This window comes from Phoca vitulina, unplaced genomic scaffold (assembly GCF_004348235.1).
Source record: "Phoca vitulina isolate PV1807 unplaced genomic scaffold, GSC_HSeal_1.0 scaffold11, whole genome shotgun sequence".
Classification (NCBI taxonomy): Eukaryota; Metazoa; Chordata; class Mammalia; order Carnivora; family Phocidae; genus Phoca; species Phoca vitulina.
In genome coordinates, this window is record NW_022589714.1 from 22,382,980 (window position 1) to 22,455,068 (window position 72,089).

Consider the following 72,089-nt stretch of genomic DNA (forward strand, 5'->3'; position numbering starts at 1 on the left):
ATAAAAAAGATGACAATTAGTTGTTGATGCTGCTTGATGGTTACTGATTTTTTTTTATCAAAAAATGGATTTCTATAAAACAGCATTAAATTTGGCCATCATAGGAAATTAATATGCATTTTTATATAAAGGGAACAAGGGAAAATTTTATTTAATTTATATTTTTACTACTATTTGACAATATTTCTAAGAAGCTATTGACAACTCTTCTCTTACTGCAAGTTAAATTAAAACTATAATTATATATTACAGGTTTCTTATTTAAACTGAGTTTAAAAAGGCAAAACTGAATCTATGTAATTTTTAAGCTTTCCCTACTCAGTGAGACTCCATTAAAGGCCAGACCTTGCCTACATGCCTTTCATTTGCTCTCCATGTTAATACTTTCAGTTTGTTTGCTTCTTAAAATGTATAAACCATTCTTTTCCTGGTTGTTAAATGCCAGCTGGTACTGTCAACTACCATTGTTTCCCAGCTGTCTGCCTTGATATCCCATTGCTTCAGGCTGGCTGACACAGCGTCCTTGAAGCATTTTATCTGACCTCCTATTCTGTTTCCTCAATTAGTTTATCGAAGGCACATAGGATATTTGGCTGTTGAAAACGTCCCACTTTTTCACTGTATAGGAATTAGTACACAACTTACATGAATTTGACTCCTAAAAAGACTTGGGTTACATATTAGTTCTGTAATCACCAAAGTTTTTGGTTACTTACCCCTATCAATAAATTCATTTTCTAGCATGAATCCAAATATATCTTTATTTATGTAATTCTATAATGTATATATACATGTACACAAACATTATACACATTGTACAACATGCCTAAAAAGTGAAGAGAATATTATAAATAATACATGTATTTCAAAATACTCTTATTTTATAATTCAAGATTCCTGTCTTTGCTTATACTAGAAAATATTTGTAGTTGGAATAATAATTATAGTGAGAACAATAGTGTCTGTTCAGTTGGTTTAAATTCATGGTTTCAGTGAGAACGATATAGAGGTAGAAACTTCTGTCTCCAATTGTAAATCATGTAACAATAGAGACATGACCTAAGTACATCTTTTTTTTTTAATTTTATTTATTTATTTGAGAGAGAGAGAGAGAGGAGGAGGAGCAGAGAGAGAGGGACAAGCAGACTCCACACTGAGCAGCCTAGAGCCCAACATGGGACTTGATCCCATGACCCTGAGATCATGACCTGAGTTGAGATCATGACCTGAGCCGAAACCAAGAGTTCATTCATTATTAAAATGTCCACTTTACCTTGAAAGAAATATTGAAGGTGATTTTTTTAAAGTATATAATTGGGAACTCAACAAATATTTCTGAAAGAATAAATGAAATCAAAGCAATGATTTTTTTATTGTGACAAATTATGTTTCCTTTTGCCTTTTTTTCATTCATTCACACATTGACTCATTAAACACGTTTCAATCTCTATTTGACCCAATGCTTTCTGCTATGTCTTTTATCAAAGTATATATTAGTATATTCAGATAGTAATAATTCTTGTAAGGAACCATCTTGTGACCCAGACTCATATTTGAATTAAATTAGGTACATTTAATTTTCCAAAATGGAATGTAAATATCAACTATTGTCATTAAAGTATTAATTGAAATATATAAAATTGTCCCATGTATATGGAACACATACACATACATGTATGTATAAAACTATAAATACTATAAGAATCATTCAGCTATTTTCTTCCAGATTTTACTAGACAATTGCAGATAACCTTGCCTAAGGAATTTTTAAAGGGAAATATAGTGATTCTAAACTTATTCTTACCACATTATGTTTCCTTGATAATCTCCATATTCTTCCAAGTATCAGGCAGGCTGCAAAAGAATGGATTCATTGGATTGTTTTTTGAATCTGTGATTTCATACCTATTGAAGAAATTTTTTAGTCTATGCAACTCTTATTCTCAATTTATGAATACGGAGATCTATCTAAATCTGAAGCATAAGTATTTTCATTCCCTTATTGTTTTGGCAGATATGTTGGACTAAGTTCACTCTATCCATAATGACATCTATTCTTTGGTGCTTTGCCCATGTGACTCAGGGATTCCATCTTTCTGCCTGTGACCTGTGTTATTTGGCTGTGAAGAAGGGGTTTTACATGACTCTTTGCCATCCTGTTAGAGAGAGAAGTAGCCATCTGTTCAGAAGTCACTGAACTTAGTTTATTCTCTCTTTTGTGTTAGCAAATGTCATTCCTTGTTCCATTGGCTTCCAACATTCCAACAACCAGAGCTTCCTTTACATTCTTACTTTAGAACAACTAGATTTAGGACACATACAGCTATATATTGAATTCCACTGAGGATTACAAGGGAAGTTGGATATTCTCTAAATCTGACATTGTTGTTTAACTTATCATTTAGTGAAGTTTAGAAAATTAATAATTAAAAACAACTATCAAAACAGTAAATGCAGTAGGTAGTAAAAATGGCCCAATGCAATAAATATGCATGTATTTCCCTCCATTCCCACTTAAAAAGGGGAAGATCTAAAAAATTCCCTTGTTAGAAATCTTTTGTCGTTCTGTATAGTGAATGCTAGATGGTTGATGATATGTGTATCAAACATTGATTGATTTTCATTTTATGTATCTATGCAAAGTTTTTTTTTTTGCTTTTTTTTTTTAGGTACATGCCAATGCTATTACATGTGAGGTGTGTTAGATCATTTAAAATATTAGTCAATTCATGGAAGTTTGTCTTTCCATTAAGTCCTTTCAATCAAGTGATATAAAATTTAATATATGTGGTTGGCAAAAAAAGATTTTGTGTTTTACAGGTTTCCATATTCCAATGTAGTGAGAAGAATGTCATGTGGTAAATGGAGACTGGGTAAACGGAGACTGAGCTTTCCTCCCAGAGCTCCAAAGGGAAGGAGAACCAAACTGTCTTTTTAAAAGGAAGGAATGTTTTTGTTGTTGCTGTTTTTGTTTCCCCAAGTTCCTAAGGGTTGAAAAAAAATGAGACAGTGAAGAGTATTAGAAGAAAAAGAGAAATCAGCATTGTCTCTGTTTTTGTTTCAACTAAAGAAAAAAAAAGTTCTAAAAAAATTATTTAAACCAAGTTATTAGTTTATTTTAGTAACAGAATAATTTCAAATCTCTGAGGGGAAAAAAAAGAGCAAAAAAGAAAAAAAAAAAGGAAGTAGAAAAGCATTTTACCACTACATTGTATACTGATAGTCTGATAACAAAGAAAAACAGATGGATAAATGCCCAGACAAAAGAAAAAATGAAGCCATGACAGACACCATACATTTCTCTTTAAACTAACATTTATATTTATTTCTGTTATCATTTTCAAAATATTTGTGTGCATACTAATTGTGCATTAAATGTGTGCATTAAATTTGCAAGTGTTCAAATAGTATGTCAAATACTATTTTCCATACTAAATTGTAAATATCTTTTTGAAAGGTACTGTTTCTCATGAAGTTCCAAAAGTCCCTTGTATGGTATCAAAATGTGTTTATTTGTCTATTTAATTTCTCTTTCTAGTCCTCAGATCCTTAAAGTTGAGTTAAAAATCTTCCTTGGGATATAGCACATTAACACTATCATTTTGTTTGTTTCTTTTTTTTCCTTTTTCCTCACTTCAGCAGCAATCCTCTTTCATTCCTGTCCTTGTCCAATAGGGACTCCCCTTCCTCATCTGTAAGATGCATTAATGGGGCTTAGTAGATGAATGATACAGCTGATGGGAAAAAGAGTAGAATAAATAGAGGGGGTGGCCGTTTTCTCTACATACTATATGCATTTTTGGAGTGGTTTCAAATCTATAATATTTACATATTCTTTACCTAACTTCATGTATTAATTTGGAAATATTTTGATTGATTTTGTGTAATTGTAATGGTACAAAAATAACTTAATGGTTATATACCTCCATGCCATTGAGAATTTGGGGTTTAACACAAAAATTTCCTATGACTAAATTTTAAAAATTGGACTATCACTAGTGAAAATTAAAAACACACACAAAAAAACCCACCGACTTGTTGAGGGCTTTTATCATGAATGGATGTTGTCCTTTGTCAAATGGTTTTCCTGTGTCTATTGAAATGATCATATGGTTTTTATCCTTTCTCTTATTTATTTGATATATCACATTGATTGATTTGAGAATACTGAACCACCCTTGCATCCTAGGAATAAATCCCACTTGATTGTGGTGAATGATTTTTTAAATGTATTGTTGAATTCAGCTTGCTAGTATTTTTTTGTGGATTTTTGCATCTATGTTCATCTGAAATATTGGGCTGTAGTTCTTTTTTTCTTTCTTTATTTTTATTTTTTGTGGTGTCTTTACTGGTTTTGGTGTCAAGGTGATGCTTGCCTCATAGAATGAATCTGGAAATTGTCCTCCCTCTTCTATTTTTTGTAAAAGTTTGAGAAGAATAGGTATTAACTTCTTTTTTTTTTTTTTTAAGATTTTATTTATTTTTTGATAGAGAGAGACAGTGTAGAGGGAACACAAGCAGGGGGAGTGAGAGAGGGAGAAGCAGGCTTCCCGCTGAGCAAGGTACCCGATGCGGGACTCGATCCCAGGACCCTGGGATCATGACCTGAGCTGAAGGCAGACGCTTAACGACTGAGCCACCCAGGCGTCCCAGGTATTAACTTCTTGAAATGTTGGGTAGAATTTGTCTGTGAAGCCATTTGGTTCTGGACTTTTTTTTTTTTTTTTAAAGATTTTATTTTATTCATAAGAGACAGAGAGAGAGAGAGGCAGAGGGAGAAGCAGGCCCCCCGCTGAGCAGGGAGCCTGATGCGGGACTTGATCCCAGGACCCTGGGATCATGACCTGAGCCAAAGGCAGATGCCCAACCATCTGAGCCACCCAGGCGCCCCGGTTCTGGACTTTTTTGTTGGGAGTTTTTGATTACTGATTCAATCTCCTTGCTGGTAATTGGTCTGTTCAAATTTTCTCTTACACCATACACAAAAATAAACTCAAAATGGATTAAAGACCTAAATGTGAAACCTGAAACCTTTAAAAATCCTAGAAGAGAGCATAGGCAGTAGTGTCTCTGACATCAGCCATAGCAACATTTTTTTTCTAGATATATCTCCTGAGGCAAGGGAAATAAACGTAAAAATAAAGTATTGGGACTACAGCAAAATAAAAACCTTCTGCAGAGAAAAGGAAACAATCAACAAAACTAAAAGGCAACTTATGAAATGGGAAAAGATATTTGCAAATGACATATCTGGTAAAGGGTTAGTATCCAAAATATATAAAGATCTGATGCAAGTCAACACCCAAAAAACAAATAATCCCATTTAAAAATGGGCAGAGGACATGAACGGATATTTCTCCAAAGAAGACATACAGATGGCCAACAGATATATGAAAAGAATCTCAATATCACTCATCATTAGGGAAATGCAAATCAAAACCACAATGAGATATCACCAGTCAGAACGGCTAAAATCAGCAACACAAGAAACAAAAGGTGTTGGCAAGGATGTAGAGGAAAAGCAACCCTCATGTACTGTTGGTGGGAAGGGAAACTGGTGCAGCCACTGTGGGAAACAGTATGGAGTTTCCTCAAAAAGTTAAAAATAGAACTACCCTAGAATCCAGTAATCACACTACTGGGTATCTATTCCCAAAATACAAAAACACTAATTCAAAGGGATACATGCACCCTGATGTTTATAGCACCATTATCTACAATAGCTAAATTATGGAAGCAGCTCAAGTGTCCATCAATAGATAGATGAATATATAAAGATGATATTATACACACACACACACACACACACACACACACACACACAGGAATATTATTAGGCCATAAAAAAGAATGAAATCTTACCATTTGCAATGACATGGATGGAGCTGGAGAGCATAATGTTAAGTGAAATAAGTCAGAGAAAGACAAATACCATATGATTTCACTCATATGTGGAACTTAAGAAACAAAACAATCAAGTAAAGGGGAAAAGAAAGAGGGAGAGAGCAAACCAAGAAACAGACTTTGAACTTTAGAGAACAAACTGATGGTTACCAGAGGAGAGGTGGGTGAAGGGATGGGTGAAATCAGTGATGGAGATTAAGGAATGTACTTGTCGAATGAGCACTGGGTGATGTATGGAATTGTTGGATCATCATCACTGTTAACACCTGAAACTAATATAACACTATATTAAACTATATTTGAATTAAAATTTAAAAAAAAAAGTTTCAGCCAAAAAAATACCTCTAAAAAAGTATAAAACTTGATATAAAACTAAAGAATAAACATCAGAACTGGAAAGGGAACATATTCAAATAGAGGGTGAAGCTCAAGAAGTTTAGAGAAGTTTTTAAAATTCTTGATAGCCAATATCTATAATTTGTTTTTTAATATTGTACTTTTTAGTGCATTGGTTTCTATATAATAGGTGTGTTCTGTAATGCAGTATCTACTGTTTTCTTAGAAGTTTTGTTTGTTTGTTTCCTTTACAACAGTTGGCTCATCAGTAAGGATTTAGTTGTGGAAGTTACAAATTATTTTAGCTATTTTAGCAAATGAGCTTTAGAAGCTTCGAGGAGTAGACTTTGGGCTGGGGTTTGACTCCCAATCATACCACACAGTCAGGAAGCCAGGAAAATAGAAGTCTACCTTGGGCATTGATGACTTCAAGAAAAATCCAGGATTTAGAAAGTTACTAAAACTACCACAATATCATCTTGCTCTCCATAGAGGTGACACCAGAACATTAAAATATTCCTTCAGGGGGGAAAAAAAAAAGGGCTGTGGATGTCAGTAGGACTGGAAAAAGCCAAAGCAGCTTCACTTTTGTCCCCCAAATCGCCTCAAATTACAATTAATTATCACAATTTAATTGATATCCAGTGCTCCAGCAGCAGAGGAATCTAAAAAATGTTTTAGTTTTTTTTTTAAATAAATGTTTTAGTTTTATAGTTTCATAGTATCTGATCTGATACGGTATATAATACAGTTTCTGATACGTTCTACAGTATCTGAAGTGTTAAAAGGAGTGCGTATGTATATGATAGTGTGTCTGTGTATGTTTGTACATGTGTGTATTGTATAATTTTTGTGAGTGAGTAACAGTATAGAAAAAATTTTAAAAATACCACAGTTGATGAGTGGTGATGAATATTTACTAGATTTATTGTGGTGATCATTTGCAATATATACAAATATTGAATCATTATGTTGTAGAACTGAAACATATTGTTATATGTTGTACTTCCATAAAAATTTAATACCATAGTTGACTTTTATTTGTACAAATATACAAAGTCAGAAAACTACAGTAAAATATGGGAGAACATTGGATGTATGTTTGATGGTTATTCTTAATTTAACTGAACTGCGGTGCATTTTATGGCTTCTGTTTTGCAGATTTCTATGGTACTAGTATGGAAAACATTGAGACCAAGTTTCATGGCACTGTGAGATGTTACAGGATTGGATATCAGGGATGTGAGGTTGTGACTCTCCAGGAAATAGTACTTCTTAGAAATCTATAAAGGACAGGGGCACCTGGCTTGCTCAGGCGGTGGATCATGTGACTCTTGATCTCAGGGTTGTGAGTTCGAGCCCCACATTGGGTGGAGAGATTACTTAAAAATTCAAAAAAGAATCTTTAAAGTATAGACATTCATGCAAAAGATAACAGGACAACCGCATGTTCCAAAGAGATGCAAAGTATAGCAAAGTCCTTCAACATATGTGTACCATACTTCTGAAATTTTGGATAAAGAGAAATTATAGTAGTCCCTAGTAGAAAGAATATAGGGGGTATATTATCTGTGAAGTTAAACAAGAGGTTAAAATTCATTACCACAGTAGTACAGAGATATAGAGAAACAATGAATTATAAAATATACATACCAAGGGATATTTCTTTCTTAGATCTTTAATGCATCCTCTTGTTAATTTTTCTTACCGGAACTCTTTCTGAGATAATCTGGATTTAAGGAAACAATAAAAAAGAAACATAGAAATTTTTTTCCAATTCCTCAAAAAAACAATTGGCAAAGAATTTAAATTTAGAGATAGTGGCTCAATAATAAATATATATTATGGGCTTAATGCCTGTATCTTCCTTCAAGGAAGGACTTGTTGCCCAACTTCAAGCAGTATAATTAGCAGTCTTTAGCAGTCAGCTCTTTTAGAATTTTCCTTAGCAGCATAGATATGCCTTGTCCAAGGTCACATCATTCTTTCCTAGAGCAGTTTGCATAATGTGCCAGCATGAAATGAGGATACACAAGCTCAGCCTGTTTGCCAGGATGTGGGACAATTCTGACAGGCAATATTTGCTTCAAAGTTTTCCATTGGGTTGAGCAAATTTTGATGTGCCTACATTGCAGATTGCTTCTCCTTTCACCTAATCTTTCTTTCTCCCAGTTTCTTTCAGAAGTGTTGATCCTTAAAGAATAATTTGCATCTCAAACTCCATCTAAATATCTGCATCCAGAGAACTATACCTGTCGGGGACATAAATAGGGATCATAACTGCAGTCTACTGAATTATATCAAATTTACATAAGTTCAAAATGTCATTTAAAAAAATTAAAATCTAGGGGCTCCTGGGTTGCTCAATCGGTTAAGCAACCTACTCTTGGTTTTGGTTTAGGGCATGATCTCATGGGTAGTGGGATGGAGCTCCACACTCGGGGGGGGGGAGTCTGCTTGAAGATTCTCTCCCTCTGCCCATTCCCCAGTTCATGCTCTCTCTCTCTCTCAAAATAAATAAATCTTTAAAAAAAAAATTTATTTTAATAATTTTAAAATATGCTAGTGAACCAACTTTAAAAAATAAGTAAATAAAGGAAAATAATCAAGCATGTATCCTGTGTTTCCTTTAAAATCTGTATAACTGGATACGCAAATATCTAATGAGAGGAAGGAAGTTTTTTCTGTATAGAATAATCTTAGCTAATAAATTAAGAAGCAATAATAGAATTTGAATGCCAGTCTTTTGCAAACTGAAATGAATTAATGGATCCAGCCACTGAACATGAAGGACTGCTGACATCACAACAGAAATATCAAAATGATAATTTGCTTCCAGATGGAAGAAATGAATGCCTATGAAGTAGTTTTACCCCTTTTTTCTCTAAGAAAAAAATCTAACTTTAATTAGTTCTCTGCCTATAGCTACTAATTTACAAGAAATACAAATGAAAAAAGAACAAGAGAACTGCACCATGGGGATACAATTTCCAAATCCAGACTTTGGCAAACTCCATAGGAAAAAAAATAACAAAGCTTCATTAATAAATATATTACAAAGAGTCAAAAAGAGAGAGACATAAATTTAGAGAAATTTAAAAATATTTATCAACCACTTGTAATATACAGACTTTATTTGGATCATGATAAAAAAAAATCACCAATGTAACATTGACCAATATTTAGAATGCTTAATACTAATTTAATTTAACACTAATAAGATTATATATATAAATTATATATATATAAGATTATATATATATATATATAAATATATAAAACTAATAATTATTTTTTACAAGTGATAATGGAATTATGGTTATGTTGCAATGAATGAGTCCTTTTCAGATATAAGCTGAAATGAAATGAAATTATATTTAGGATTTGCTCCAAGATATACAGAGAAAAGAAGGAGATGAAGTAATATTCAAAAGACTGGTCCTGAGTTGATAATTTTTGAAACTGGATGTTGAGTACATGGGGGTTAATTAATCTCTGCTGTCTGGTTTTAGTTTTTGTAATAAAGAATTGAAAGATGTGTACCAGGATTGACAAAAGTTGTACATCTATTTTATAAGTTACAGCCAGCACTGTGGCCAACATCACTGATTGCCCAGAACAATGTTTCTGCTATTGACTCTAGACTCTACCTCATATGTCTCCAACACAGGCTTCGCATGGCCTCTGATAATTCACTGACTAATATGTAAAATGAAGTACAATGTGCATCCCTGTTCAGTGAACTTCTTGTCTCAGATCAACAGGATAAAAAACATAATAATATGATTTGGTTTTCAGTTATCATTTAGGAACACTGTTACTAGAAAATAGAATTTCAAAAAGGAAACTCTAGTATTTCAAATAATTAATATTTTGGGACATTGTTAGAGGCCAACCTATGTTACACCAAATGGTAATTAAATTTTACCATGGATTCCTTCAAACTAAAATGTAAACTTAGTAAATACTAGTCTCCAATGCAATAGATGATGCACATTTATTAAAAAAAAAAGAAAAGTATAATTCCTTACAATTGAATCAAGATTTTTCTAAAAGGAAACCAAAGTATTTTTAAGTATAAATTAATGCACAGGGTATCAGTTCAGAATTTATTAACATGGGGTAGCTAAAATGTATTTTATTGAATGACATGTTAGAAACATTTTTAGGACATCTTTATTCAGATTGAAAGTCAACAATAACATAGTGATATATCCCAAATATTTGTTTACTTCTGTCTATCCTTTTATTGATATGAAATGGTTATGTTAAAGATAAAAGTAAACACTTTCAGTTGACTCATTACTCCAGATTACTATTATTCTTATCCTAGGACTAGTCATTTCTTATTAATATGGAAAACACAAGTTTTATTAAAAGGAATGTGTTACTTTGCTATATTATAAATTTCCCAGTAGGCTTCTTTTTTTTTTTTTTTTTTTTTTTTTTTACATTTTATTTATTTATTTGAGAGAGAGAATGAGAGAGTGCATGAGCGGGAGGGACAGAAGAGGGAGAGAGTATATCAAGCAGACTCCTCACTGAGTGTGTAGCTGGTCGTAGGGCTCTATCTCACAACCCTGAGATCACAACCTGAGCCTAAACCAAAAGTTGGATGCTTAACCAAATGAGCCACCCAAGTGCCCCTCCCAGTAGACTTCTTAGGGCCCAAATGATGTTTTGTCTTCACAGTACAGAGTGTAATATCTGACATGTGGTAGAAACCCAATAAATTTTTTTGAAGTTAATAAATTAATGAATACATAAAGACTAGGCATATTAACTTGATTTGTATTGTTATCTAATTTAGAAAAAAAAAGGTATAAATTTTCCTTAGATGTTTTATCAAAAAACCTTTAAAATCACTTAATAAGAGCTAAAGGAATTCTATTTTATTAATGCACAAAAGAAAATTTTGTGTTGTTTTCATTGTACTCAGAATAAAAATAATTAATAGCATATTTTGAACTTGAAATTTGCCAACCTGGATAGTAAAAAGCTCTAGTATACTATTTCACTTAAATACAGTGAAAGAAGTGGCCTTATTGAGTTCAGTTGTTAGAAAGAGGGACTGTAGTTTATTGGTTAATTTGTCCAAGATCATACACTTAGAAATTGAAGAAGTCTGGATCTGAACCTATACATTAAAAAAAAAAAAAAATCCGTTAAGGACTATACTTTCCAATAAACACTTGAAAAATACTGAAACACAAACTCAAATGTAGAATTATAGGCATTTTGCACTATCAGATAAATTTGTATTAGAAAAATTAGATAAATTGATGATCAATAATTTTTAAATTTATTTACATACTTTAGTCAACAGCAAGATTAGCAAGTACAAAAAGTAATACTGTGATGTGCAATCTATAATGGATACAGATCATTAATGTGCACTCCACAAAATAGCAATTGGACAGGAGGGTGAGAAAGAGATGAATGGGTTGAGTAGACTAATTAGTAAACTGAAGTGTAGGAGTAATTGACAGCAATAACGTGGCAGGACAGAGGCTGCAATCAATGTAGTCTAAATAATGATGACTGTAAAACTGTAATAAAAATAACAAGTATGTTGGGAGACAAGAGCTGCTGTAATCTGATTCAAGTAAATGCTTCTGACTATTATAAGATTTACTTGTGAAAGTGTAAATCAATTAATAGAATGAAAATTAAAATTTGACTCATAAAATGTAAACCATTTATGACAAATAGTTGTGATTCACTTGTATTATTCTCACCAGTGATTTTCCTAATGTAAAAAAAAAATCAATTTAAATACCACCAGTAAAAGATAATAATGTTATAATCTTACATTAAAGACTAGATTTAGGAAACCAATTATTTTTGAAAATTGGTAATAAAAGCAAGTAGCAAATAAGTCATTTTTTACAATTTTAATATAATTTTGATTTAAATATATATTCATACACATATCTGTATATACATCTGCATATACATCTGTATACACATATATGTGTATGAATATATATTTTGTATATATTTTGTATACACAGATATGTGTATGAATATATATTTTGTATATATAATTATGTTAGTTTGAAATTGTTTCTAAAGAATTATTTTGACTTATATAATGGGAATTCCATATCATTTGAATTCCAAAATATTTTTTCCTTTTTTTCCCAAGACATTTATTTTATTTTTATTATTTTTTAAAGATTTTATTTATTTTTTGTCAAAGAGAGAGAGAGAGAGCACAAGCAGGGGGAGCAGCAGGTAGAGAGAGAAGCAGGCTCCCTGCTGAGCAAGGAGCCCAAAGCAGGACTCGATCCCAGGACCCCGGGAACAGGACTGGAGCTGAAGGCAGATGCTTATCCGACTGAGCCACCCAAGAGCCATCCCTCCAAGACATTTTAAATTAAATTAGTTAGTTCTCATAGAAAAATAAAAGCAAAGATAAAGGACTAGAGTAAGAAGATTATCAATACATATTTTGTCAAAATGTGATATGTTTATGAAATAATTAAAGACAATTTGTGTGTTTGATGCTTAATAATAAATATTTGGAACTATAATTTTGGTGACATTTTAATGATTTGTCCAAGTGTTTATCAGTACCTAAAAAAATCAACTGAATGAGCTATAACACAAACACAGAAGAAAAACAGTTTAAAGTTAAACAATATTTATGTAGATCACAATAAAATAAAATTGCTTCATAAAGGATGCATATTCATTGATACAAATGGCTAAATCCCGTAAGACTCAAAGAAGTTATTTATAAAGAGAATCACATGAAATACATGAATAACTTTACCTCTTAGAAGTTTGCTCAGCTATAAAATGAGCAGCAGATTTCAATTTCCTGCCCTGTCATCCCATGAAAAATGAGGTTTATTATGGAAAGTGTTGTAAACCTTAGCTTACCATTTCAAAATGCATGTTTATTTGGCATCCTAAAAATATAGTTTCCATACTGCAAAATTTTCATTTTAAAAATGATAACACATTAGTATAACCAGATCCATTCCTGAGTTCAACAAATATTAACCGAATCTATAATTTTCCAGTTTCCCAATTTCCCACTGTGCTAGTTTCTGATAATAAAATTGAATTAGTTTCAAAGAATATTTCAAACCTTACGTCTATATGCCCATTTAAATATAGAATATTTAAAACTATTTACTAAAATGCACAATAGGACAATTTGATTGCAATTTTATCTTAACTCTTTGACTATTTTTGTAATGAAAAATATTTCATAATAATAAGTTTATAAATGTGTAAATTACATATGAAATATATAAATTTATGTCCATAAATTATTTTCTATTAATACTTGTAGGTATAGAAAGCTATATAATCACTCACATTTTAGTATTTTGTAACAGAAATAGAAAATATTCAGAATTTCATATTTTATTTGCAAAGAAAAAGAGGTGCTTCATGCTGAATATACTAAGTTAATTTTATGTTAATAAAAAGTGATCTTACATGTATTAATAAACAGCTATGAATAATACTGCTTTCATAGATCTTTAAAGGTACATTTACATAATTTCTATTTTTCCATTATGTTTCTATAATAATATTATACATATGCTGTTTTATTTTATATTTGCTTTGAGCTGTTCTATATAGAGAGCATTTTTTTTATTATGTTATGTTAATCACCATACATTACATCATTAGTTTTTGATGCAGTGTTCCATGATTCATTGTTTGCATTAACACCCAGTGCTCCATGCAGAACGTGCCCTCTTTAATACCCATCACCAGGCTAACCCACCTCCCCACCACCCTCCCCTCTAGAACCCTCAAGTTTGTTTCTCAGAGTCCATAGTCTATAGAGAGCATTTTAATGTTAGTCTTCTCATTTGACATTTAAAATAGCTCTATAATTTGGATAGTACTGATATAATTATCTCAACTTTCAACTAGTGAAGATAACTTGGATAAGGTCATTTAACTACTAAGCATCAAATAGTTCAAATTTCTAGTAGGCAATGGGACCACAACCAAGACTCATAGTTCTCTAATTTCTAGTGGAGCACTCCGCCAAACTAACAATGCATGCATTGAGTGCATTCCATTGTATTGGAACAAACAAAAAATCTCTATATTCTTTGAAAAGGTTAAACAAGATAGGTTTCCTTTTTTTTAAAAAAGTGATATATAATAGTTTTATGGCTTTTGTTTTTTTTTGTTCTATCAAGAATTAAACACCTAAAAATTTTATCGGAAGAGCCACAGTTTTAGTTGTCAAATTTCCCCACTATCTGATCAATCCAATATATAGAAATTGAAGCAAAATCAGGAACAGTGCCTGCTTGTACTCTACATATTTCTACAACATTGCTAAAGAGGTTTGGAAGTTGGAAATCAGAATATTTTTTTACTAAAACATTTTTTATTTTCCAAATTGATTTTAGGTAGCAATGCATTAAAGGATTCAATGGAGCCATGGTTTCCAAACTTTTTGGTCTTAAGAACCCAAAAATCTTTTGATCGTGTGGGTTTTTTCCAGTGATCTGATAAATATTTAATAACAGACTTTCAGGGATGGGAAGTGGATGGTGTGAGCAAACCCTGATTTGTAGCATTTGCTGATTTCCATGGTGTTAATACTTCTACCATGTTCAATCTCAAGCTACCAATGTGATATCACTGAACACACAATTGGAAACAAATGTGCAAAATCAACCCTCACAAGCCTGTGCAAACCAGTTCCACCACACCCCTAGATCTACATCTAGGTAGATATGTATTTACCATACTAGAAGTGAAAACAGAGTTAAAAAAAAATTCATAAATTCATTTTAAAAGAATAATCAATCCGTTATCTGTTCACATAAATAAGAGGATCTTTATGAAAATTAACTCTATTTTCCAAACAAAAATATTACAGGTATAGTAGAATTGTTTTTACATTTTCTCATAATTCTTTAGTGTGTGACTTAATAAAAGAAAACTGGATTCTCTTATCTGATAAAGTATACAATCTGCTGCAACATCACACCTTACATAGTCAGTAAAAGATTGAGGCAAAAAAAAAAAAAAAAAACAAATACAATTGATCTTGGAATAACATGTCTGAACTGCCCTTATCCACTTATACTCAGATTTTTTTCAATAAATACAGCATATTACTGTAAATGTATTTTTCTCCTTTATGATTTAAGACTTTATTTATTTATTTGAGAGAGAGAGAGAAATAGCAAGAGAGAGCATGGGGGGGTGTGGCAGGGAGAAGGAGAAGCAGGCTCCTAGAAGAGAAGGTAGACAGGGACCCTGATGCGGGGCTCGATCCTAGGACCCTGAGACCATGACCTGAGACGAAGGCAGATGCTTAACCAACTGAGCCACCCAGGTGTCCCTCCTTTATGATATTCTTAATATTTTCTTTTCTCTAGCTTGCTTTATTGTAAGAATACAATATACACTACATATAAAATGCACATTGTGTTAATTGACTGTTTATGTTATCAGGAAGGCTTCTGGTCAACAGTAGGCTATTAGTAAAGCTTTTGGGGAGTCAAAAGTTATACACAGATTTTCAACTGCAAGGGGGTCAGTGCCCTCAACCCTTGCACTGTTCAAGAGTCAACTGTGAACACAAAAGTAGTTTGATCTTAGAGACCTACAGAAAGAGTTTTGAGGACTACTGGGATCTTTGAATCACATTTTGAACTACTGCTATAGAAAAACAAGTTCAACCAAAAGGAACAACAACAACAGAAAAGGCCTATGCAGAAATTATCTAAATAAAAGAAAAACAGAACACCATGAGTATATTTCTCTCCACAAAATAGAGAGAGAAGGAGCCATGAGACATGCTGTTAAAGGAATACAGATCGTTCTCAACTTAGAGTGCGGTTACATTCTGATAAACCAATTTTAAGTTGAAAATATATCGTGAATCAAAAATTCATTTAATACACCTAACCTACCAAACATCGTAGCTTAGCATAGTCTACCTTAAATATGCTCAAAACACATTAGCTTACAGTTGGGCAAAATCATCTAACACAAAGCCTATTTTATAACAAAATGTTGACTATCTCATGTAATTTATTGAACAGCATACTGAAAGTGAAACATAGAACAACTGTATGGCTACAGAATGGTTGCAAGGATATCAGCTGTTTACTCTTACCACATGGTTGGCTGGGAGCTAGGGCACACTAACACTGCCCAGCATCACAAGAGAGTCTCCTCCCACATATTGCTACCCCAGGAAAATATCAAAATTCAAAATTTGAAGTACAGTTTCTACTGAATGTGTATCCCTTATGCACCATAGTAAGACAAAAAAGACCAGGAGTCAAACCATCTTAAATTGGGGACTGTCTGTAGTTAAAAGTTCATAAAATTGACTACGCAATCTGTGATCTTCTGAGCAAGGGCCAGGACATATGAAAAGCCAAAACAAATGTAGAAATTTAAATTATATGTAGGAAATTAATTGTAGGAACAGTATCCCACTCTTCTATGCCTCCCAGGTTTTGAGGAAACATACTGATATACATCAGGAAGTCACAAATTTTTTAGTACAGGAAATTTTAATGAAATAAGGATGACAGAAATTATCTTTAAAATACATTTTTAGTAAGTCTAAAAATTTCCAAGAAAAGAAAAAAAAGGTCATAGTCAAGGAAATCAGGTAGTTCATCTTAGGTGATGTAAAGTTAAAAAAAAAAAAATATGACACCAGAGAAAACTGATTATTTCTTCCAAAGAATTTCAACTAATCTATATAAAGCATATCAGCATGTGTTGATAATAGTCTAGACGATATTTAAACACATTGTGACCCTGAGATTCTTGGATGCTATCCATGAATCAGACTTGACTGAATATTAATCTAGTCATTCAGATCAATAATGATTGAAGTGACAATTATGAATATATGGCTAACAAAAAAGCACATGAACAGAAGCCTTTACTATTTCTGATTGATTTTGGAGGTGTAAATCAAATTTTCAGTCAGGAAATTGGCTTTTTTCTTTACAATTGCTTATTATCTGACTTCAAATTTTATTGTAAAGACAAAACATGCCAATTTGAGGATAGAAATATTTTTTAAATTAAATATAATTTTCCTACTATTTTATCAAAATAATAAAGCATTATAATAAATTATAATTAATAACAACAATAACATATAGTGTACATAATAATCAGTATACTTTAATTAGATTAACTATGTCCTTAAAAAAGGAAATTGAACATACAATATTGCTATAGAGGGAAAAGTCCTCAGAAGTCATTGCTATAGAAAAATATACTTCAATAGAGTACTATGTTTGATTTTTGGAAAATAAAATTATATTAAAAAATCATATAAGTGTTTCTGAGCATTAAGATAACAGAACCCATAATGAGTAGAAAAAAAAATCAATACTAACCCTGAAATGAAAATATTTAAAATATTTTTAAAATATTACAACTGCTCCAAATGTTCAAAAAGCTAGAAGATTAAACCTGAGTAGATTGTAGAATACTGTAAATACAGAAACAGACTAAAATTGAACTTCTAAAGATTAAAACTATAATTTAATTTAATTTAAAAAATACACTGGATGTGATTAACAGAATATTAGACCTGGCAACAGGAAAGAGTAATGATGGAAATACACAAAATAAAACAGAAAAAAGATTGGGGAAAAATGGAACAAAGTATAAGTGATATAAGGAAACTTCAAGAAGTCTTATTTATATGCAAGTGGAGTCAGCAAAGCAGAAGAGGAATGAGGGGGTAGGAAAATATTTGAAGAAATGTCTGCAGTCTTGAAATTTTTATGACAAACACAAACCCACAAATCCAGGAGTCTCATTGAATTTCGAACACAACAAACATGACAAAAATTACATCATGGCATGTAACTGTGAAATTGCTTAAAACCGGTGATAAAAGAAAAAATTTTCAAAGCAGCCAGAATGGGTAAAATATATTAGATACAGAAAAACAAAGGCAAAAATGACAGCAGATTTCTCATTGGAAACAATTTAAGTTAGAACATAATGAAACATTTTAAAGTATTAAACTAAGCAGAAGAAAAAAAGATGAGAGTAGAAATTAAACAAGTAGAAAAGAAAAAAATAAATAATTTGATTAAAAATGAGCAGAAGACCTGAATAGACATTTTTGCAAAGAAGACATATAGGTGGCCAAAAGGTACATGAAAAGATGCTCCATATCATTTATCATCAGAGAAATGTAAATCAAAACCACAATAAGATATCATATCACACCTGTCAGAACGGCTGTTATCAATTAAACAAAAACATAGTTTTTAGAGAAGAACAATAAAACTGACAAACCTCTAGCTAGAGTGACCAAGAAAAGATGAACAACACACAGATAACCAAGTGTAGGAATAAGAGAGACAACTTCACTAAATATTCTAATAGTATAGGATATTAAAAGAATATCATATACAGGTTTATGCCAATAAATTCAACAATTTAGATGAAATAAACCAATCCCTTAAAAGATAAAAATTACCAAAGCTAATTAACAAAACTTCAGGGCCAGATGGCTTCATGGGTAAATACAATGAAATATATAAGGATAAAATAATGCAAAGTCTGCATAAACACTTCCAGAAATCTAAAGAGGAGAAGCTACTTCCCCACTCATTCTCTAAGACCAGAATTACCTGTACTAATACCAAAATAAAACAATGGCATTACAAGAAAAGCAAACTACAGGTCAGTCAATATCCATTATGAACATAGATTTAAATTTTTCTTTTCTTTTTTTTTTTAGATTTTTTATTTATTTATTTGAGAGAGAGAATGAGATAGAGAGAGAGAGAGAGAGCATGAGATGGGGGAGGGTCAGAGGGAGAAGCAGACTCCCCGCCGAGCAGGGAGCCCGATGTGGGACTCGATCCCGGGACTCCAGGATCATGACTTGAGCTGAAGGTAGTCGCCTAACCAATTGAGCCACCCAGGCGCCTGATTTAAATTTTTCAACAAATTCTAGCAAATAGAATCTAGCCATATATAAAGGGATAATAAGTTGCAACGAAGTGGATTTCATTCCTAAAATGAAAAATTGGTTCAACATTTGAAATCCAATGTGTATATTTCACTATATAAACAGACTGAAAACAAAAAAACATACAATCAAAAAGTGTAAAAATGGGGCGCCTGGGTGGCTCAGTCGTTAAGCGTCTGCCTTCGGTTCGGGTCATGGTCTCAGGGTCCTGGGATCGAGCCCCGCATCGGGCTCCCTGCTCGGCGGGAAGCCTGCTTCTCTCTCTCCGACTCCCCCTGCTTGTGTTCCCTCTCTTGCTGTGTCTCTCTCTGTCAAATAAATCAATAAAATCTAAAAAAAAAAAAAAAAAAGTGTAAAAATACTTGACAAAATCCAATATCTGGTTTATATTAATAATCACAGCAAATTAGAAATAGAATGTAACTCCCTTATTCTCATAAATATACATTTATGTAAAATGAATGATTAACAAGATACATAATGCTGAAAGACTGAATGCTTCTAAAATTAGGTCAAGGCAAAAACATCCCCTTTCATTGCTTCTATTCAACATTGTTCTAGAGGTTCTGGCTGGTGTAACAGGTCAAGTAAAAGAAGTAAAAACATCTAGATTAGAAGGAAAAATTAAAACTGTCTCTGTGGAGATAATATATACTAAAATATCTTACAGAATCTACAAAAAAACTCATTAAAACTAATAAACTCATATTTAGCAAATTTAGCAAAATTGTAGTCAACTAGGTCAATATAAAAATTCAATTGTATTTCTATGTGGTAGCATTAGATAATAAGAAATTAAAATACTTGGAAAGCATCAAAAATATGAAATACTACAGGACATATCTGACAAAACATATACACTATCTGTGCATTGAAATATATAGACTAATGCTGAGACAAATTTTAGGAAAATCTAAATAAATGGAGATATACTGTATTCATTGGCTAGGAGATTCAATATTGTTAAAAAAATTCTCTGAAAGTTGATCTATGTATTCAACACAATTTCAGTCAAAATGGAAGCAGCCTTTTCTTGCAGAAAATGACAAGCTGATTCAAATATCTGCCAGGAATGGCCAGCAATCCCTGTATGGACAGATGAAAGATTACCCCAAACTTTGCTGTGTAAGAGACGAGGAGGCAAGGGGGTCAATGCTCAGAGATGAAGACCCTTTGCTCTTCTTTGCCCCTGCCTTTATTGGTCCTTCAGGATAATCACAAATCCTTATCACTGTTTCTCAAGCAGGTAATGTGTGACAAGGGGTCTTACTGAAACTAGAAGGATCTGTTTATAGGAAAGATACAATATGCTAATCTGCCTGTTCTAGGAGTTCTGCTAAACATAGCCTAAGGGACAATGCATACATCTCTTAGGTCCCAGGCCCCTGTTTGGGCTAAGTCAGCTTCAGGGAAGGTAACTCCTTGCTGCATTCCAAGGGCAGAGTGGTCACATAGGCCTTGGCATTCCAAAGGTCTACCCCCTTCTCCTAAACCTTCCATCGCCCCCAGCAGCCTCCGTGTTACATTTTAGCAAGCTAAGTATTATGGATGATTTCACACTCTACATTAACCCCAACAAATATCCATACAGAAATGCAAAAGATTTAGAATACCAAAACAGTTGTTTAAAACAAATTTTTTTAAAAGAACAACAAAAAAACACAGAAAAAAAAATTTAAAAAAAGAACAAAGTTAGATGCCTTACATTTTCTGATTTTAAGAAAAGCTAGCTTTAATAAGACTATATTAAATGAGGCAGTGTGATATTTGTATAAAGATTAATGTTCACCAGTGCAAAATAGAGTCCCAGGATACATACACACACACACACACACACACACATATATATATATATATATATATGTCAATTGCTTCCATACACAAGAACAGTATCCCTCATCTGGATTTTTTTAACCTGATCATGATTAGCAAGCCATAGCACAAAACTCATACTGTGATGGTTGAAATCATTTATGCTGAGAATAGGCCATAAAATGTCATTTGTCTTCTCCCTACTTCTTTTGGAACACTCTATTTTGAAATGCTATATCTCTGTGTAGCATGACTGATAACCCTGAGATTGCCATGCTGACTAAACCATATGTAGATGCTTCAGTAGACAGTTCTGGCTGAACTTACAGTTGAAAACCACTGTAAATGGCAAGAGTGAGAGCTATCTTGAATGCACAAACATGTTGAGCTTTTATCACAGCCAACATCTGGCTTTAATTGCATGAAAGACTCTAAGTGAGAACTTCCAGTCAAACCCTTCCTAAATTGATATCCCACAAAACGGTGAACTAACTGAAATGGTTACTTTAAACTTTTAAGGTTTAGGGTAATTTTTTTATGTTTCAAAAGATAGCTGCAATATAGCCTGTATTTAATAACTTGCTCTAGAATTATCCTAAGATTCGGTGATCATCCTTTTTCTATTTTACTTTTCTCCCTTTTAAAGTAAAAATTTTTATAGCTCTATCTATTGTCTAACTTTCATCTCTTTTGTCTCTCATCTTTTTTCCTTTGTTTCCTCCAAATGATTTATACATGTATAGAGAGATATTATTAATATACATATCCATTCATATGTCAGGTTGCTATGAGACAACCCCTAATTAATATTCTTGAAAACTCTTTTTTGTCGAGCTTAAAAGGTCTAGAACTTACTCCTTTAAATCTTTCAAAGATACTTGGAAAAGGTCCTAGAGCCATTCTTTTGATTTGATCTTTATCTTACATTTCCTTACTGTGAGAATATTTTGTTTTCAAAAGAACAAAATGTAAAAGGGTATTACTCTCTGAGCACGTAAATTCTGGATCCTCTCTATTTTCTCTAAAGGCAGCTTGCAAACTGTATTCTTTAGTTCATCTCTCTCTTCATATACCTTATTATGAATGTCAAACAGAAGACAATTGAAAATTTCAATTTTATACCTAGAAATAGCCATAGCCAAATCCGTTAAGTCCATTAGATGTAATTTTCCATCTTCCATTTTATTAACAGAGATGATTTTCTAATTGTTTCACCATTACACAATATGAGACACTATTTTTAGCCTGCTATGGCAGTTTCCTCACTAATTTTCCATCTATTAACAGATTTTGTACCATTTTCCAGCCTTTTAATGTTTCCTCATTGTTTTTCAAGATTCCAGCTACCTTTTCCAAATGTTTTTAGAAATTTATTATGTAACACCCCACTTCCAATTCTGTATCAGTCAACATATGCTACATAAAAAAAAAAAAAAAATACCCTAATACCAAGAAAGTTAAAACACAAACATTTATTATTTTCTCATGATCTGTAGATTGTGGTGGTTCTTCAACCCTGATACAAAGTCAGCTGAGGCTGAATGACTCAGGTACCTCAGTCATGTCTGTGGGAGTTGGAGGCTGGGATATCTGAGAAGACTGAAGACCTCTCTCTCTCCCTCCTAGCTCAGACTTGAGAAGAGATTCCATCATCAAGGGGAGGCACATACCAGTGCAAAACAACGTTTCAAGTCCTGGTACGTATCATACTTGCTATTTGCAGTTGGAAAAATCAAATCAAAAGCCAATTTCTATTCAAGTGGTGGAGAATCAGACTCTATCTTTTAACGAAAAGAAAATCAAAGTCATGTTGTATAGGGATATGGATACAAAGAGGCAGGGACAAATTGGTAGTCATTCCTGAAATAATCTAACACAGTTGAAATAGAACATGTTAAACGGTCCTCTTTGAGCTTTATACACATGAAAAGAGACTTGTTTGCCAAGCAGCTAGTAAGTCAAATGAGCAGATTTCTTTTAGAGAATTTGCGGGGTATGTACTTCTTTGTAAAAGAAAGCTTTTTGCAGGCCAGTGCAGTCCACTCTTTGATTATCACAATTTCCTGAAATAGTGCAGTGTATCCAGAACTTGAAGATGCTAACTTTTCTTTTCTCTCTCCCTCTCTTTCTCTCTCAGGTGTATGTTTGCTTTATGATTCTTTAGACCATTTTCTGTATTCACTGGCTTTAATAAAATACTAATCTGTTTTACAAAAAAAAAAAAAAAAAAACCCTTTGCTATGGCAATGAAAACCACTTCTGCATTACACACATCTAACTACACATGAATAGATAAGTGTACATATAAGTAGAATCAAATATGTTCTCTTGTTCAACAATTTGAGAGACACTGAAAGAAGACCCAAGTTAGATCAATGTCAAGTGGATAAATAAAGGTTAACAAATTCCATCTGCCTTACTTCGTGAATCTTTACCGATCAATATTTTCTAAGATCTTTGACATACTCTAGTGTCCTTTCCATAAGTTTGACCTCAGTGTATGCATGCACTATGTTTGCATGATGAGACTGGTTTGCAATACCATTTAGAAGCTTACAATTAAGAATTTTGTTTAAGGAAGGGACTTTAGTTAGGATTCACAGACAGGTATATCTGATTCCAATGCTGTGCTCTTCCCACTGAATCATGCTGCTTCAGCACACTAATCAGATAAAGGGTTATTAAACTTACTCTCTTCTCCTCTGCATTTCTCCTGGCTTTTCTCCTGAGAAGGAGAGATGAAAACAGAATTATAGAAGACTGCTGTAGCAGAGAAATTGATCATAACATAGGATAAGGAAATGATGGATCAGAATTTATGATCTTGCTCTTACAAGGTTTTTTACTACCTAATTTTTTTTTAACTATCGTACTCTTCACTTTGGTTCTCTCTTTACAGAGATCCTTCATCACATTTATTAAAGTTTATTAGTATTCTTATGCTTGAAAGTTACATATATTCTTTTTCTTTTTCTTTCTTTTCTTCTTTTTAAGTTGCTACATTCTGTGAAAGTCTAAGCAGAAAATGATCAGGGAAGCTTACTAAGGGAATAATGTGTTAAATTCCATGATCATAGTAGCATCTGTTAAGTTTACTGGATATAGTTTTTAAGGATATATGACCAAGAATGTGTTTCCAAAGGTGCAAAAAAAGTCTTGATATCTTTAGAAAATATCAGGGTAGTTAACCCTGGATGGGGCACAGTGTTAACATTATAGTTTTACTAGGTCATGAGTATTTCAAATAAAATAAAAGATCTTTCCCAAACTATTGATAAAATATGCAAAAGTTCTTATGCAGTTCCTCATACAAAATAGGTACTTAACATTTTCTTTCATTAAGAAGAAAGTAAATTCCTAAACATACTAAGATAGTAACTAGTTCTGATAATGAAAAAGTTTAAGTTCATGACACTCTCCTGTTTTTATAATCTTTAGGGTCTTTGTCATACAGATAATTCTCTCCAGCATGCAGATATCAATTAATGAATGTCCCTGCCATTGGATGATATAAGTCAGTTACAACTCATTTCTGCAGCCTTAACAACAAATTCCAGCATTCAGATTTGTATTATTCAGCAAAAATCACTTTTTAATAATCTTACCTTAGATTTGCTACAATTAGCATAATTGAAAATACCATAAAACCAATAATAAACCTCAAATTTAAATACATTTAAATAAATAATAATAAGGTTTTTCTCTGTCCACTAGTCACTAAATTAATGATTCTATAGCAAATATTGAATACATACTCTGTGTAGACATAGAGCATCAACATTATCTAGGGTACAAATTATTGTCCAAAAATGGGGTATTGGGCAAAGTGCACATGTTATTATCATGTTTTTCAAGACCATCAGCATCAGTATCAGCATCATGAACAACTTTATAGCATGCTTCAGAAGTACTGGGAAATCAGTATCACTTTCCTTCTAATAAATTATCTTCTCTATATTTCCTACAAATTAAAATAAAACATTTCCTTTTCATAAACTTGATTCTTTACATTATGTAGAAGTTTGTTTCTATTATAAATAAACAAGACATATACTATAAATAATGTATCTAAATAGCACAACTTAATACATGTGAGAAGTATAGTTCCTGAACATAGAAAAATCTGAAAGAAATGATGGAAAAATTATTTGCACTTAAAAAACATACAAATCAAGTTTCCAGAGGGTATAGCTAATAATGAATTTTATAATTTAATATTTATAAAGCCAAACTTCAGTATTTTTGCATAATTATATGTAATTTTATGAATATTTCTAGAATCTATGAGTAACTTCTATATCTATTTCCTGAGATTCCCTGTGAGGCAAAAATGAGTCTATTGTTAAACAACTTCATTCACTAAAATTAATGAACCTGCATTTCTCAGGACAATTGGTACACTGTCATGTGGCTTATTTAAAAATAATTGTAATAGTACTCAGTAGGTTTAGAAATAATTGAAATTGCTGTATTATTTCCATGTTACAATAAAATGAGTTGTTAGAAGTGCCTAGAGGGTTAGGGATTTATATTGAAAGACTTTGATTAGTTTTCCTGGAATTGAGAAAAAAAGGTATATGTGTAAAAGTTTATTATGCTCTTGAAATAGTAGTAAGTTTAAGAGGCAAATTTTTAAGATAGAGGACATATATATCTTCAATAAAATTTTTTGAGATTGTGAAATCAAAGATCCTACTTTACTAAATTACAAAGAAAAACTTTCTCAAATTGTTTTGTATATGAAATAATATATGGAAAATTAATTCAAGTCAATTAGTAATCTAATGGAATCATTTTGATTTTGATATAGTTCTTTCATACACTGGAACCAAATAAAACGGATTTGGTATTGAGTATAACATTAAGTGTGATAAACCTAATCTGAGCTCTTTTTTAAATACTTAAAAATGGATTTCAGATATGCATATATATAAATTCTTTATATACTGGGTGCTTTCAGGATTCAGTAATTGCCCAAGATATCGTATACCACTTTGAAGAAAACATAACAGATTATTATTATAAGCATTATGATGGGAGAAAGCAGATAAGATATAGGAACATATAGCAAGAGTATCTTTCTGTGGTACGAGGTGAGATAATGGTATCAGTGAAGCAAAAGAGGTCATTTCATATTTAATATAACATTAATTCTGAATAGGATTTATTTTGAAATAATGTTAATCTTCCAGAAGACTAGCAAAGCTAGCACAGAGTTTCAAATATTCTTCACTGAGTTTCCCCTCGTGGTAAAATCTTACATAACCATGGTATAATAAGCAAAAATAAATAAATAATTATTATTGGCACAATACTATCAACCAAACTACATACTTTATTAAGATTTTCCCATTTTTTTTAATAGACCACTTTACTGATGTATGATTGACATGTAAAAAATTGTACATAATTATAATATATACAATTTAATGAGTTTGGGCATAATATACACCCATAAAACCATCACCACCATCAAGGTCATATATATATCTACCATCTCCCAAAGTTACCTCCCATCCCCTTTATCATTGTTATTGTTATTGTTTTTAAGTATGTATGTATGTATTTTTTAAATGTGTGGTAGGACATTTAACATAAGATCTGCCTTCTTAGCAAATTCTAAGTATACTATAGACACTGTGCTGTATACTAGATCACTAGAACCTATTTATTTTACATAACTTATTTCTTTTTGAGTATTCAATCTAGGATCCCACATTGCATTTAGTCTTCATTTCTCCTTAGTGTCCTTCTGTCTGTGAAAGTTACTCAGTCTTTTCTTGCATTTCATGACCAGGACACTTTTGAAGAATACTGATCAGGTATTTTTTAGAATGTCTCTCAACTTGGGTTTTTTCTTTGATACTTTTCATGAATACACTGAAATTATGAATTTTGGGGAAAATACCAGTAACGAGATACATCTTTCTCATGACATCATATCTGGGGATACATGATACTAATATGTCTCATTACAGGTGATGTTCAGCTTGATCATCTAATTAAGATAGTGTCCACCAAGCTATTTTAGTGGAAATTTACAACTTTCCCCTTTCTATACCCCTCTATTCATTAGAGGCAAGTGGCTACATCTAAACTATACTCAAGAAGAGGAAAAGTCAGCTCAACTTCCTGGAGCAAGGAAAATAAAAGAATATTTCGACATATGTTAAAACCATCATAGTAATGTATAAATATTTGGGGGGACACTTTAGGTTATGCAAATATCATCCTTAAATTTTTACCCACTAATTTTAATATTCATCAGTGGATCTTGCCTATAGTAATTCTTACATTAATTTTATAATATTGATCTATTTCTCTCCTTACTTGGACAATTCTTTATTGGAAACTTTCTGTAAGGAAAAGTTGGTCTTTCCACACAATTTATTTATACATTTAATCATTCCTAATGACTATCAGTATGGACTCATGGATATTTATTTTATTTGGGGGGTTATAATGACTAGTATTCTTTGAATAAATTTTTACATACTTTTCTATAATTTCATTTCTATTATTCACTTGGCAACAAGAATTGGTTATAATCCACTAGTATTTTTTGTAAGATACTTTCTGTATATACTTTATATCAGCTTATTTCTGCTATTATCTAGTTAGTAATAGATACTGAAACAAAGTTGTAATTAATTTTTTTCAAATCTACCATGAATATAAAATTTCCACTGTTTATTACATTAATTATGGCTAATACATATAATAAAAATATTTACAAAACATCCTTAACCAAATAATCAAATATCAGTCATGTTACTTCATCAAAAATCTTCAGTTTCCTTCTTTTTTCAAAATTTCAGTAACTGAAATTTAAATTAAGTAATATCTTATAATGTAATAGTCTTGATCACTTATTTATCTAATTAAATGGGAAATTCTTCTACTAAAATATCCTGATTTCATTTCCTTTGGCTATATATCCAGAAGTGGAATTACTAGATCATATGGTAGTTCCATTTTGAACTTTTTGAGGGATCTCTACACTGTTTTCCCTAGGGGTGATACCAATTTACATTCCTACCAACAATGTATGAGTACGTCTTTTTCTCTACATCCTCACCAGCATTTGTTATTTCTTGCCTTTTTGATAATATCCATTCTAACAAATGTGAGATGTTATATCATGGTGGCTTTGATTTGCATTTTCCTGATGATTAGTGATGTTGAGCACTTTTTCATGCACTTGTTGGTCATTTGTTCATCTCCTTTGGGGGAAAAAAGTCAATTCAGGTATTTTGACCATTTTTTTATATCATATATATATATATAAATACATATATACATATATATATAAATATATATTTGCTATTGAGTTGTAGTAGTTCTTTATATTTTTTGGAAATTAACCCTTTATCAGAGACATGGTTTTCAAATATTTTATCCCATTCCATAGACTGTTTTTCAGTTAATTGATTGTTTCCTTTGCTGTACAGAAGCTTTTTTAGTTTGATGTGGTCTTGCTTATTGATTTTTGCTTTTGTTGTTTGTGCTTTTGGTGTCATAACCAAAAAAATCCATGCCATGACCAATGTCAAGGAGCTTTTTCCTCTGTTTTCTTCTAGGAGTTTTACATTTTCTGGTCTTACATTTAAATGCTTAATCCATTTCAAGTTTGTTTGTTTGTTTTTTAATTATATGATATAGTGATTTACAATAATTATATGTTTTGGTCTTTGTTCATAGTTCCTAGCTCACAGCTCACTAAACCCTTGGAATTTCCTAAGTGATAAGAGCAATGAGAATATCTTTCATTAAAATATTTTGTCTCCTGTCCTCAGCTACTGAAATCACTTCAGAACTATAAGGTGAGAGGGATATCTTAGTATTTATAACAAGTGCCTTTCAACCACAAATGAGTTTATGCTAGTGAGGTAGCTTTTGGAAATCCTTGAAAGGAGTGGGGTCTGGTTGCCAGTGGGAACCCATTTATAGAGGGCTGGAAATTTCAGTCCCATCCCCTGATTTCCAGATGAAAGAGGTTGGAGTTTGAATCAATCACAAATGGTCAATGATTTAATCAATCATGCTTATATAATGAAGCCTCCAGAAAGAACCAAAAGGATGAGATTTGGAGAGCTTCCAGGTCAGTCAACCAATATGCCTCCACATGCTACTGTGCCAGGTCAAGGGACCTCATCCTATGGATCTCTTAATCTGACTATGACTCATATCCTTTAATATCCTTTGTAATAAACTGGTAATGCAGTGAGTAAACTCATTTCCTGAGTTCTATGAGACACTCTAGCAAATTAATCAAACCCAAGGAGGGGGGTCATAGGAACCTCTGATTAATAGTTCATCAGTCAGAAGCATAGATAACAACCTGGACCTGAAATTGTCACCTGAAGTCAGAGCAGTCTTGTGGCACTGAGACCTTAACTTGTGCAATGTGATGCTATATCCAGTTAAATAAGGTCAGAATTGAGTTGAATTGTAAGACACCCACCTAGTGTGTTAGAATTCCTTGGTGGTTTGAGGAAGAAAAAAAATATGCTGGTGATTAGAATTGGGTGCAGAATCATTAATGGTTTAAGAATTTCATTCTTTTTCACTCTTTTGCATGCAAATATCTAGTTTTCCCAGTACCACTTATTGAATAGACTATCCTTTCTCCATTAAGTATTCTTGACTCCTTTGTCAAATATTAGTTGACAGATTTTGGGGTTATTTATGGGGTCTCTATTCTGTCCTATTGGTCTATGTGTCTGTTTTTATGCCAATACCATACAGATCTGATTACTATAGCTTTGTAAGTATAGTTTGAAATCAGGAAGTGTGATGCCTCCTATACTTTGCTTTTTCTCAAAATTGCTTTGCCTATTTAGAGTTGTGGTTTCATACAAATATTAGAATTTTTTTTCTATTTCTGTGAAAAATGTCATTGAGATTTTGATAGGGATTACATTGAATCTGTAAGTAACTTTGGGTAGTATGGATGTTTTAACAATATTAACTCTTATGTTCCATGACAATTAGATATCCATTTATTTGCATCTTCTTCATTTTTTTTTTTTATCAATGACGTCTTATAATTTTTGGTGTATAAAGTTTTCACTTACTTGATTAAATTTATTTCTTAGTATTTTATTGTTTTTGATGTGCTTATAAATGGGATTGTTTTACTTCTTTTTCAGATAGTTTAGTGTTAATGTGTAGAAACACAACTGATTTTTGCATATTGATTTTGTATAATGCAAATTTACTGAACCCATTGACTAATTCTAACAGTTTTTGGTGGTCTTTAGAATTTTCCAAATACAAAGTAATGTTGTCAGAAAGCAGAGACAATTTTACTTCTTTCTTTCCAAGATGGATGCATTTTATTTCTTTGTCTTGCCTATTGCTGTGACTAGAACTTACGGTACTCTATTGAATATTAGTGGTGATAGTGGGCACATTTGTCTTTCTTGTTCCTGATCTTAGAGGGAAAACTTTCAATCTTTCACCATTGAGTATGATGTTAGCTATGGGCTTAACATATATGCCCTTTGTTATATTGAGGTATGTTCCTTCTATACTGACTCTGTTGAATATTTTTGGCACCAAAGGATGTCGAGTCTTATGTTTTTTTTCCTCTATCTATTCATATGATTATATGATTTTTTAATTTTATTCTATTACTATGGTATATCACTTTTATTAATTTGCTTCTGTTAATCCTTGCATCCCAGGAACAGATACACTTGATTATGGTGTATAATTCATACTAATGTGCTTCTAAATTTAGTTTGCTAGCGTTTTGTTAAGAATTTTTCATCTATATTCATCAGAGATATTGGCCTATAATATTCTTTTCTTGTAATGTCCTTATCTGGTTTTGGTATCGGAGTAATGCTGGACTCATGAAATGAGTTAATTTTTTGGAAGAATTGAGAAATATTGGCATTAATTTTTCTTTAAATGGTAGAACTCACTTATGAAGCCACCTGGTCCTAGGCTTTTCTTAGTTGGGAGGTTTTTGATTACTGCTTCAATCTTAATTGTTATTAACCTATTCATATTTTCTACTTCTTCATGATTCAGCCTTAGTAAATTGTATGTTTCTAGGAATATATTCACTTCTAGGTTGTCCAGTTTGTTTGCATATATTTATTCATAGTTGTCTCTTATAATCCTTTATGTTTCTGTGGTATCAGTTGTATAACATTGGACTTGAACTATAGTTTAGCCCAAATGGGCCTAATAGATTTAACAGACATATATAGAACATTCCATCAAACAGCAGCAGAATACATATTCTTCTCAAACACACAGGAAATATTCTCCAGAATAGAACCTTTTCAGGTCACAAAACAAATCTTAGTGACTTTGAAAATATTGAAATCATACCAAATACATTTTCTGACCACAATAATATGAAACTAGAAATCAATAATAGGAGGGAAACTGGAAAGTTCCCAAATGTGTGGAAATTAAGTAACACATCCATGACCAACCAATGAGTTAAAGAAAAAATCAAAGTGGACATCAAAAAATATCTTGAAACAAATGAAAATGGAAATAGAACATATGAAAACTTACAGGATGCAGCAAAGCAATTCTAAAAAGAAAGATTATAGCACTAAATGGCTATGTTAAAAAAAAAAAGATCTTAAATAAACAATCTAACACTACATCTCAAGAAACTAGAAAAAGATAAATAACTCAGCCCAAAGTTAGCAGAAAGAAGGAAATAACAAAGGCAAGGGCACAGATAAATAAATAGGCAATAGAAAAGCAATGAAAAAGATCAATGAAAAAAAGACTTAATAAAAAAAGAGAATACTCAAATAAAATTATAAATGAAAGAGAAGACATTACAATCGTTTCTGCTCTCCTGTCCTCTGCTCTTATGCCTGCCCTTGTATAGGTTCCTGCTTGTTTTCCAGCATCTTCCCAGTCCCAAACTTTCTTGTGCTCCATCATTCTGATCCTGCCCCCAAGCTTTAACAGAATGACCAAGTACTGGATTAGAGTAGAAAAAGTTATTAAGAAAGTGAGTAGCCTTTCAAAGTAGAAAAATTTTAAGTGGTATGAACCTTTCTACAAGGCTCTTTCATTTCTTTTCCTTATAGAATCAGAGGCTGCATTAATATGACTTTAACTCCCCAAATGTAGGCATCAATTGCTATTAGAAAGAAATGTCCCCCTACATCTTGGGGAGAGAGGTCCATTGTTAAACTTTGGAAGCAGTGGGGATATTAAGCCTCTTGAATATTTAAGAAAACTTTCTAGGGCATGGCCTTAATAAAGAAATAGAATGAAACATCCAATTAATCCTGAGCACCAGCAGGATCATATTGCCTGCTAGGTAGCCTTTCTAAGCCACCTGGCTGTTTTCTTTCTGCAGTAATTTCTTATTCAGCAAGGAGAGTATCCTTAGCTATGATTGTGTAGAAAAAAATTTTTAAATGTGTAGGTCAACATAAGGATCATTGAAAATTTACTATTTAGCAAAAATTTAAATACAGTAAGTATTCTCAAATACATGTTTTACTTCACGGGCCATCTACAAAATCCAATTATGAAGATTACTATATATATCCAAGCTTAGGATAAAATGGATAAAAATGTTCATCAAATACCTCCTTTATCAGAATCCAAATAAGTAAGTCTCAACCAAAATATGTTAGCGTTCTTTGACATCTGACATAATAGTGCCAATAAGAATCCAATATGGACAAAATATCAAATTTTTAATTAAAGGCAGAATCCAACCTCTGCTTGCTGACCTTGCCTCACTCGTATCAGCCTAATTCCAGCCCTAAGTCAAACTACTAAATCCATCACAAATAAAATATAGAGAATAACAGTATATTCATCACTAAACTGTTGTTTATGAAAGGCATAATCTATTAAAGTCCACTTGGAACCCAGAAAGTGTCAATAACATTAGGTATTGTTATTTTTGTTTTTCTTTTTATAACTTTCTCAATCCTGCCTATCTTTGCCTGTCCTCAATCTGACATATTTGGAATTCTTAATCTTTCTTCTAAGAATATCATCTATGAAAGCATTACATATTTTGAGTAGTTAAAAGTATATTAACCACCAAACCCTGTACTTGTTAATATAAAAGTGTCTCAAGAAATAACTATTGAACAACTAAATGAGAATGTGAAATATGTTTTGATGGGAATACATAGTCCACCAATCCCTTGAAAAGATTAACTCCTTAATTATGTGTATTCTCAATTACTGGCAGACAAATTTCTATAACTCTCTTGTGTTTCTTTCTATGTTTCTTCCATGCAGAGGCATTTTGGTAACTCTTGTTCCAAGTTACATTTTCAAGGATGCTTGCATATTGCACATTCTTAGAAGACAGATGCAGCGTCTCCTTCAAAAGCAGAGGATAGATTTGTTTGTTGACAGGAACAACATCCGAGCAGATTTGCTTGCAGCCATTTTAAAGGGTTAGGTTATTCTTAGCTCTAAGTAATGCAATTTGACTGCTTTTACAGCAACCCCTGTGTCACTCTGCATCACTCTGTGAGAACTGAGGTTAAGTAGAACCAAGGCAAACCTGAAACACATGTTGCTCGCTGTTGTGATTAATAAGTCATTTGTCTCTGACCCAGAAGTCTCATGTCTTCTCCTAGCATTTATGAAACTGTAGCAGCCTAAGTTGTTAGCTTTTTAGTAGGCTAACATTTCAGATCCTTCAATGTCCTTGACATCAGTATGCACTGTGTGTAGTAAATCATGAAGAATATGAATGAAAAGGGTGCTTCTTTGATCCATAGGAACAATGCAACGTGAATATCTATTTTCAAAGTTAGTGATATTTGGAATTTCAGCTGAGAAGAAGAAATATGTTCATTTATTCAGACAATTCATTTTTTTTAACATATTGTAAGCCAAGCATTTTTCTAGGCTTTTAGGCCACTATTACTCAAGATAGGTAAAAATGAGCTGTGGTAACCAAATTAACCCCAAATATCAGTGACTAGCAAACAAAAGTAATATAATCCCTCATTCTACATGTTTACTTAGTAACCTAGATTAATGAATGTTCTGTTTTCTCAACACATCTCTCATGGTGGCTGTTTCAGGAAAGGTGGAGGGTATTCGCTGATCCAGACCAGAAGTGAAAAATGTCACTGAGCTATCCTTGCCCAGAATCATTCACATGGATGCATTCTACAACATGAGAGCTATAATTTTTTGTGTGTCCAGGAAGAAAATATAGAATAAGCTTTGGTGTACCCATAGCATTGTACCATATTTTGAGTGGAAAGAAGATATGTTTCTTGCCTTCAATATTATAATAGTCTTAATGAGAAAGAGAGACCAAAAAATAAAATAGGCCATTATAATATAGAGTTCTGTAATAGCTGTACTCACTAAAAGTGTGTAACTTTTAGTGTATATATATATGTGCGTTTAGGGATATCTTCTTAAAATAAAAGATATCTAAGATAAGACACACATGATTACCAGATACTAGCCAAGAGAAGCAGAGAGTAGAAGATTAACCAACATTAATAATTTATTTCATTGTTCTAGTACCTCATGCAATTGGCCAGGGATATTTGACCTTGATATGCACTATTACCATCCTCTAATAGAAAAGAATACATACATATTATACAATATGAATCTCAGATTAAAAGTTTTCATTTGTAATACACACACACACACACACACAACACACTTAGAAATACATGAAAATCACAGAATGAGTATTTTCAAATTGGCTGGCATAGTTTTGATCCACAACAGCTCATTTGTCATTATTCCTAAAATATCCTTTTCCCAAGTCTGAAGAACAATTTCCTTTCAGAATTTATGCCAGTAATTATTAATAACAAGCTTAACTGTACAGCTAAATCCAGCATTTATGAAAGCAGACCATATCTGTAGGGTTCTAACCATAGCTGCCTAGAATGGATAAAAGGGATTGTCTCTGAACATAAAATTTCCAACATAGTCCTGAGACACCCCTTTTCTGGAGGTCTGAGAAATGAAACCTAACAATAAGTCCTGCAGTTTAGCTCAGGACTCAGTGACACTGGAACTTCTCTTTTTTGTCTCTGAGTGGTTTTTAGCACAGAGTATCTGAGAATAAACTGCAGCAAGAAGTATGATAATAAATTAAAGTTTTTATCATTTAAAAAGTTAAACGTAAGTCAAAACTTGATCTGAGGCTAGAATCAATTTAAATATTAATATTAAATCATTAAATCAAATTTCTTAGGTGACCTTACTTAAGTGTTAAAGTCATTTGAAATGAAAATGCCATTTTTACAAAATAATTTAGAAAACAGTCAGCAGTTTTGTGTCAGTTTAAAGGAGAAATATATACACTTTTATAAAAGAGAATTATGTTTAGAGGTAATTTTAAAATAATCTTCTTTTAGCCCGCCTATCCCAGTTTCCATGGTATCTACTGGGGCAAAGTGACATGCCAATTCAAAATTGACTTCTAAAGGTCTAAATAAAGAAATGTTCCAAATGAACAATGAGAATTGCTTAGTAAATTATAATTGCTAATGACATTGAACAAATAGGTTAATTGATGTTGGGAATTTGAGACATTTTGTGTGTCATTTTCTGATAAAGGTGATAATATTCCTCATTTTTTCCTTAACAGTATTCACTATCCTGCCATATGGGAGGCAATTTTCCTAGTCTGAATCTCTCCTTCTGTGCACTGAGCTCATTTTCGTATCAGATAATTCTAAATGAAGAGATAGGTCCATGCCAGACAGAAATGAAACCAAGATCTACTGCTCCTGCAGGAGAGAAAAAAAAAGAGTAGGAACATTCTTTGCTGTTGGATTTGTTCTTAGTGTGAAGTTTTGATACCAAAACACCCAAATTTTGATACCAAAACACCCAAATTGATGACAAAAGTTTCAAAAGTTGGTTATAATTTCCACCAACCTGTTTCTTCTAGTCTTCCCTATCTCTAATAACAGCCTACTTCTTTTGGGTAGGCTACCTTCAGGCAATTGGGTAATTGCCCAAGCCACAAAACAGTCATTGTCATAGCCACCGAACTGTATTTTATTTTAACACTGTGTCAATCATCACTAGATCCTACTGATTTTACCTACGAATATATTTCAAATTTAGTTATCTTCACTCCCTGCAATCTAATATATCACTTCAATTATTGCCGTAATATATATTAAACAGAGCTGGACTTCTTATCACTTGGAAGCATAGTTTTAATGTGCATCTGTCAAAATCAACTGGCTTCAAAAATTCTTTTAGGAATTTCTTCTGCATTTAAGAAAACAGATAATCTATAGCTTGATTTACAAGGTCCAGCATCATTGGCTTTCAATCTGCATTTCTAAGTTTGCCCCTTTGATTGGTATTGAACACTCTTTTCCCCCTTTCTTGCCTAATTTTATGAAACCCAATGTAATTTCATCAGATCTTCACTAGCTCCCTCCCTTTATTATAATTTTCTCTTAGAATTTCATTTTAATGTATCATTATAATATAATTATGAATTTGATTTTGTTTTTTAAATAAATATATTTTCCCCACTAGTTTATATGACATATGTGGTCAGAGACGATATTTAATTAAACATAATAATATTCTCGAAACAACAAAAAATTTGACTAAATTAGCAACAATTATCAAGTGTTTTGCTTTGTATTTGCATTATATAACTGCTTAAGATAAAGAAGGCTGTCAGTCCAATCAATGACTTTATACCTAAGTTTTCTATTTAAGTTCAAAATCCCTATTACATTAAAGAGCAGACTTCCGTGGGCATTTCAAAGAATTCCCTATGCTTTTTTTTTTTTTTTTTTTTAAGATTTTATTTATTTATTTGACAGAGAGAGACACAGTGAGAGAGGGAACACAAGCAGGGGGAGTGCGAGAGGGAGAAGCAGGCTTCCCGCAGAGCAGGGAGCCTGATGCTGGGCTTGATCCCATGACCTGAGCTGAAGGCAGATGCTTAATGACTGAGCCACCCAGGCACCCCATCCCTATGCTTGTTTTATCAGAAACTAAATTTTTAATGTGTTTTTGAATAGGGAACACATTTACATGGTTCCTAATATTTTATTTGGTGCAATGAATAGCCCCTCACTCATGCCAGGTACCCAGACACTCAGTTTTCCTCTCAGGAGACAATTTATCTTACTGATTTCTGGTAGTTGTATCACAGATATTCAATGCATTTACATGCAAATATTTTTAAAATAGCTCTTCTTCCTTTTTATTGTTAGCACATATATTTTTACTCTGTACCTTGACAATTATGTAGGTGGTTCTAGCATATACATGTATATTTCATTTTAACTTTTTATTTTGCTAAAGTACAAACATATACATAGTAGAGAGAAAGTATAATGGACTTCCAAGTCATCATTTCCCAGATCAACACGTATTCATATTGTGCCTTTTATTACTGTTGTATTATCTAAACCCCTTCACTTGTTGTTGTGTTTAGCAGAGTATTTTTATTTTATTATTATTATTTTTTATTAACATATAATGTATTATTTGTTTCAGGGATAAAGCTCTGTGATTTATCAGTCTTACACAATTCACAGTACTCACCATAGCACATACCCTCCCCAGTGTCCATCACCCAGCCACCACATCCCTCCCACCCCACTCCACTCCAGCAACCCTCAGTTTCTTTCCTGAGATTAAGAGTGTCTTATGGTTTGTCTCCCTCTCTGGTTTCATCTTGTTTCATTTTTCCCTCCCTTCCCCTGTGATCCTCTGCCTTGTTTCTCAAATTCCACATATCAGTGAGATCATATGATAACTGTCTTTTTCGGATTGACTTACTTTGCTTAGCATAATACCCTCTAGTTCCATCCATGTTGTTGCAAATGGCAAGATTTCAATTTTTGATGGCTGCATAATATTCCATTGTATATATATACTACATCTTTATCCATTCATCTGTTAATGGACATCTAGGCTCTTTCCATAGTTTGGCTATTGTGGACATTGCTGCTATAAACATTGGGGTGCACGTGCCCCTTCAGATCCCTACATTTGTATCTTTGGGGTAAATACCCACTAGTGCAATTGCTGGGTCATAGGGTAGCTCTATTTTCAACTTTTTGAGGAACCTCCACACTGTTTTCCAGAGCGGCTGCACCAGCTTGCATTCCCACCAACAGTGTAGGAGGGTCCCCTTTTCTCCGCATCCCCAGCAACATCTGTCATTTCCTGACTTGTTAATTTTAGCCATTCCAACTGGTGTGAGGTGGTATCTCATTGAGGGTTTGATTTGTATTTCCCTGATGCCAAGTGATGTTGAGCACTTTTTTTTTTTTTTTTAGATTTATTCATTTATTTGACAGAGAGAGACACAGCAAGAGAGGGAACACAAGCAGGGGAGTGGGAGAGGGAGAAGCAGGCTTCCTGCTGAGCAGGGAGATTGATGCAGGGCTCAATCCCAGGACCCTGGGATCATGACCTGAGCGAAGGCAGACACTTAACAACTGAGCCACCCAGGCACCCCTGATGTTGAGCACTTTTTCATATGTCTATTGGCCATTTGGATGTCTTCTTTGCAGAAATGTCTGTTCATATCTTCTGCCCATTTCTTGATTGGATTATTTGTTCTTTGGGTGTTGAGTTTGATAAGTTCTTTATAGATTTTGGATACTAGCCCTTTATCTGATATGTCATTTGCAAATATCTTCTCCCATTCTGTTGGTTGTCTTTTGGTTTTGTTGACTGTTTCCTTTGCTGTGCAAAAGCTTTTTATCTTGATGAAGTCCCAATAGTTCATTTTTAGCAGAGTATTTTAAAGCAAATCCAGTCATCATAATATTTTACTTACCTTTATGTTTATAAATATTTTGGTTGGTGTCTACAAAAATAAGGACATTTTGGGTAACTTTTTATTTTAATATAATTCCAAATTTAAAGAGAAGTTGTAAGAATAGTACAAAGTCTCTTAAACTTTTTAAAATAAGGAAACTAATGATAATTGCTTATAGTAAATGAACGTTTGCTATTTTCCAGGCAGGGTACTAAATGTTTTCCATTTATTATGTTACTCAGCAATTAATGTAAATAATTCAGGAATCTGAATGTGAAAACTAGAGTTGTATTATTGACTTTTTCATTAGCTGTGCAATTGAATTTCTCTGCAACATAATGCCTCATATGTAAAATGGGAATAAAACCGTTATACACACACTGATCAAACTCATGTTACCCTTGAGTGAGCAGCTCTGGGTAGGAAATGCAAGGGACACTTATAGGGATTAGCAATGATTCCTAAAAAGCAATGTAATCACTGATGGAAATCACAAAACCCTCATTTCTTTTTTTTTTTTTTTTTTTTTTTAAATATTTTTTTTTTTTTTTTGAGACAGAGAGAATGAGAGAGAGAGAGAGCACATGAGAGGGGGGAGGGTCAGAGGGAGGAGCAGGCTCTCCGCCGAGCAGGGAGCCTGATGCGGGACTCGATCCAGGGACTCCAGGATCATGACCTGAGCCGAAGGCAGTCGCTTAACCAACTGAGCCACCCAGGCGCCCACAAAACCCTCATTTCTAAGTTTAGATTACACTATCTATCCTGGTCACCTCATTGGAAGGTCCTGAAGTCTAAATCAGGTAATACATAGGAATGTATTTTGTAATTTCAAAATGATAAACATATTTAATTATGTCACTTTGTGTCTATCCCTGTGCATGCTGATGAAGAGTCACTTTTGAGCCTAAAAAAAATTCATAGAAGTGAGTTATTTTATTTTGTGTAATTTTCCAAAGTTTGCAGGGGGGATGTATATTATAATTACAAGAAAGAAAAACTTCCTTTGAAAAATGCAATATTTCAAAAACAATGAAAAAGTTTTAAGAATAAATGGCAAAATAAGCCAGAAGAATGAGAAAACAAAAACAAAGACTCTTGCTTATTCTTAGTTCTGTACGAAATATGCTCTGAGATCACATATTATTGACACTTACCCAGTTTGGGGAATCTAAGCAGAAGAAACAATTTCTAAACTGAGAACAGAAACCTATTTAGGAATAAATCAAGGGAATGGAGGGAGAAGAAAGATTTATAACAGCTGGTGGGAAGAGCATGTGTAAAGAAAGGACTGAAGGCAATTGAGAGTGCTAGAATTAGCAGGACCATAAGTTGGGACCTTGGAAAAGTAAGATGGCTGCTTTTGTACACTGCATACTCGAGGTGCCAATTACTCCCCATAGCTACATTAAATAGTCTGTTCTGCAATTTTAAAACATGTCTTCTTATTGTATTATCAGAGCTTTGTTAAATAATTTTAGTACAGCCCTTGGGAAAATAATAAAACAAAGAAAAAGAAATGAGCTCCTATGTTTAGATAGGGACTCAAGACAGGTGAAGGTAGTTGTAGGTGGAAAAAAAAAACGAAGATGATGAAAGTTGGATGTGTAAAAAGATTTGATATAACCTGAATAGGGCAAAGAAGAGCAAGAAATTTTAAAGGTAAGCTGAACTTGAGACTTCTGCCTATGAGCCTGTATGTGTTCATGTGTGTGTGTACATGTATTAAGAAGGCAGAATACACTATATATAAAGTTATAAAGTATGTAGGTTAAAATTCAGCTAATAGAGAAATATTTTTTTAAAACAAATCTTAAAATTTTTATTAGAAACCCAAATATATATTTCATTCCATGAGACTCCTTAAATTACCTAAATGATTTTTTATAAATATATTTTTACTAATATATAAGTGACTGTTAGGGGCAAATTGTGAAACTTTAGACATTAATTTAACCTTGGAATAAGAACAGTTAGACAAAACTAGAATGTTTTCTGGTGCAGTGACTGAGCTGGTACAGTGATTTAACTTGATTGAGCAAATTCATCTTACAGATGGCAGAACTGAAACTGCTTGAAGTCATTTGGGCTGACAGTATTGAGATAGAAAAATCCTTGAATTTCTATTGTGGAAAATGTGCTACACACAGAAGTAGCTTTCAAAGAAATTCAATGAAAAGAAGTTGCTCAGTCAAATTCAGGGAGAGTCCATTCTTTTCAAAGTGACTACACAAAATTAGGGTCATGATCTATAGAATCAGTCTATGTCCGAACTGATTTGAGCTAGCTGGACCGGCTCTAGATAAGTGTCTTGATTTCCTGATTTGAAAGACAGGAATGGGAGATGGCAGTTCAGGAATCTTTGTTTCCATTGGTGACTTTCATCCTCAGTAGAGGCTTCTTTCAGAGAAATTTGTAGTTGAAAGTAGCATAATATGGACCCTAATCATTCTTCCAAAAGAAAGTGAATTTCCTTAGGTAGTTCTAGTTCACCTCCAAGCTGAAATAGCACTCCTAAGCCAAATCATCAAACTGCTATAAGATTAAAAGCTTTGGTCTTCAAATTCATAATCATGGTATGTTGCAAGTATAGTTGAAATTACCTTTTGTTACCTGTTTTTATGAGTTTTTAATTTGTATGTTTTTCTATATACTAATATAGGTTTTGCTTATTTAGCAATACTAAAAAGAACAGTCACTTTGAACAAACCAAACGTAGCAGGATTATTGAGATAATTCAGATTTAGCTTAGGGAGTCTCAATAGCTTAAAAGTATTATCTGTTGACATCCTACTACACAATCTAAAAGGAGTTCTAATGACATTTTTATGCATTATATTCAGCAATTTATAACTAAAATTGATATGGGAAAATATTAGGTAAGTTATGTTACTACACAACATTATTATTATTATACTGAGATATTTTATACTAAATCAGTACCCAATTATCATTTAAATTATCATAATCTCTAATTGATTATTTCCAGTGTATCACACTCTGCAACCCCAATCCTAAATTTTAATCACATATGTACAAGCGCCTACCTGGGCATCACACAGGTAGTTCAACTGAATATATTCAAATTTGAAAAAATTCAATTTATGAAACTACTCACTAAATCTGACTTTCCTCCTGTATTCCCTACCCATTTATTCAGTTGCCTAAGGAAGGATGATTCCCTTGACTTTTTACTTTCACTTACCACCAATATCCAAAACAAATGCTAATTCCTTTTTTTTCCCAGGACAATAAACACCTTTATTGCATGACCAAAGATGGGAGGAAGATTATTTGCCTTTCCGGGCTTTGATTTTCCTCAGACAGAACTCTAGCTCCTTGCCCTCTAGCACGTAGCCATCTGCTTGGCCACAATGGCCTGGTCTTGAAGCGATGCACGCAAGAAGCTTGCCCTGCTGGAATTGCTCCTCCAGAAGACTGCTGATTTTGGCATTCTTTTTCCTTTCATCATATTTCTTCTGAATTTTCTTTGATCGTTTTTGGTTTTTTTTTGTTTTTTTTTTTGTTTTTTTGGTTTGTTTGTTTAAAATCTCTTCCTCCTCGGGCATCAGCTTGGCCCCCTTCTTGCGGCCCAGGGGTAGTGCATAGTGGGACTCATACCACTGCCGGTACGGTGTGCTGTCAATGAGCACAATACAGTTCTTCACCAGGGTCTTGGTGCGGACCAGTTCGTTGTTGGATGCTTTGTAGACAACACCAATAATCCTTGTTTTTCGCGTACAACACTCAGGGCCCGAGGAGAAGTTCCCCACGTCTAGCCTCAAGGCATGGTACTTCTTATTGCCTCCCAGGACTCAGACTGTGTGTATGCGGCAGGGGTGTCCCAGCTCATACTTCCCCTGCTTGTGGTAGGGCTTTCTCTTGCCCCCGGTCTTGGCGGTGCTTGTGCCAGTTGTCCCGAGAGATGCCCATCGCTCTCCGACGCTGGCTGCGAAAGAGAAAACGCGAAGCCTCGCGGTCCGGTTTGTCTCAAATGCTAATTCCTTTTGATTCTACCTTTGACTTAGCTTTCATATTCATCTACTTGCCTCCTTCTACAATCTCATTATTTTGTTTTAATACATCTTCCTTTCTAATCTGGATTACTACAACAGTTTTGTACTTGGTCTTCTCCATGCATCTCTTTCAAAACTTTTGCCGAATTAAGGAGTGATTTTTATACAATATCAAATTGCCACTCTGTCTTAATGTAATATTTCACTATGTATATATATTTTTGCTTACTTCGGATTCTCCCAAAACAGAACCTAAAATAAGAATTTACATGCAAGTAGCTTACTGGGGAGGTTTTACCAAAACAAAACAAAACAAAAAAAACAAATGTAGGGGATTGTAGAACAAAGAAAGGAAGGAAAGTAAACTGATAAAGATTATGTTAACATAGATGTTATATTTATTCATTTGCGTATTTTCATTGTCCCTATGAACTAATTCTCCCCCAGAAACATGCATCTCCTTGAAATACACCCAAGCCTATAAGATAATCTCAGTCTTATCTTCTTCAAAAATGCCCCTTCTGAAGTTCTGTCTTCCTGCTCCAATCTTCGCTATGTTCTCCACCAGCCTGCTACAAAGATCTTATTCTCAGACTTTTCTTTATTCTCAATACTCCTGAGGACTTTATCTATTTTCTGAGTTGAATCCACTATTTCATGGATCCCAGATCTTCTTCTTTATTAGATGTCTTCCTCAGTTTGGTGGAACACATCCCACAGGTGCCAGTCATACAATGGAATGTTAGTTTCTCAAACCTGCATGCCTGAGAATGTCCTTCTAATCTCACCCATGAATAATAGTTTGTCTTGGTATAATTTTATGTAGAAATAGCTTTTATTTTGAATTTTCTTTTAAAGATTTTATTTATTCATTTGAGACACAGATACAGAGAGAGAGAGAGAGAGCATGAGCAGGGAGAGAGGCAGAGGGAGAAGGAGAAGCAGGCTCCCTGCTGAGCCAGGAGCCCAATGTGGGGCTCGATCCCAGGACCCTGGGATCATGACCTGAGCCGAAGGCAGACACTTAACCATCTGAGCCACCCAGGCGCCCCTATTTTGAATTTTGAAGACATTTTCATGGTTGTCTTCTGATTGCTGTTGAGAAAGCCTTTCTGAGTCAATGCTTTACTCTTGGTTATTATGACTGGGCCAATTTATTATATATAAGGTTTTTTGTTTGTTTGTTTTAATTTTGTCATAGACAGTTTCCCAAAGAGAAAGCCATCAAATCCCTCATAAAATGTATAGGTCTAGTTGCTAATGTTCTCAGAGTCAACTAGGGGAAAGGACTAATAGTTTCACCACTTTCTAAATAGACTTTAATTCAATCCATCTTTTCTTTATAGTAGAGTACCCATACTTTCTTCAGCTAAGCCTAGTTTTCCTGAGTTTCAATTCTATCTTGTCCTTTTGGGTTGGAAGAGGGGAAGTTTCCCAACCTTTCAGGCTAGGGAGAGAATAAGGAAGTCTAATTTTTTTATATAGAGAATTTTAGCCAAGTCTCCTATTTTCCATTTTAACTGTACTTCTAATTCCTATTACTTCTAATTCCTGTCTTTCTGGACTTCTATTGTTCAAGTTAGACTGCTTGAGAATTTCTCCCAACTCCTGGCTTAATTTTTAGCTTTATCTGGTCTCCTTCGTCTATTACCCCTTTTCTAGCTTTATGGTTTTTCAATATTTTTTTCACTGTATTCTCCCACCACATTGGTTTATTTTAAACTTCATCTTAGTAAAGTGATATATATATATATATTAATCTTCCATGCTTAACTAAGGTTATGCTTAACTAAAGCCATGCTATTCATTCTTAAATTGTGTGGTAAGTTGTATAACGTGCTTCAGTAATATTCCTTTTATCCCATGACTGAGTTAGGTGTCATCCTACATAATATTTTATCAGACTCTATTCACCATCTGCTTACTTTTCTGTTTCCCCAGTTGAATGCAAGTCCTTGGAGAGCATTCTTCCTGTTATATCCTTGGAGAGCATTCTTCCTGTTATATCCTTAAGTCCTGGCACAATATCTAGCATAACAAAGGCACTCAATAACCATTTGTTAATTGTTGAATGATTATACTATGATGCAAACATTGACCCACAACAATTTTAATGTGCTCTTCATTCTATTTATTAGGACCAGAGTTATTCTCATCTGAAACATCTTAAAAGGCAATCAAACCATTTCTTCTTTCATGCTGTTCCTTAATGAATTACCACCATTTTCTGTTAGCTATTTAAATGTCAACAAACACATGTTAATCAGTCACTGCTAATTCAGTGATTATCTTTTAAATAACTACAGAAGGAACTGCCCTCAGAGTTAAATTTTAGTAAGGAAAATGGGGCAAGTACATCAATAGTGACAATGCCATTCATTCATGCTTCCACCTTTTCATTCATTTAACAGATAAATATTGAAGACATACTGTGCCCATCATTGTTTTAAGTGCTAGGGATACAGAGGCAGATAGATAGATTAGATAGATAGATACATAGAATTAAAAAAAAACATACAAAATGCCAGCATTCATATAATGTATAGCAGAAAGAACAGAACATAAATAAATACACAACTCAAATGATGACAAGCTCTATAGATATATGTATAGAAGGTCAAGGTATCGAACACACAGAGTTGATATTTTCCTATTTCACGTAGGCTGATATGCAAAAGTCTTAATTGATGGGGAACATTGATCAGGAGCTTAGAGAATAAAGGGAATGAAATTTTTGGATTTGAGAAGGAAAAACATTGTAGGTATTGAGAAAGCATGTGCAAAGGTGAGAACACATTTGGCTTGTTTAGTATCAAGAAGACCTCTGGCTAGAGAACAGGGGTTGGGGTGACTAATAGAAAACTTCAGAAAGGTAATGGGGCCTGACTGAATATACAGACAGTAATAGACACGTAAAAATTTGACTTTTTCACTGATTTTTTCAAAGATTTATTTATTTATTTGAGAGAGAGAGTGAGAGAGCATGCCCGAGTCAGGGGAGGGGCAGAGGAAGAGAATCTTCAAGCAGACTCCCGACTGAACACAGAACACAGAACCTGAACTGAGGGCTCAATCCCAGGGCCCATGATATCATGATCTGAGCCAAAACTAAGAGCCTGAGGCTCAACCGACTGAGCCACCAGGTCCCCCAAACTTTTCACTGATTTAAGTGAGAAAATTCTGAGTACAGTAGAAATGAGACTTAATTTATGCTTTGAAAGGATAACTCTTTCTTTAATGGTGCACTTGGAAAAGAGGAGTGGCACAGCTATGGGGAAGGCATAAAGCCTTGAGTAACCAAAAGGGAAAAAAGCCTCAAGCCACTCAGGGAAAATATTATATGCTATCACACCCAAGACACAGATAAAATTAGACTTAAAATATGAGGAAATTAGTTAATGTAGGTTTACCCTCTTTAAAATCCTGTGATTATTCTTCCATAGCACTCATTTGTCTAAAATTTCCAGCTTTCTTGAGTTCAGCATCTTTTACTTATGGAATCCATAAAGTTTGCTGACTCCCAAAATACAGAAAAGTTGAAATTTTAAGAATAGTGGCACAATATTTGTGATAAGATTGCCTATTTTGCACATATATATGGTATCTGAAGATTTCTACATTCTGGTTCCAGGTTACAAAAAAAAAAAAAATTACTCAAAATGGTAGTTAACCTAATATCTCAAAATTCTCACAGTCCATAAAGTATAGGAAATATGTGTAGAAAGTAATAGTTTGCATAGTTGAAATCTGTTATTTAATCCTCCTTTTTCTTCCCCTAAGAAGCAAAAATTCTCCATACTCTTCTCCCTATAAATTCTTACTCAAACTTTGAAATTTTTGATTATTTTTGCAATACTTCTCTTTAATCCATGTTATTACATAGGCTGTAGAGTCCAGAACTTAATTCTAGAGATGTTTTAGCAGCATTTATAAATGTGGGAGAATGATCCAATCAGTATTAAATTCTGGGACTTTGAAGACTTAAAGGTGTGTGTTGCTGTATTTTATAGACACCCACTAGTTTTCCCATTTTTTTTTTTTTTTTTTTACAGTGAACTTAGACATTGAGTATAACCTAACACTAGTAGGAACCAAACAATATTGTTCTGGTTCTTGTGATGGTTTTTGAGAGAATGGGTATTCTTTTAACTTCTTGTTTTCTTATATTCATAAGGCCACCTATTGTTACAAATAGGCACGTACAAAGTGAGTGGTTAATTCTCTTTCACTTAATATGTGTAATTTGTGTAATTAACTGTGGTTTAAAACACATAATGCTCATCTCATCATTTCCTTAGTGCTATTGTCTCTGTGTGCACCCACTGATCTTAACAAGCCACAAGAATCACAGCATTATGCCCTCAGTACAGATCTCCATTACCCTTCCCATTATAGGCCTATTATCTTTGCAACATAAATAAATCTGTTCTTTCACAGAAAAGGACTCCCTAGAATACCAATAATTCCACATAGAAATATCTGATGTAAAAGTGACACAGAGTAGTATGCATGTGTTTACTTTGAGTTCAGGAACAGATGAGACTGTTGTTCCAAATCAATTCTCTTATTTTATGACTTACCCACTGCAGCCAACTCTGTATCCAGGCTAATTTGCTCATCTGGTTTTAGCTTGGTTCAAATAAAGTGAATGGCAGGTTTGATTTCCATGTGGGCTACTTAGCTATGCCCAGAGAAAGCCTTCCACACCCGTAAGTTGTACTATAACAGCAGCCAACCATCTTATAGATACATGCATATGGTCGCAAGGAAATGAGATAAAATACGAGAATTGCAACTAAAACACCATATTACCGCTATGTGCCAAGCTCTCTTCTGATTTACACACACACACACACAAAAAAAAGCTCATGTAGTCCTTACTGAAGCCATTGGAGGCAGGTAATATAATTATCCCTTTTATATATATATACAGAAATGGAGAGAGGGGCGCCTGGGTGGCTCAGTCAGTTGAGCGACCCACTCTTGATTTCAGCTCAGGTCATGACCTCAAGGCTGTGGTACTGAGCCCTGCTGTGGGCTCTGCACTCTGTGGGGAGTCTACTTGAGATTTTCTATCTCCTCTCCCTCTCCCTCTGACCCTCCTCTCTCTCTCTCTCTCTCTCTCTCTCAAATAAATAAATAAATAAATAAATCTTTAAAAAACCCCAGAGAAACAGAGAAGTTAAATAAACTGTCTTAGGCCACATGGTTAGTAAGTTGCACAACTGGGATTTTAACCCAGGCAGTTTGGCTAAGATAGTGCAAAATATGTATTTAGCATATTCCCTAATAATGATGCCTATGAACTTTCTATATGAAGACCAGTACATAAATAACCTTGAAAAACCTATATAACCACTTTCCACCAATTTGACATTTTAAGTATTCATTAATATCTTAAAGTATGCAAAACAAATAAAAGGTATTTCTCAATGTTGTTATTTGGAAAATACAAGAGAAATGCAATTTATTAAAATTTTATGATCAATCTCAACTTCATGTATCTAAAAAAAGTTGACTATAATGTGAAGTTACTAGCTTTATAGGATTTGAGTCACTTAAAATGTGATAAAAGCAGTAACTAAAGCTTACATTTCACAGTTACTAATATTTTTCTAAAAAGCCTAATGTTAGGATGTATGATACAAAATATGAATCAGGGAAGTTTTAATAAACACTAAAACAATTCGCATAATAATCCAATTGGATATTTTTAGGATGATAGAAAGATGTCCAGTGATACGCCATAGGAAATGAGGGAATATCACAAGTTTACACTAAAAAAGAGCCTCTCAACACATCTACTCAAGACACATATGTAAATATATATGCACGTATATATTAGTCAAGGCTAATTCGTTTGAAAGTGTAAGGCAAATTGCTTCAGCTAGTTTGAGTAAAGGAGGAGACTTTATTCTTTCATATCTTAAAATCATGTAAAGTCAGGTATGAATCTGGCCTTTTGTTTCTGTATGTCTTGCAAAGTGAAGTACTAACTACTCTTTGTTTTGGACAATCTTTTCAAGGATATTTTCATAGTTGACAGCCTTGGGAGATGGAAATAATATCTTCCTCCATAACAAGGGTCAAGCATGCTTCCCAATATCATAAAATGATTGGTTTCCCTTAAGTCAGAGTTCCACTCATGTAACACAGCCTACTTGTATACACATGTAATCTGGCCCTCTTCTGTCACCATATGGGGGCTGGGGCTTTAAGAAAGGGTGCAAAAATGATGATTCTCTGCCTATTGCTAGTGCTAGGAGTAACAAATTGTCCTTCATCTCTGACTCAGAAATCCTGTATCTTGAACCAGTGTTCATAAAGTCATGGGAGGCTACTGCATTAGCTTACAAATAGGGTAAAATCACAGACCTGTCACATTTCTTGGCATTGAATACTAAAGAAGATTGATTTACTTCACCCAGATTCAAATATCCAAAAAGTTTCTTGCCCTTCTTTCTCTTCAAAGTTTTGCTCATATTTCACCTTCTCAATATGGCAGACACTCCCTTTAAATTTGTAACTTTCTATTCCTCTTCAAAATCCCTATCCCTATTTCCTGATTAATTTTTCATAAGACATATAGTGTTCCTAGTGTATCAAAAACACTAATAGAGTTGAAACTCAAAAACATTTATTGAGGAGGAGCAAGATGGCAGAGGTGTAGGAGACCTAAATTTCTTCTGGTCCCAGGAATTCAGCTAGATAGGGATCAAACCATTCTGAATACCTACAAACTCAATAGGAGATCTAAGAAAAGAATAGCAGCAACTCTCTGAACAGAAAAGCGACCACTTTCTGGAAGGTAGGATGTGCGGAGAAGTGAATCCGAGGAGATATTCAGGAAGATAGACAGTGGGGGGAGGGAGCCTCTGTCAGCCGCTACTGGCAAGTGATAGAGCAGCGGAGCACAAAATCAGAACTTTTAGAAGTCTGCTCTGCTCAGGGACGTCGCTCCAGTGGGTAAGCGGGGGGTGGAACCCTCGCTGGGACAGTGTGGTTTCAGGAACCTTGGGGTAACAGAAAGACTGGGGGTGCCTGAGTGTGGCAGAGCTCCCAGGTATTGGAGCGGGGAAGCTGGCTGCAGAGACGGAGCCGAGGAGTGGGATCTCAGCATGGGGTTGCCATAAACTGTGATCCACGGCATAGTTGGGCCACTGCTCTTCCAGCAGGGACCCAACAAGTGGCAGATCCAGGGAGACTCTCCTTCCTCCCCCAGGAGGAGCAGCACAGGAGCACAACACAGGCATCTGCTGAGTTTGGAGACTCCAAACGGGGTCGTGTGCCAGAGATAGAAATGCTCAGTCACAGGCCGGGGGAGCACGGAGTGCAGCCGAGACCAAGGAGACAGGAGTGATTGACTGCTTCTCTCTGGGGGCACACTGAGGAGTGGGGCCCCGAGTTCTCAGCTCCTCCGGGGCAGAGATTGGGAGGCTGCCATTTTCACTCTCATCCTCCAAAGCTGTATGGAAAGCTTGCAGGGAACAAAACCTCCCAAGAGCAAACCTGGGCAGATTACGTAGCCTGGACAGGGCAAGGGTGGGGCAATTCCGCCTCTGGCAAAGACATTTGAGAACCACGGCAACAGGCCACTCCCCCAGAAGGTCAGCAAGAACAGCCCCCCCAAGACCAAGTTTACCGATCAATGAGAATGGCAGAACCCCAGCGCTCAGGGAATACTGCACATAGAATTCATGGCTTTTTTCCCATGATTCTTTAGTCTTTCAAAGTTAATTTTTTTTAACTTTCTTTTTTTTTTTTTTTGAATTTTTCTTTTTCCCTTTTTCAACCAACATCTTATAAATCCCTTTTTTAAAAACTTTATTTTTCATTTTTAGAGTCATATTCTATCCCTTCATAGTAGTTAACCTTATTTTTGGTATATATATGTATATATAAGTTGTTCTCTCTTTAAAATTTTGCGATACAGTTTCTTCTAACAGACCAAAATATACCCTAAATCTCTAGTGTATGGCTTTGTTCTAGTCTACTGCCTGATCACATTCCTTCCCTTTTCTTTTTTATTTTCTTTTCTTTCTTTTTTCAACCAACTTATCAATTCCTTTTATAAAATCTTTTATAATTTTCATCTTTATAGTCATCTTCCATCCCTTCATCGTATTTACCCTTAATTTTGTACATATATAAGTTTTTCTTTCTTTAAAATTTTGGGAGGCACTTTCTTCTAACAGACCAAAATATGCCCAAAATCTAGTGTGTCGCACTGATCTATGCACCAGCCTGATCATATATGATCATATTCTGTTTTTTCTTTGTTTGTTTGTTTTTATCTTTTTCTTTTTCTTTTTCTTTCTCTTTTTTCTTTCTTTCCCTTTCTTTTCCCCCAGTTTCAGGTCTCTTCTAATTTGTTTAGTGTATATTTTTCTGGGGTCGTTGTTACCCTGTTAGCATTTTGTTCTCTCATTCATCTATTCTCCTCTGGACAAAATGACAAGATGGAAAAAATCACCTCAAAAAAAAGAACAAGAGGCAGTACCAACTGCCAGGGACCTAATCAATACGGACATTAGTAAGATGTCAGAACTAGAGTTCAGAATGACAATTTTAAAGATACTACCTGGGCTTGTAAAAAGCATGGAAGATATTAGAGAATCCCTTTCTGGAGAAATAAAAGAACAAAAACCTAATCAAATCGAAAACAAAAAGGCTATTAACGAGGTGCAATCAAAAATGGAGGCTCTAACTGCTAGGATAAATGAGGCAGAAGAGAGAATTAGCGATATAGAAGACCAAATGATGGAAAATAAAGGAGCTGAGAAAAAGAGAGATAAACAACTACTGGATCATGAGGGCAGAATTCAAGAGATAAGTGATACCATAAGACAAAACAACATTAGAATTGGGATCCCAGAAGAAGAAAGAGAGAGAAGGGCAGAAGGTATATTGGAGCAAATTATAGCAGAAAACTTCCCTAATTGGGGGAAGGGAACAGGCATCAAAATCCAGGAGGCACAGAGAACCCCTCCTCAAAATCAATAAAAATAGGTCAACACCCCGACATCTAATAGTAAAACTTACAAGTCTCAGAGACAAAGAGAAAACACTGAAAGCAGCTCGGGAGAAGAGATATGTAACCTACAATGGTAGAAACATTAGATTGGCAACAGACCTATCCACAGAGACCTGGCAGGCCAGAAAGGACTGGCATGATATATTCAGAGCACTAAATGAGAAAAATATGCAGCCAGGGAATACTATATCCAGCTAGCCTGTCATTGAAAATAGGAGAGATAAAAAGCTTCCAGGACAAACAAAACCTAAAGGAATTTGCAAACACGAAACCAGCCCTACAAGAAATATTGAAAGAGGTCCTCTAAGCAAAGAGAGAGCCTAAAAGCAACATAGACCAGAAAGGAACACAGACAATATACAGTAACAGTCACCTTACAGGCAATACAATGGCACTAAATTCATATCTTTCAATAGTTACCCTAAATGTAAATGGGCTAAATGCCCCAATCAAAAGACACAGGCTATCAGATTGGATAAAAAAACAAGACCCATCAATATGCTGTCTGCAAGAGACTCATTTTATTTATTTTTTATTATTTTTTTAATTATGTTATGTTAATCACCATACATTACATCATTAGTTTTTGATGTAGTGTTCCACAATTCATTGTTTGCATATAACACCCAGTGCTCCATGCAGAACGTGCCCTCTTTAATACCCATTACCAGGCTAACCCATCCTCCCACCTCCCTCCCCTCTAGAACCCTCAGTTTGTTTTTCAGAGTCCATCGTCTCTCATGGTTCATCTCCCCCTCTGTTTCCCCCCTTCATTCTTCCCCTCCTGCTATCTTCTTCTTTTTTTTTTTTTTAACATATAATGTATTATTTGTTTCAGAGGTAAAGATCTGTGATTCAACAGTCTTGCAAAATTCACAGTGCTCACCATAGCACATACCCTCCCCAATGTCTATCACCCAGCCACCCCATCCCTCCCACCTCCCACCATTCCAGCAACCCTCAGTTTGTTTCCTGAGATTAAGAATTCCTCATATCAGTGAGGTCATATGATACATGTCTTTGTCCGATTGACTTATTTCGCTCAGCATAACACTCTCCAGTTCTATCCACGTCATTGCAAATGGCACGATTTCATTCCTTTTGATGGCTGCATAATATTCCATTGTGTATATATACCACATCTTCTTTATCCATTCATCTGTCAGTGGACATCTTGGCTCTTTCCACAGTTTGGCTATTGTGGACATTGCTGCTATAAACATCGGGGTGCACGTACCCCTTCAGATTCCTACATTTGTATCTTTGGGGTAAATACCCACTAGTGCAATTGCTGGATCATATGGTAGCTCTATTTTCGACTTTTTGACGAACCTCCATACTGTTTTCCAGAGTGGCTGTGCCAGCTTCCATTCCCACCAACAGTGTAGGAGGGTTCTCCTTTCTCCACATCCCCGCCAACATCTATCGTTTCCTGACTTGTTAATTTTAGCCATTCTGATCGGTGTGAGGTGATATCTCATTGAGGTTTTGATTTGGATTTCCCTGATACTGACCGATGTCTTCTTTGGAAAAATGTCTGTTCATGACTTCTGCCCATTTCTTGATTGGATCATTTGTTCTTTGGGTGTTGAGTTTGATAAGTTCTTTATAGATTTTGGATACTAGCCCTTTATCTGATATGTCATTTTCAAATATCTTCTCCCATTCTGTCGGTTGTCTTTTGGTTTTGTTGACTGTTTCTTTTGCTGTGCAAAAGTTTTTTATCTTGATGAAGTCCCAAGAGGGTTCTAGAGGGGAGGGGGGTGGGGGGATGTGTTAGCCTGTGATGGGTGTTAAGGAGGGCACGTTCTTCATGGAGCACTGGGGGTTATATGCAAACAATGAATCATGGAACACTGTATCAAAAACTAATGATGTAATGTATGGTGATTAACATAACATAATAATAAATAAATAAATAAGTGTATATATATATATAAACAAGCAAGCAAGAAGCAACAAACAAAAAATAGCAGCCCCCCCAAAAAAATTAGCTCTCTAGTTGTCTCTTTGGAATTGAATTTCATGATAGAATTCTTATACATTTCCCCAAAAAAATCCCAACATCTCACATAAAATAACAGCCCCACATAAAACTGCAAATAATGCCTTATTCTCCCTAAAGGATATACCCATGCCTAACTAATGTGTATAGCTCAGAGTAGAGAACCTCTAGATGAAGAACCTTCTATTCAATAAGATTTAGATGTGTTACCTTGTTATATATCCAACGAATCTTCACATGGCTGCCTAATCTACTGGTAAAGAGTACAAACCTGACTTCTACTAAAATGGCAAGCAGAGTTACATAAACTTGGATTGGTTACTTCATGTAAGCAGCAAAGCTCATTTTCTGGAAAATCACAATCAAGTAAAAACTTATCTAATGCTCACCATTTGGTCTAGATATTATCCACCAATTAGCATCACTCAGAGACTTTGTTTCTAAATATGAAACAAAGATTGTTATTTTCTGCTTAAAAACCAAATATTTACTTTTCCATCCTTCATTCTTTGATACAGGGTCTAACCTGGATTTTCCGCTTAATAGTAAAACTTTTTCTCAGCATTCTATTTTTGGACCCACAATTTCTTTAGACATGACAAACTATCCATAAATGACAAATGCAATCATAAAGACAATAAAAATTCTATATATAAGATGAAAAAATAGGAAGCAATGCATAGTGGTCACCAGCAAGAAGCATATTTCATACACTGACAGAGATATGACGAAGTGCATCAATTTTTTAATCAATTATGTTGCATCTGTTATGTTCCTGGAAGTGGAAGAAACACCTATGCTGATGATTCCAGTTTTCCGTACTAGCTATGGTGTTCTTTTATGCACTGTCCAAATGACAGTAAATATAACAGCAGATTTTTATTTTGAAGGTGGTTCCATTTAGATGCATGTTTCCTATTGGACTAGTTATAAGCACCTAGGGGATACTGTAAATGTTGAGAAATATTGGGCTCCTTTTTGCCAAAATTAGGGTTTCTCAATACCAGTTTCTTAACACTCTCGGTGGCCATCTATCATTTTCAATTTGAAGGACTCTTACTGGTTTACAACCTCCTTAGGAGCTTCTGTTTAACCTGAAAGCAGTCCCCTTTCCCCCCCGCAAACACAGGCACACAAACAAACACACACACACCTTTCCCATACACTGAAGGCAGTGGCTTGTTTTGGGCTGCCACACGATGAGTAGATTTCCATACCTGCCCACCAAATCTTAGAAGTTTATATAAAGGCCTTAACTGGGTTCAGCCACATATACTGTCCAAACAGTCTTAACACCACCTTTCTATCTTAAGGCTGTATCCTTGGGGCACCTTCTGGAATCAGGGAAGGGAAGAGGAATGCACATTCTAAAGAAAGTGGGGGGGTGAGTAGCCTCTGATTGCCTGGGTCCAGCTCAGGGGTCAAACAACTGTCATGTACTCTCTACCTCCTCCAACAACTTCACTGCCACATAGTCAGTATTAGACTTGTTAAGGCAGTGATATTGGAGTCTGCACACTGAACTTGTGGTCTCCTTCTTTCCAGTCAACCATCCAGCCCTCAGATCAAAGACTTCTTTCTGCCTTGGTCTCTCTACCTTAGACAACATGAAAAGACATACTCCTTTGAGCAGCAGGGCTAATTGGCTTTCTGATCCCCAAAACCCATCAAAGTTGATTTTCTTTATTGGGAGAGAAATTCACAAGAGGAAGGTTTAAAAATAAGTCTGTAAGAATAGTTTCCATCCGTCCCTCTGGCTTTCTCAAATATCACCATTTCTGGTCTGCCCACTTGTCAGCTGTCTAGAAGCATTAACCAGAGGCATAAAGAATCTTTATTAGAAAAAACTATGTAACTCTCTTATTTTTTGCTTTCAGATGGCCTCCTTAAGTTGAAGTCTGTTACATTTCTATAGTACATTACTGCAGTTCACAAAGAATAGCAAACAAGATTCAATAACCAGACACTTTTCTACTAAATCTTGTAAACATACATTCTTTAAAAAAAAGATGTGTAATAATGACAAAAATAAATCTGTAAAGCTCTACCAAAGTAAATAAAGAGGAACTGAAGAAATGGAGAGAAAAACCATATTCCTGGATGAGAAGATTGAATGTTATAAGGCATCTGTTTTCCCCATATTAATTTATAAATTCAACCCAAAATGCATTTTAAATAAATTTTCAAGCTGACTCTAAAATTTAGCTGAAAAAAATGTTTTAAGAATATTTAAAAAATCATGCAGGGGCGCCTGGGTGCCTCAGTCATTAAGCATCTGCCTTCGGCTCAGGTCATGATCCCAAGGTCCTGGGATCGAGTCCTGCATTGGGCCCCCTGCTTGCTGGGAAGTCTGCTTCTCCCTCTCCCACTTCCCCTGCTTGTGTTCTCTCTCTTGCTGTATCTCTCTCTGTCAAATAAATGAAATCTTTAAAAAAAAATCATGGAAAAGAAGAATGGTGGTGGAATAATCATACTGGGTATAAATATTTATATAATATCAATTTAAAGTATACAGTAATTAAAACAATTGGTATCAATTGAAGGAAAGGTAAAGGGATAAATAAACCAGAAGACTGAAAATCAAAACAGATCCAAGCATATGTGATACATAATATATAACAAAGTCGGGCGCCTGGGTGGCTCAGTTGGTTAAGCAACTGCCTTCGGCTCAGGTCATGATCCTGGAGTCCCGGATCGAGTCCCGCATCAGGCTCCCCACTCAGCGGGGGGTCTGCTTCTCCTCTGACCCTCTTCCCTCTCGTGCTCTCTGTCTCTCATTCTCTCTCTCAAATAAATAAATAAAAAATCTTCAAAAAAAAATATATATATATATAACAAAGTTGACATTTAAAAGACAGGACAGACTAACAAATGATGTTAGGACAATTGTCTATCTACTAATAAAAGTAAAATTTTATCTTATATATGAAAATATAATATGAATATAAATAAAACCTAGATATAATTCTAGTTGCTCTAAAGAGCTAGAAATAATATATTATTAAAATATATAAAGGAAGGGGGCAGAGTTTAAGCCTGTGTAGTCCCTGCTTGGATCCCCTTAGGGGAAATAAAAAACAAAAAAAACAAAAACAAAAAAAACAGAACACTTGCCAGTGCCTATAGCAAGGAGTCCATCTTCCTACCTCAGGATCTTGCCCCTCTCAGGGCCTCAACCCAACCAGTCTCACATTTTAAAGTCTGCCTCTTGTAATATTACTCAAGCTTTAACACAACTGAAATCAAAGAGTGGAAATGATGATGTTAAGAATAACAGACTCCAGGGACTAAAGCACTGTTAGTGCTCTCTTTTTTCCGATCTCTAATGTCTGCTTATCCCTTTGTGTCAACCTCATTTTCTTTTACTGTGGGTCTCTCTCTTTTTGCCAAAAAACAAGAAAACGTGCAGTTTTGGAATTTATCCATACATTGTGGTGATCCTAGATGATAAAGGATTATTTTCCCATGTGTTAGAATATCAAATGCCTGGGAAGGACTCAGATTTACTTAGTTCAGGTCTGTTGCTTACACCTTTATTTATCATTGAGACCTGGTATATTGGAGACATATATAATTTAACAGTAGCCCAACTAATGCTGCATAAAACAAAAGCCCCATAAGATCCCAATAAACAATAACCTTTTATTTAGCTTGCAATTCTGAAGGCCAGCTCATCAGGTCTGGTCAGATCAACTCTGCTCCATGTCTCTCATCCTCTTAGCCTAAACGTGTTCTTTTTATGGGGACGGCAGAAGCACAAGATGGCAAGAAGACACCTGCAAGCCTTCTTTGGGCCTAAGTTTAGATATAGTACACTATGCCTTCTGTCTTATTTTTATTGATCAAAGCAGTTCACATGGCCAAGCCCAAAGTTAAGAAACAAAGATGTAAAAATCACATACTTCTTCAAGTCCCCTCTGTAAGACAGATCACAAGGCAAAGAGTACAGATCAGAAAGGACTAAAAACATTGAAGCCAGTAAAGCCATCTACGGAAGGGAACAATAAATGTCTTCACTGAGATTCATGCTCACCCCTGTGGTCTTGGGAGTAGAATCTACTATCAGAAGACAGAATCGGGCGCCTGGGTGGCTCAGTCGTTAAGCGTCTGCCTTCAGCTCAGGTCATGATCCCAGGGTCCTGGGATCGAGTCCCACATCGGGCTCCCTGCTCAGTGGGAAGCCTGCTTCTCCCTCTCCCACTCCCCCTGCTTGTGTTCCTGCTCTCGCTGTCTCTCTGTCAAATAAATAAATAAAATCTTTAAAAAAAAATAAAAAAAATAAAAAAAAAAAAAGAAGACAGAATCAAGGAGAGCTTGTAGAGTTAATACTGCCAGGACCACATGCCAAATCACAGATATAAAGACACACATACACACAAACATGCATACACACACACACACACACACACACACACTAACACACACACACACACACACACACACACACCTCTGTTAGTTTTACAGACAGATTTAAAAGCATTTATATGAAATCTGTAAAGACCGGCACTTTCTCTGTTGATGTGTACAGCGGTTCATAGCTGCCTCATTCTCAAGTTACCTGTACTTTATTCTAGAGCTTAGTATTCTCTGTGGTATTAGAAATGAATAAATAGCAAATTCACAACTCACTGCAGTCAGAGAGAATATTGGAAAATATTCTCCAGAAAGTGCCATAAGGTTAATATATCTATCCAGCTAACAAGTGGAAATTACCTTTCTCACTAAAAAAAGGAGTAGTATAAACACTCCACTACAGGGCTTGCAGAAAAACACACACGAACAAAATAGAACAGATGGAAAGCTGCCTTCTCACAAAAATGGGGAAATAAAGTGTCATCTCTCAATCATTGTTAGTTTTAGCCTTTCTTACTGGATGGAAGCTCTGACAATACAGTAGAATGAATTTTAATCAACTGTGACCTCATTATTTCTATGAATGACAAATAGTAGATAGCCAATACATATTTTCTCAATAAAATGTGTAAAAAATGTAGAAAGAATATTCTTAAAATATTAATAAAGGCCTAACACAAGGTACTTGATGAATTATAAGAATTAAATGATAGTCAAAATTAATAGCATCATTATTACCAATAATATGAAGATTTTGATTTTGAGACTGTGAATAAAGGAAGAAAGGACAAAAGAAAGTTCATTTATTTCTTGTAGAAATAAGGTCTTATAGAGCTTATTCTCAGAGAGATATGCAATAAACTGGTTAAGTTCTTATAATTTCCTACCACCTATTTATGAAACTATATCTGCAGTGAATAGTCAAACTGACATACTCTAGATTCTTTCTCTCTTTCAAGGACCTTATATCATTTTAGCTATGCAAGTAGTTTGATGTTTCATTAATGATTCAATTTTTTTAAAAAATGGCAAAAAATGGCATCAATTCCTTATGTAATGCTTCCCTATTTAAAAAGGAAATACAGCAAGTCTCACAGAATGTTTGATGCATTATCCTTCTTCCTTGAGTTGTATATAAGATATAGAATACTTAACACACACTGTGTATATATCCATGACTTCTATATATGATGAACTATCATTACAAGGCTATAAATGATCTGCCCCACTTACTTTTACAACATCTTCAAAGATCTGTTCCCCTCATTCAATAAACTGCATCCATATTAGGATTCTTTCTATTGTGCTCTAATACTTTGGATTTATTTATTCCATATGTTTTTGCACTGCTCCTACTATATGGAATGTTTCTTCTGCTGATGTTTGCATAGTTGTCTCCTTCCTGAATTTACTGTTCAAATTGAAGGTGTTTCTCAGGGGCACCTGGGTGGCTCAGTCGTTAAGCGTCTGCCTTCGGCTCAGGTCATGGTCCCAGGGTCCTGGGATTGAGCCCCACATCGGGCTCCCCGCTCTGCAGGAGGCCTGCTTCTCCCTCTCCCACTCCCCCTGCTTGTGTTCCTGCTCTTGCTATCTCTCTCTCTGTCAAATAAATAAATACATAAATAAAATCTTTAAAAATAAATAAATAAATGTGTTTCTCAGAGAGGATATCTCTGTATTAGTTAGTATGCTAGATGTATTAGTTAGTACTAACATGTATGAGATGCAAGTAACATTCACTTAAAATCAGACTGGCCTAACTAACAAAGAAATGTATTTTACATAAAAGCAAATCTTCAGATACAGATAGGTTTCAGAATTGGTTGGTTGAGTGGCTTAATGATATTAGCAGAAATCTATATTCAGTCTTTCCACTCCACCATCAACAAACTAGCTTTAACCCTTGTGGTTATAGAATGGCTTTAAGGGAAATGTTTTCCCGTCACATCATTACCTGTAAGACAAAGAATCTTTCAACCTTTCAGTCATCCATGAAATAAAGTCCTTTCTTTCCACCTGATTGGAGAAATTTAGGTCATGTGGCCACCATGGGACACCTGCAGTTAGCAAGGTATGCATGCTCTGACTGAGTATGGTTAATTAAGACTCATACTGGAGCTCTGAATGGAATCATCTTATCTTAAGACCAGTTTTTTGCATGGTGTTAGGAGGTTGGATACATAATGACTGTGGTTATGGTGAAATGGAGTAAGAGAAGAATGGATGTTTCATGGAAAACCAAAAATGACATCATTCAATTTATGTTGGACATTCCTAACCTATCACTTTCTATTGAATTCCTTCATTTTAGGTTCTTCATACCACTTACTAATACTTTTATTCACTTACTTATTTTATTTATCATAAAATAAATAATTGTAAGCCTCATGACAAGAAGGAAGATATATGCTATGTTCCCTGCTATGTCCCTAGATATCAGTGTTGGCTCCTAGTACACAATCAGTGAATATTTGTTAAATCAATTTATCTACCATTCAATCAGCAAATGAGCAAGGAACTTGTTCAGAAAAAAAACCAGGATAAATTAGAAGGCTGTTATCTTATATTCTGATTATATCTGTCTGTCTGTATGTGCATTTATACATATTTATGTGTCCGTATAAATTAAAGGTCCACAATCTCCTTCTCAACATTGCTTTTGTAGCTGTTATATAAACTGTTATGTAAACTTACTATGTCAGTAACTAATCATGATCTGCAAACATTAGTGTTGACTCAAAAATGATTCACTTCTCACAGAAAGTAATTTATACATTAAGAGGACTGCCTACATTAAGAGATCATTTCTAGGATTAATGTGAAACTGTCCCTGATCACACAGATGAATGAAGCCAATTTGCCTACATTTGTATGGGTATACCGATATATTATTGTCTTCAATGCATTGAATGAAGAGGAAAGAGTTAATGTAGCTCCAAAAATGCACTGTACATTCTGACCCAAGATGTTAAGAATGCTTTAGATTCCACCAGGGAAAAATAATAAAACATAAATAGAAATAAATTATGGCATTATTTAATTAACTGGGAAGTTCAATGTGCTCTAGAGACAATTTATTACAATAAATAGAGCATCTTATCCTTGCAGTGCATTGTAATGAATATAAATCAAGGATTTTTTTTTTTTTCCTCAAAGAAAAACATTCACCAATTCTTTATAAACTGTACCTAGGGCCTCATTAGATTAATACTTTACTAGAATGCTTCATTATCTTGGCAGACTTTATGTTATGGGACATCTCTGCCACATTTGACATCATTGATCACTCACTGCATTTTGAAACACTCCTCCTTTTGGCTTTCATGACATCTTTGCTCTTCTTTTTCTCCTCAAAACTTTCTAAACTTTCCTCCTCAGTCTTCCTCATGGCTTTTTCCTTAGCCACTTCTTTACTCAGGGCCCCCATAATTTTCTCCTCACCATAATTCTTTCCAAGCATGGAATATGCAGGAAGTATCATCATTTTTCCTAAAACTAAACTTCTTTTAGTGATTGACCTCTCATTTGGTGTCAGGTCATTCAGTCTGCTACTCAAGCTGAAATACTTCAGTTCACCTTTAACTTATCCTTCTTCCTTTCTTGCATACATTGAATACAAAATCCTGCCCTCTTTGTCTCCACAATTTTAGTTCTTTGCTCCCCATCCTAGTGTACCACTGATCTAATGAACACTCTCACTGATCTTGCCTATCTCTTTGGAGTTGCCTCCACAGTCTTCTAACCAATATTACTTTGCTCCCCACCCAACCAATGGACTGAGAATCTTATTTAAAATTCATTTTTTATAAAAACAAAAGTTGGAAAGTAAAAAAATAAAATAAAATAAAATTTCATTTTTTATAGCTGTTTAAAAATATCTAGAATAAGGTGGGATAAAAATTATGAAGTTAATTAATTATGCCATACTTGTGCTGGGTTTTGGCCAACAGTTGAATATTCTTAGGCTAGACTTCCAGGATATAAAAATACCAACTTCTAAATGGTAGATGTTCAAAAATAAAATAGTTTTGCCATGTCTCTAGAGAATAACAATCAATGAGATAGGATTCACAGCACAGAAAAACAATATATGATGATTGCAACACTCAGTTCTTCCTATGCAACTGATTGTTTTCCAATTCTCCTAAAGCAGTATGTTTCTTTATCATGCCATTCACCTACTCAAATATTTTTAATTACTATTTACATCTAATGGCATGCCCAAATGAGTTAATTATTCAAAACACTGGAATTGGGGTACCTGGGTGGCTCAGTCAGTTAAGTATCTGCCTTCAGCTCAGGTCATTACCCTGGGGTTCTGGAATTGAGCCATGCATTGGGCTCCTTTGCTCAGTGGGGAGCCTGCCCCTCCCTCTCCCTCTGCTGCTCCCCCTGCTTATGCTCTCTCTCTCAAACTGTCAAATAAAATCTTAAAAAAAAAAAAAACACTGGAATTTTGCCCCAACTTATTTTTAAGCTATATCCTCTACTACTCCCCCATAAAACACCTGATTTAATCGATGTCTTTTTTTTTGAACCCCCAAAGTATTTCCCACCCTTTTGACTTTTTACTTCTGCTCTTTTAATCACTTTTCCATGTCATATTGCCACCATTCATTTTCATCCTTCAAATCCTATACATCTTTTCAAGGCTTAATTCAAGTCCTGCCACTTTCCATGAAGTCATCCCAAAACTGTTCAGTGACTTGAGCCATCTATATCCACTGAACTCCGGGAACTATTACTTGAAATTTTTATTTGTTAACTAATTGCATAATGGCTCAGATAGTCTTTTAATTTTTGTTATATTTTACATATTCTTGACTATGTCATTATATAGCTGACATTTGAATAAAGTGGTAGGTTAGGTATGCCAAATTCCATGCAATTGAAAATCTGTGTATAATTTTTGACTCCCCCAAAACTTAACTACTAATTGGCGACTGCTGACCAGAAACCATACTGATAACATAAATAGTCAATTGTCACATATTTTTCATGTTCTATGAATTATATACTATATTCTTACAATAAAGTAAGCTAGAAGAAATAAAATGCTAAAAAATCATAAGGAAAATACATTACATTATTGTATGTATTGAAAAAACCCACATATAAGTGGACCCACATAGTTCAAACCCATGTTGTTCAAAGGCCAATGTACTTTGTTCCTGAGGGCAGATACTGTATCTCTTAATTTCTCTTATTTATTTATAACTTATTCATAGCTTCCCATACTCTTTAGCAGCCTTGAATTTGATTTTGAAGATAAAGATTTAACTCAATCACCACATTACTGAAGCCCCTGTCTTCCCATGTTTTATTTATATTCCAACAACACAAAAGACCAGTTTTTAAATATTTGTAAATTGTTTTCAAAAAGGCACATTTCACTAGAATTTATGGAGAAAGAGTTGTGTAGCATCTCCACATATCATTTATTTAAAATATATATATATAACTTTTTGTGGAAGTAAAGCATGATAAAATTCATATGATTTTTGCATAACCAGGCTGAATTTTCATTTTATCTTAGTAAATAATTTAAAAATATTTAAAAATCCTAAAATAAATAAATCCTAAAAAAAATAAAGTTATCTACCACCACTCTTGAAATAATGTAGTGTTCTTTTTAAGACAATGAAGCAAAATGCAACAACTTGCTGCATTAAAAATTACTTAAAACTTTTATTTTCGAGGAGAGATTAACTGATCTATACATGACAATATGGCCAGTAAGTGAAATAGGAAAAGTGGAGTATCACAAATTCATCTTCCAACTATGCCAAAATATCAGCTAAAATGGCCTCCTCACAATTTAATGAAGCACTAAGGTAAGATGCTCAATAAAATGCAAAACTTTAGAAATTTCTTTCAGAGAAATTTCTTCATTTTTAATAGTTTTAGATGGTTGGAAAATTGCAGAATGAAAACGGTAGACAAACAGAATATTCTTTTCCATTTTTACAGTTATTAATAAATTATAATGTAAGTTTATTGAGCTTATTAAATATCTCTGTACTTAACTGGACACTTTCATCTGCAATAGAATGTTTGCACTTGAGCTATATATCTTTTGAAATTAGTAGAATACAAAACAGACCTGATAATCAGGCTGTCCTGTCAATGAATTCTGTAAAGACTATTGTCTAAGTAAATTTAGGAACGTAGCTAAACAGGAGGCATTTAAGACACACAGTCCTTTTCTCTTAAAGAGACCCAGACTTAGCACTGTGATAGTGTAATTCATAAATTTTTCAATTGTTAAATTATTTTTCTAAATTATTTTCAGAATGTTCAGTGGCAACAAATGACTCAGTTAATCTCACTGGAATGCTAAGCTTTGAATGACCCTTTAGAGATGTTCTGTCTTTGATGCAAGAAACCCAAGTGTTTAGACTTTATTGGATATGGCCTGACCTTAGGGGAAGCTTATGAGTTTGGGTGTAGCATCTCTCCTTGGCTGAGAACAATTCCCAAAAACAGGCCCAGCTTTGAGCCATCAGCTGCCAATGATCTTAGCATGTGTGGAATGAGTGCCCTCAGTCATGATGAGGGGTCTAAGTGGTAAACTATAGCAGCCACTAAATACAAGATAAATTGGGGGTTTGTCTCTTGATCTGCATCCCATCTTCATGGTAGCAGAACTTCAAGAAATCATGTGAATAATGCCACCTATCCAATGAGTAAAGAACCTGCAGCAAGGGGGAAAAAGAGAGAGAGAGAGCATGCCATTCTTAGCCTGAGAAGTAACCTTTGGCTTGCCATGAGAAAGACATTTCCAATACCTCAGATACAACAGGATTATTATTCTCTCCAACTCTTACCAGGAATATTGAAATCCAGAGATTTGGTACATTCTAACCCAGCCCCCATTCTTAGGTACTTACAGCCTGATTCCAGACTCTTCACTGACTTTCTGTTTGCCTGGACCTCAGCCTTATACATCATATTATATACCTTTTAAGATGTACCCCATTTTTATTTACAGTTATTTATCTCTGAGGGAACTTCATTGTGTCTGTTGCTGAGATCTGCCCTTTCATAGTGTGTGTCTAGTTTCAAGTTCTCTGGCATATGTCTTAGTCCATTGTTTATCCAAATTTTTTTCTCATGTTAAATGTAAGCTGAATTCTAGGTACATAGTGCTGAAGGTAATGCCATGGTAAAAAAAAAAAAAAGAAAAGTATCAACATTTTATAATATTATTATTTTAGTTTGGCCTGATTTTTTGTTGAAGAATGCAAATCGCACTTAGTGGTCATTAATTTCTTTATAAAATTCACAAACTACCTTTTTAAGAATCTATCCTACAATATATTCAGAAATTAGCTTCAGGTTCAAACTCTTTTTTTTTTTGATATTAATATTTCCTCATTTTAGTGATCAGTGTAATATTTTCTATATCTAGATTTAGATTTATAATACTATATATAGTGCTTGTCTATTCTCTATGATTCCAAAGATTTCTAAGATTAAATTTTGTTAATAACTTTGGAAGTGGCTACTATCTACTCACCAAAATACATTATATTTTCCTTTTCTGGGACTGACTTATAGCCAATGCAAAGTTAATAAAAATGATATGTGACATATATAAAGTTAACCCATAAAATCTTCCTATAGCTATTTCCCCATGTCTTGTCACCACTAGAATGATAATTGCCACTCTCCTCTTTTCAGTGAGTTACTTTAGAAACTTGGTTTTGAAGATGGAAGAATCTCTGTAAGCCCATGGCCCTGAATTATGATGTGAAGGATAACCATTCTGACAATATTTTCAATCATCCAGTGTTGGTTCATGAACAAATTAGTTTGAAAATATGATCACAGATAAATTACTTAGGTATTTTCCATATTTTTAGTTAGGAATCTAAAAATCAATAAATTTCTAAGTCCTGGTGATTCATCCATCTTCTTATATCCCTACTCTTTTAATATTTAGTTCAAAACTTCATAACTTTCTGTTTCAATTAAAAGTTTTCAAACTAATTTTCCAAATACTGGCTCTCTCCCATATAATCCACTCATCAATGCAGTCATTATGGACCATCCAGGGGTCTTTTGGGGCCCAAATATCCTTTTGGTTTGTCGAACAATATTTTCTGTTTCAGTGCTATTTATTGAGAATAATCAAATACTAAATAGTTATATTTATATAGGAAAGAGATTATTAGAGATAGGAATATAAGTGAATAGAATGTTAACTTATAATGACTCTTTCCTATAAGCTCTATAAAAGATACTTCTTCTATATATTTAACATGTCTTCCATGATCTTTTTCATGATCTAATTCTATAAACTCTTAATTACAAGCCTAGTTCCTATGTAAGATTTCCTGGGTATTTTTTTTTGGGGGGGGGGAAGATGGGGACAGAAATATCTCATTGTAGATAGAACATTATAGTGGATTAGAGATTTCTGGCCTGTAATGGATTTTACATTATAGAAGTTGTTTAGTGATTGAAGGCAATTACCCCACAAATCAAATGATCCATTGAAGTGGTATCAGAGGGAGCTGGATTCACCCAGAACAAAGTGAGAACAAACCTAACAGTCATTTTCATTCCATATTTTAGCAAAATCAAAAGTTAATTTAGTCAAGTATTATATTGTTACCAAGAAGTGACTATGGATGCAAAGTATTAATGATAGGGACCTTATGGGTATCATAGTTAATAGATATCTGTCCACAGACTAGAAACTTAATCCAACAAAGAGGAAATAAAATAGATGGAAAAATAAGAAATAAAGACATACAGATTAAACTGTGAGAGATTATTAATCTCTGAAGCATGGAAACAAAGAAGGGTGTTTCCTATGTTACTCCAAGGAATCTCCCTTTAGACAGACAAGAAAGAGAATTTCCTCAAGGAGGTTCTCTCCTTTGTGTTCTAAATTGAACAACTGTCTTCAGGTCAAAAGATTCCTAAAAATGCTAGTGAATTTTCAAATTGTTCTTGGTGAAATTATGCCAGTCAGATACACATATGAATTAAAACATAAATAAAGTTGTATTTGACTCAGAGGTCCAATGGAAATGATAAGGCCTTAAAAGAATGTCAATGGTTTGGTAAGAGTGGTGTTTATAAAACCAAATGTCTCCATAATCTGGCCGAAGACTACTGCCAATTGTAGTGCAAAAAACATCCAGTGTTAGATAGAAGCAACCAAATAAAGCAATTCCTAGCTATTCACAAAAATAGAGTGTGGCCAACAGAACATCATTTAGTGATAATGGATCTAGACAAACAGAAAACAGACAGACAAAGACAAGACATAGGGAGCTTCTTACAATGTTTTGAAAAGTTGACCATGGGAAAGTTTATCCTATAACAATATAGATATGATAAGACTTTCTGATCTTTGCAGCCCTTGGAACTACCTTGAAGAACAGATTTCTTGGACCGATGCCCACTCTGTCTTACGAACTCTTTTTACAGATTCAAAACAAAGATGAAAAGAACAGCTAGAGAAAAAAAAGTGTGTGTGTATATATATATACACAATGTATATATAACTGTATACTATATATATATGTATATATGGTATCAATGTATATATAACTGTATACTATATATATATGTATATATGGTATCAATTCATGAGCATATAATTAAATGACTTAAAAAGAGAGATCCTCATTCTCAGGAGATAAACTTAGCATTTAGGATCTAGACAATAAATCAATAATCTTGTTCTTTAAAAAAGTAGATAGCAAATATTTTCAGCTATGGAAACCATATTGTCTCAGTCCCAGCTATACAATTCTGCTATTGCAGCAGGGAAGAAGCCATAGACATAAATGAAAAAATATAACCTGGAGGCCATACTTTGATAATCCTTGATCAAGACAAACACAAATCAGAATTCAGACTAAATGTGGGGCTTAATTTACTACTGTGGTCAGAGAGATCCTTAGATGGGATATAAGGCCTTAGAGGAAGGCACTGCTTCTAAGTAGAATATAGTAAACTGTGCCAGAAAGAAGATAGTGGAAGGCCCTTAGTGTGATCTTCAGAACTGACAGTTATAGTCTCCCACAAAGACCAAAAACAAAACAAAACAAAAAAACCTGTTGACTAAATCAATCTGAATTGATTAAATATGCTGCAACAACAGAGAACAGTACCTTGATACAGTCTTAGTAAAGTCTCAGAATAATTTAGTGAAGAATATTTATAGGATTATAAGTCTCACTTCAAGTGCTTTTAAATTGGGTCTTTTGAGGTGGGCAACCTTTTAGAATTAAAAGTGTTTTTTTGTTCATTAGTTTACATAATAGTATAGGGTCAGTAGACAAAGTAGGGTGAGGATTTTAAGGTAAGTTTTGATGGAACTATTGTCATGATAAATGAGCCGTTTCTCCAGGTATGAAAAATACTGTCTGACAGCTCTTTGCTCAGATGAGCAAACTGTTTTCTCAGATACTTTTGTTACAACAATCTCCTGAAGCAAACAGTAAAGTTATTTATTGGTTTCCAGTCTTAACTTCCTGGGTGAGGATTTCTTGGAACAAATATTTAAGTTATATTGACACAGATGCTCCTATTCGTAAGGTAGAAGGATACAGGAATACTTTTCAGAACAGAAAAAGTGCCGACCAAATGATCTAGATGCTCACCCTATAGTAATTATTGCCTGCTTACTTCTCTATCCCCAACTAGTCAGTGGATTCTGTGGAACTGAAAATGTGAATATTTTAATTTCCAGATCTGTAATAATTATGGCTATTACTTTTAAGGTATTTTTATTTGATAGGAAAAAAAAAGGTAAGTAAAAGTAACCATGGTGGCTACTGTAATATGCCACCCAAATCTCTCCTCTAGAATAAAGATGTTATCCCCCTACCTACTGACAGTGTTGCCAATTGGCAAGTCTTAGTTATAAGCCCCAGCCCAAGAAAACTACTTTTCTCAATGTCATGTTCCTTCTGTGAAAAGCTTCCTCCAGTGATCTATCATACAGGAGTATAAAACCCCTTATCCCAACTCAGGGCTCTCTCACATACCATCCTAATTCCAGATGTCCCTGTGGAGGTCAGCTGAAGTCTTTACTGGGACTGCATTGGCTAAAATTCTCCATATGTCCAATCTTCCTTCCTTTCCTTGTCTCCCAAAAATGTTCATTCTAAGAGCACTCTTCCATAAATGTTCTTCATGGTTAGCTGTGGATTGTATTCTGTTTCTCATAGAACCAAATTTGAATGTGTGGGGGACAGGAATAGTCAAAAAACAAATTTAAGATGAAATTTTGGAGTTGTAACACTTTCTACCTTGAAAACAACAAGAATCCTTTGGAGGTGGATAAAGCATAGATATTACCTAAAATGTAGGTATGTAATTTATAAAATTTTCATTGGTGGTCAATCAATATAGTATATTATGAAATGCATACATTCACTGACACAAATTATGCAATGTTTAGATGAGAAATATAATGAAGGAGAAATAGTAGCTATTAAGACATGGAATTGGGGGTGCCTGGGTGGCTCAGTCATTAAGCTTCTGCCTTTGACTCAGGTCATGATCCCAGCATCCTGGGATTGAGCCCCACATTCGGCTCCTTGCTCAGCGGGGAGTCTGCTTCTCCCTCCCCCACTCCCCCTGCTTGTGTTACCTCTCTCGCTGTGTCTCTCTCTGTCAAAAAAATAAATAAAATCTTAAAAAAAAAAAAATGGAATTGGATGTTTTTTTCTATTCTTGTATTTTTTTTTTTTTTTAAGATTTTATTTATTTATTTGACAGAGAAAGAGCACAGGCAGGGGGAGCCGGAGAGGGAGAAGGCTCCCCTGAGCCGGGAGTCCGATGTAGGGCTCAATCCCAGGACGCCTGGATCATGCCCTGAGCCAGAGCAGACGCTTAATCAACTGAGCCACCTAGGCGCCCGCCCCCTAGGCTTGTATTGCTAATATAATCTGGAAAAGAAAAAGCTGAGAATAATTACTTACCAATTAAAAATTAAGTATAATTTTATACCTGGATATAAATAACTGAAAAGAGCATTTTTTTTTTTCAAACTCACTGCATAGCTGAGGTTGCAGGACAACAAATTGGGCAAATACAATGATAGATGATTTCTGCTGAAAGAGAGTCGATGTGAGTACTTGCTCAACTGGGTAGATACAAGTGGGCATGAGTAAAAAGAGTTCCAATAGGATAGTTGACAAATTAGTAAAGGTTGAAAATGATCTTTAATTTTTTTTTAATAGATTTATGTATTTGACAGAGAGAGACACAGCGAGAGAGGGAACACAAGGAGGGGGAGTGGGAGAGGGAGAAGCAGGCTTCCCACTGAGCAGGGAGCCCAATGCAGGGCTCGATCCCAGCACCCTGGGATCATGACCTGAACTGGAGGCAGACACTTAATGACTGAGGCACCCAGGCACCCGAAAATGACCTTTAAATATTTACAGGCAGTATAAATCTGAGACCTGGGACTATAAAAATTGAGGAAATCTACATCCTCTTGAAGAAATAACCACAATCACAAACTTCACTGAGCACTCACAGAAAAGATCAGAAAAAGCTCTAAGAAGTATTCATTGAGGTACAAAACTGGGGTAGGGAAATAGTAGCTGTGCAGAAAGTACAAGAAATTTCACCAGGATCTTTCTTTCCTACCTCCACTATGAAACAAAGCCTTAGTATATGGGTTTAAGGACACAAAGTATTGCTGCCTTTAAGTCATCAGTGAAGACTCAGTGCATCTGGGGGAAGGAAAAAAGTACAAAGAAAACTTTTCCTAAGGAAAGGACAAGAATACACATTTGCCCACAACTACAGTCATTAAAGTGTGAGAAAAAATAAGGGCACAGTCTTGAGACTCAGGAATATAGTACATCCCTAAGGGTGAGGTTTAATTAGAACAACAGAGAATTAACTCCTCCAACTATCCTTCTAACTGTTAAGCCAACTAACTTTGAATAATAAGCAATAGCAGATTACTCCTGGATGAAGCACAGGAATGGAACCTGAGAATGCAAACAACTTTCCGTGGGGCATAGCACAAAGAAAAACTTAAATTTCACACTTCAACAGGATTACTCTGAAAAATCAACCTATACACTAAACATAAGATACATCTACAGAAATTTGAAATCAGTGACTCCCTGAGAGTAGTCATAGCAACCAAAAAAAAAAAAAAAAACAAACCTATTCATACTCTAATTATACTAACTTAATAGAAGGAAAGGAGTGCATATTTCCAGACATAAAACTATCTCAGTCTATACCTACACAGATGTCTGGCTTTTAATAACAACAACAAAAAGAGATAATAAAAGGCAAGAAAAAGGTCACTCAGAAGATAACAAAGCAATCATCAGAACCACACACAGGCATTATGTGACACTGACATTAAACTGACAGAATTTAAATACCTATAGTTAATATGTTAATGATTATAGTGGAAAAGGTGTAAAATCAGATGGGAAATTTCAGAGAGGAGATGAAAACTAAAAGGAAAGTTAAATGGAAATGATAAAATACTTTTTAAAGCTATGAAAAATGTCTTTAAAGCTATGAAAAAGCTATGAAAGAAGGTACTTCAGTATATTCAACACATTCAAGGAAAGGATTAATGAATTTACAGAGCATTCATTAAAAATTATCCATACTGAAACACCATGAGGAAAAAGAAGAAGCAAAACTAGAAAAAGATCACCAAGAGCTATAAATCAACATCAAATACTGTAATATACATGCAATTGAATCCCAAAAAGAGAAAAAAAATATGTCAAGACATAATGGATGAAAATTTTCCAAAATTAATAACAAAGAACAAGCCACAGATCCAAGAATCTCAGAGAAAACTAAGCGGGATAAATGCTTCCCCAGCAAAATCACCGATAAGATAGATCACATTCAAATCCTTCAAGGAAAAGATAAAGAAAAAATCTTGAAAG

General features: G+C 34.3%; 1 pseudogene; it reads right to left on the minus strand.

The window, feature by feature from the left end:
* Window positions 1-42,064: 42,064 nt before the first annotated feature.
* On the minus strand, window positions 42,065-42,707 carry LOC116635883 (annotated as a pseudogene).
* Window positions 42,708-72,089: the final 29,382 nt, after the last annotated feature.